We start from the raw sequence: 72089 nt of genomic DNA, 5'->3' as shown, positions 1-72089 counted from the left end.
TCGTGTTCTCCTGGTTCGGGCAATTTCTAATAATGTGGCCCGGTTTTCCACATTTATAACAAACTACATTGGCATAACTTGCTCCGACACTACTTGCTCCGCCATTACTCATTCCGACACCATTTGTTCCTTTCGTTCTATTAACCCCTGGTCCGTAGACCTCACACTTCGCCGCGCTATGACCATTTCTTTTACACTTGTTGCAAAATTTGGTGCAGAACCCCGAGTGATTCTTTTCACACCTTTGGCATAGCTGCTTCTGATTGTTGTTGTTGTTGCGGTTATTATTGTTGTTGGGATGATTGTTGTAGTTGCGCTTGTTGTTGTTGTTGTTGTTGGGCCGTTTGTTGTAGTTGCGATTGATGTTGCGATTGTTGGGATAATTGTTGCGATTATTGTTGTAATTGCTGTTGTTGTTGTATTGGTGATTCTTATCACCGTTTTCCTCCCACTTTCTTTTGACTTGCTTCACATTGGCCTCTTCAGCAGTCTGTTCTTTAATTCTTTCTTCAATTTGGTTCACGAGTTTGTGAGCCATTCTACATGCCTGTTGTATGGAGGCGGGCTCGTGTGAACTTATATCTTCTTGGATTCTTTCCGGTAATCCTTTCACAAACGCGTCGATCTTCTCTTCCTCATCTTCGAATGCTCCCGGACACAATAGGCACAATTCTGTGAATCGTCTTTCGTACGTGGTAATATCAAATCCTTGGGTTCGTAACCCTCTAAGTTTTGTCTTGAGCTTATTGACCTCTTTTTTGGGACGGTACTTCTCGTTCATCAAGTGCTTGAATGCTGACCACGGTAGTGCGTACGCATCGTCTTGTCCCACTTGCTCTAGATAGGTATTCCACCATGTTAATGCAGAACCTGTGAAGGTATGCGTAGCGTACTTTACTTTGTCCTCTTCAGTACACTTACTTATGGCAAACACCGATTCGACCTTCTAGGTCCACCGTTTCAATCCGATCGGTCCTTCGGTTCCATCAAATTCCAAAGGTTTGCAGGCAGTGAATTCTTTGTAGGTGCATCCTACACGATTTCCTGTACTGCTAGATCCAAGGTTATTGTTGGTATGTAGCGCAGCCTGTACTGCGGCTATGTTTGAAGCTAGAAAAGTACGGAATTCCTCTTCATTCATATTCACGGTGTGTCGAGTAGTCGGTGCCATTTCCTTCAAAATAGTTAAATGGAACAAGTTAATCATACAGAATATTAAGAGTAGTTAATAGTATTTCGTAGCATAATATGAACTCATTTATAAAAGCTTTTTCTTCATATTAGCATTTTATAAGTTTAAATTCGGGTAGTACCTACCCGTTAAGTTCATACTTAGTAGCTAATATACAATTCAACTACTACAATTCTATATGAAAAACTGATTATAATAATATTTCGCGTTCAAACTTTTATACAATATTTTACAAACTTACAATACTGCTTATTTTACATAAAGCATGAAATATAGCACACAATAACTTTGATACAAGATAGTTGTGAAGATAATTCTAGCTAGTACACAAGTCGTTCAGCAAAGGCAATAAAGACACGTAATTCATACGTCCAGAAACAAGTCATGCATTCTGGTTTTACTAGGACTACTTCCCATCCTTGGTCTTGTGCAACATAACCGTTATGGCTGTTGATAAGACAGCGTGTTGTAACGTCGTCAAAGGGACGAGGGTTACGTAATGTCCAACAGTCCCGTAATAATCTAAAAACCTCATTTCTTACCTCAATTACCGACTCCGTCACTTGTGGAAACGTTTTGTTTAATAGTTGTAGCCCGATGTTCTTGTTCTCACTTTGGTGAGAAGCGAACATTACTAATCCGTAAGCATAACATGCTTCTTTATGTTGCATGTTAGCCGCTTTTTCTAAATCACGAAGTCCAATATTCGGATATATTGAGTCAAAATAATTTCTTAACCCGTTGCGTAAAATAGCATTTGGGTTCCCCGCAATATATGCGTCAAAGTAAACACATCGTAACTTATGGGTTTCCCAATGTGATATCCCCCATCTTTCAAACGAAAGTCTCTTATAAACCAAGACATTCTTGGAACGTTCTTCGAATGTCTTACAAACTGATCTCGCCTTAAATAGTTGTGCCGAGGAATTCTGGCCGACTCTAGACAAGATTTCATCAATCATGTCTCCGGGTAGGTCTCTTAAAATATTGGGTTGTCTATCCATTTTGTGTTTTTAAACTGTAAAATAGACAAGAGTTAGATTCATAAAAAAATACTTATTAATACAAGCAATTTTTACATATATCATAAAGCATACGAACACTATATTACATATATTACACCACACGAATACAACTATCTTATTCCGACTCGCTCGTTTCTTCTTCTTCGGTTTTGGTTCATTTTGCCAAGTTTCTAGGGATATATGATGTTCCCCTAATACGAGCCGTCGTTGTCCACATTGGTTTAGAAAAGCCTGGTGGTTTAGAGGTTCCCGGGTCATTGTTACAACTTAAGGACTTCGGGCGTTGACGATACATATAAAGTTCATCGGGGTTAGAATTAGATTTCTCTATTTTTATGCCTTTTCCCTTATTATTTTCTTTTGCCTTTTTAAATTCAGTTGGGGTAATTTCTATAACATCATCGGAATTCTCGACGGAATCCGATTCATCGGAGAATTGGTAATCCTCCCAATATTTTGCTTCCTTGGCGGAAACACAATTGACCATAATTAACCTTGGTCGGTTGGTTGAGGATTTTCTTTTACTTAACCGTTTTATTATTTCCCCCACCGGTTCTATTTCTTCATCCGGTTCCGATTCTTCTTCCGGTTCCGATTCTTCTTCCGGTTCCGACTCTTCTTCCGGTTCCTCTTCGGGAACTTGTGAATCAGTCCACGAATCATTCCAATTTACATTTGACTCTTCATTATTATTAGGTGAGTCAATGGGACTTGTTCTAGAGGTAGACATCTATCACATAATATCAAACGCGTTAAGAGATTAATATATCACATAATATTCACATGTTAAAAATATATAGTTTCCAACAAAATTTGTTAAGCAATCATTTTTCAAGTAAACACGGTCGAAGTCCAGACTCACTAATGCATCCTAACAAACTTGATAAGACACACTAATGAAAAATTCTGGTTCTCTAAGACCAACGCTGTGATACCAACTGAAATGTCCCGTTCTTATTGATTAAAAACGTTCCATATTAATTGATTTCGTTGCGAGGTTTTGACCTCTATATGAGACGTTTTTCAAAGACTGCATTCATTTTTAAAACAAACCATAACCTTTATTTCATAAATAAAGGTTTAAAAAGCTTTACGTAGATTATCAAATAATGATAATCTAAAATATCCTGTTTACACACGACCATTACATAATGGTTTACAATACAAATATGTTACATCGAAATCAGTTTCTGGAATGCAGTTTTTACACAATATCATACAAACATGGACTCCAAATCTTGTCCTTATTTTAGTATGCAACAGCGGAAGCTCTTAGTATTCACCTGAGAATAAACATGCTTTAAACGTCAACTAAAATGTTGGTGAGTTATAGGTTTAACCTATATATATCAAATCGTAACAATAGACCACAAGATTTCATATTTCAATACACATCCCATACATAGAGATAAAAATCATTCATATGGTGAACACCTGGTAACCGACATTAACAAGATGCATATATAAGAATATCCCCATCATTCCGGGACACCCTTCGGATATGATATAAATTTCGAAGTACTAAAGCATCCGGTACTTTGGATGGGGCTTGTTAGGCCCGATAGATCTATCTTTAGGATTCGCGTCAATTAGGGTGTCTGTTCCCTAATTCTTAGATTACCAGACTTAATAAAAAGGGGCATATTCGATTTCGATAATTCAACCATAGAATGTAGTTTCACGTACTTGTGTCTATTTTGTAAATCATTTATAAAACCTGCAGGTATTCTCATCCCAAAAATATTAGATTTTAAAAGTGGGACTATAACTCACTTTCACAGATTTTTACTTCGTCGGGAAGTAAGACTTGGCCACTGGTTGATTCACGAACCTATAACAATATATACATATATATCAAAGTATGTTCAAAATATATTTACAACACTTTTAATATATTTTGATGTTTTAAGTTTATTAAGTCAGCTGTCCTCGTTAGTAACCTACAACTAGTTGTCCACATTTAGATGTACAGAAATAAATCGATAAATATTATCTTGAATCAATCCACGACCCAGTGTATACGTATCTCAGTATTGATCACAACTCAAACTATATATATTTTGGAATCAACCTCAACCCTGTATAGCTAACTCCAACATTCACATATAGAGTGTCTATGGTTGTTCCGAAATATATATAGATGTGTCGACATGATAGGTCGAAACATTGTATACGTGTCTATGGTATCTCAAGATTACATAATATACAATACAAGTTGATTAAGTTATGGTTGGAATAGATTTGTTACCAATTTTCACGTAGCTAAAATGAGAAAAATTATCCAATCTTGTTTTACCCATAACTTCTTCATTTTAAATCCGTTTTGAGTGAATCAAATTGCTATGGTTTCATATTGAACTCTATTTTATGAATCTAAACAGAAAAGTATAGGTTTATAGTCGGAAAAATAAGTTACAAGTCGTTTTTGTAAAGGTAGTCATTTCAGTCGAAAGAACGACGTCTAGATGACCATTTTAGAAAACATACTTCCACTTTGAGTTTAATCATAATTTTTGGATATAGTTTCATGTTCATAATAAAAATCATTTTCTCAAAATAACAACTTTAAAATCAAAGTTTATCATAGTTTTTAATTAACTAACCCAAAACAGCCCGCGGTGTTACTACGACGGCGTAAATCCGGTTTTACGGTGTTTTTCGTGTTTCCAGGTTTTAAATCATTAAGTTAGCATATCATATAGATATAGAACATGTGTTTAGTTGATTTTAAAAGTCAAGTTAGAAGGATTAACTTTTGTTTGCGAACAAGTTTAGAATTAACTAAACTATGTTCTAGTGATTACAAGTTTAAACCTTCGAATAAGATAGCTTTATATGTATGAATCGAATGATGTTATGAACATCATTACTACCTTAAGTTCCTTGGATAAACCTACTGGAAAAGAGAAAAATGGATCGAGCTTCAATGGATCCTTGGATGGCTCGAAGTTCTTGAAGCAGAATCATGACACGAAAACAAGTTCAAGTAAGATCATCACTTGAAATAAGATTGTTATAGTTATAGAAATTGAACCAAAGTTTGAATATGATTATTACCTTGTATTAGAATGATAACCTACTGTAAGAAACAAAGATTTCTTGAGGTTGGATGATCACCTTACAAGATTGGAAGTGAGCTAGCAAACTTGAAAGTATTCTTGATTTTATGAAACTAGAACTTTTGGAATTTATGAAGAACACTTAGAACTTGAAGATAGAACTTGAGAGAGATCAATTAGATGAAGAAAATTGAAGAATGAAAGTGTTTGTAGGTGTTTTTGGTCGTTGGTGTATGGATTAGATATAAAGGATATGTAATTTTGTTTTCATTTAAATAAGTCATGAATGATTACTCATATTTTTGTAATTTTATGAGATATTTCATGCTAGTTGCCAAATGATGGTTCCCACATGTGTTAGGTGACTCACATGGGCTGCTAAGAGCTGATCATTGGAGTGTATATACCAATAGTACATACATCTAAAAGCTGTGTATTGTACGAGTACGAATACGGGTGCATACGAGTAGAATTGTTGATGAAACTGAACGAGGATGTAATTGTAAGCATTTTTGTTAAGTAGAAGTATTTTGATAAGTGTATTGAAGTCTTTCAAAAGTGTATAAATACATATTAAAACACTACATGTATATACATTTTAACTGAGTCGTTAAGTCATCGTTACATGTAAGTGTTGTTTTGAAACCTTTAGGTTAACGATCTTGTTAAATGTTGTTAACCCAATGTTTATAATATCAAATGAGATTTTAAATTATTATATTATCATGATATTATCATGTATGAATATCTCTTAATATGATATATATACATTAAATGTCTTTACAACGATAATCGTTACATATATGTCTCGTTTAAAAATCATTAAGTTAGTAGTCTTGTTTTTACATATGTAGTTCATTGTTAATATACTTAATGATATGTTTACTTATCATAGTATCATGTTAACTATATATATATCCATATATATGTCATCATATAGTTTTTACAAGTTTTAACGTTCGTGAATCACCGGTCAACTTGGGTGGTCAATTGTCTATATGAAACATATTTCAATTAATCAAGTCTTAACAAGTTTGATTGCTTAACATGTTGGAAACATTTAATCATGTAAATATCAATCTCAATTAATATATATAAACATGGAAAAGTTCGGGTCACTACATTGGGCCGGTGGCCTATCGACTTGAACTACCTCCACAATTAGAAAAGATTTACAACACCTTTCATGTTTCGAACCTGAAGAAATGCCTAGCTACCAAAGATCTCATTATCCCTTTAGACTAAATTAAGATTGACGAGAAACTAAATTTCGTCGAAGAACCCATCGAAATTATGGATCGTGAGGTCAAACGACTCAAACAAAGTAAGATACCAATCGTTAAGGTTCGGTGGAATGCTCGTAAAGGACCTGAATTCACTTGGGAATGAGAAGACCAAATGAAGCCGAAGCACCCACATTTGTTTTCCGATATCGCACGTTAACTTGGTACTATTCTAAATTTCGGGACGAAATTTAATTTAACGGGTGTGTAATGTAACGACCCGGATTTTTTCGTTAATATATATAAGATTAATATTTACATAATTAATTTTTCTAACATGTTAAGCAATCAAACTCATTAAGACTTGGTTATTTGAAATGAATTTTATACAAACATTTGGCCACCCCGTCTGTCTAACGATTCACGAACGTCATAATTCGTAATAATTATTTAATGATGTATATATGAATATAAATATATACTCATGATTGTTAAATGATATTTAAGTATCTCATTACATATATTAACAATTGGTTATATACATAAAATGAGATTACTAACTTAAAGACTTCAAGACTATATACATATATATAACGATTAACGTTGTAATAACTTCTAAATTAAAATGTGAGTATATGTATTGTATTAATATGTAGTAATACACTTTTTAAGGACTTAAACATATATACTAACATACTTATACTCAACAAAGATAGCTATACTCATAATCTCATTCAATTCCATCAAGAATTCTATTCGTATTCATTTGGTATTTACACCCGTATCATACCCAGCTTCCATACTTAAATACTATGAGTATATACCAATATGAAATACCAATTATAGCCTCCTTAGCAGCCCTATGAGTCACAAGATAAGGATAAACATGATGGAGACTTGTGGAAACCAACATTTAACTTCTAGTTTGCATTATTATGCTATATTCCAAATTTTGATAAAGTCTCTTAACCATATACATGAACCAGGACTTTTAACACTCTTTTTAATCATTTATATTAGCTATTTAACTTACCTTCACTCTTATAATGCTCATACACAAGAACTCCAAGTATTCTCTCCATTTCTTACTCTTTAAACACTCTTTAAACACACATACTTCAAGTACTAGAAAATCTTCATTCACTTTGATCATAAACTAGCTTCAAGAACACTTTTTTAACTCATCTACTCCTTTTTATCAAGGTAAGAATCATATATAAGCTTTGGTTCAATTCATATACTTATAACTATCTTAATTCAAGATAGAAATCTTATTCGAACTTTTGTACATTCTATGATTCTACTCCAAGGATTTAAAGCCATCAAGGATATCTTTGATCACAAGATTATCATCTTATTTTATCAGCAAATTTGTTCATTTAATTTGAGGTAGTCACCTTATTCATAATCTTTTTCGATTCATATCCATATAGCTATCTTATGATGAGTTTATAACTTACAACAACAAGAACATAGTTTAGATTAATTCTAAACTTGTTCACAAACAAACTTAATCCTTCCAACTTGACTTTTAAAATACTTCAACACATGTATTATGACAGTATGTCAAGCTAACATAAGGATATAAAACTTGTAAACAGGAAGAACACCTTAAAACTGAACATAGGCAGTCATAGATCATCGGGGGCTGTTTTGGGTTTGATTTTAAAAACCTATCTTAAACTTTGAATTAAAAGATTTCCTTTGGTGAAAAATCTTATTTTATATGGATATGAAATATATCCAAAATCCATGGTTAAACTCTAATTGGAAGTATGTTTTTCAAAAGAGTCATCAAGATGTCGTTCTTACGACGGATATGACTATCTTCTTGTATTTGACACCTAAGCTGTATTTTCGACTATAAATATATAATTTTTTGTTTTAGATTAATAAATAACGGTTCGATACAAAACTATGGCAAGTCGAATCACTCAAAACGGATTTGTAACGAAGAAATTATAGGTAAAACAAAATTGGATATTTTTGTTTATTTTTAGCTACGGTTTTGATTAATAAAAATGGATGCTAACCTTATCCTAGCTAACTTACCTTGTATCCTACATGTATTTATACATGTCTTGTTCCCGAACTTATGGAAATACAATTTATAATAGTCGTGATTAAGTTCTACGACAATATATTATAGTCTTAATAAAGATCGTAAGGCACCATATATATATATATATGACTTGATCACCGTGGATTCGTATGCAAAGTTTTGACATATCATTTTGACTTCTTCTATATATATTATTGGAAGGAACTATAAGACACCATTGGTAGTAATCTCGAGTTAGCTGTGGGTCGAAGTGGATTCCAACATAATATATATACTTTGAGTTGTGATCGAGCCTGAGACATGTATACAATGGGTCGCGGATTGCTTCAGACAATATACATATTATGTGTCTTATTATATTAAGACAATATATTATAGTGTTAGTAAATTCTAACACAATATACGAATTTATATTTATATATATATTTATACTGTTGGACTATCGGACTATTGGACTACGAACATTGGACTACTAACAATGGACAATTAAAATTATCACAAGTATCATAAGTATGGAATATTAATTATATATATATCTTGACACAAGAATATTATTATTAGGTTCGTGAATTTGTCAAAGGCCAAGTCTTATTACCATCTATTCGGAAATCATCACAAGTGAGTTACAGCCCCATTTTTACTATCTAAATTATTTTGGGATGAGAATACATGCAAATTTATAAATGTTTTTCAAAATAAGCACAAGTTCATGAAACTACATTCTATGATTGCTTTGTTATACCAGATATCTGTACTTATTATTATTATTATACTTGGTAACCTAAGAATTAGTGAAAAACACTAATTGACGCGAATCCTAAAGGTAGATCTACGGGCACCAACCACCCCCATTTTCGAATAATGGAAATGCTTCAGTACTTCGAAGGGTTCTTGTCATACATTTGAATAGTGGAATGTATGATGCCAGATATCTTAAGTGCTCTATGTTAAGGTCAGTTACCAGGCGACTCATCGTATGAAAGATTTTTGTAGTTGTAATGATCCTGCGCATTTAATTAAATGAAATCTTGTGGCTTATTAAATGTTATGATTATTATATAGAAACAAAACCTATGACTCACCAACAATTTTGTTGACTTTTTTAAGCATGTTTATTCTCAGGTGATTATTAGAAAGCTTCCGCTGTTGCATGTTTACTCAACGTCAAGATTTGGAGTCATCATGCTTTTCTAAATAAATAAACTTGCATTCGGGAATTGTATTTGTACTATATTGTTGACAAGTATGTAATGGTGTGTGTAAAATACATGAATTTTGAGGAGATTGTCTTTGATCGACAATCAAAACTTATGCTTTTAAACCTTTATTCAATAATAAAGGTTATGGTTATTTTAAAATGAATGCAAGCTTTGAAAACGTCTCATATAGAGGTCAAAACCTCGCAAAGAAATTAATTAATATGAAACGTTTATAATTAATATGAACGGAGCATTTCACTGTAACAATCTAAAAACCTTATTTCTCACTTCAACTACTGAATCCGTCACTTGTGGGAATGTTTTATTTAACAGTTGTAATCAGATGTTCTTTTTCTCACTTTGGTGAGAAGCCAACATCACTAAACCGTAAGCATAACATGCTTCTTTATGTTGCATGTTAGAAGGTCTTTTTAAAGCACGAAGTCCTATGTTGGGATATGTGGAGTTAAAATAGGATCTTAACCCGTAGCATAAAATTGCATTTGGGTTCCCCGCACTTAATTCCTTAAAGAAAACACGTCGTAACTTAAGGTCTCCCCAATGTGATATACCCCATCTATCAAATGAAAGCCTTTTATAAACTAAGGCATGCCTAGAACGTTCTTCAAATGTTCTACAAACTAATTTTGCCATAAATAATTGTGCTGATGAATTCTGACCAACTCTAGCCAAGATTTCATCAATCATATCCCCTGGTAAGTCTTCTAAAATTTTCAGTTGTCTATCCTTAACATCCATTTTGTGTTTTTATACTGTAAAATAGACGGGGGTTAGATTCGTAAAAGATAATTAACAAGTAATACAAACAATTTTTTTACATATAACATCAAAATACAAGCATACTATAATACATATATTACACAACATGATTACAACTCTTTATTCCGACTCACTTATTTCTTCCTCTTCGAACTTGTTTCGTTTCGCTAATTTCCTAGGGATATATGGTGTTCCTCTAATACGAGCTGTTGTTTTCACAAATGGTTTAGAAAAACCTGGTGGCTTAGAGGTTCCTGGGTTATTGTTAAAATTTAAGAAGTACGGATGTTTACGATACATATAAAGTTCATCGGGGTTGGAATCAGGTTTCTCTATTTTGATGCCTTTTCCCTTATTATTTTCTTTTGCTTTCTCAAATTGGTTCGGGGTAATTTCTATAACATCAACGGAATCCTCGTCAAGATCCGATTCATCAGAAAATTGGTAATTTTCCCAATATTTTTCCTCCTCCGCGAAGACACCACAAACCATTTTTAACTTGGGTCCATTTGTTGATGATTTTATTTTATTTAGCCATTTTTTAGTAGTTATTAATATTTCTTCCTCTGGAACCTCTTCTTCTTTCGATTCCTCTTCTTCCGGTTCCTCCTCTTCTGGTTCCTCCTCTTTCGGTTCCTCATCCTCCTCCGGTTCCTCCTCTTCCGGTTCTTCCTCGGGAATTTGTGAATCTTCCCAAAAATATATTCGACTCTTCATTATTATTAGGTGAGTCGATGGGATTTGTACTAGAGGTAGACATCTATCATAAAATATCAAACACGTTAAGAGATTTAATATACCACATAATATTTATATGTTAACAATATATAGTTTCCAACAAAAAGTGTTAAGCAATCGTTTTTAAAAAAACACGGTCGAAGTCCAGACTCACTAATGCATCCAAACAAACTCAGTTAGACATACTAATGCAATTTCTGGTTCTCTAAGAACAACGCTCGGATACTAACTGAAATGTCCCATTCATATCGATTATAAACGTTTCATATTAATTGATTTCATTGCGATTTTTTACCTCTATATGAGACGTTTTTCAAAGACTGCATTCGTTTTATTTAAAAACAAACCATAACCTTTATTTTATCAATAAAGGTTCAAAAATCATAACGTAGATTATCAAGTAATGATAATCTAAAAGATAACATTTTACACACGAATATTACATATTGATTTACAACAATATTACACATCGATTTAAATCTCCGAATGCAGTTTTTAAACAATATAATACAAGCATGCTGACTCCATTTCTTGTCCTTAAATTAGCATGCAACAGCGTAAGCTCTTAATAATCACCTGAGAATAAACATGCTTAAAAGTCAACAAAAATGTTGGTGAGTTATAGGTTTAACCTACATATTTATCAAATCATAATAATAGACCACAAGATTTCCATTTTCATTTTTCAATAACATGCAAACTGAATAAAAACCATTCATATGTAGAACACCTGGTAACGGACATTAACAAAATGCATATAGAATATCCCCAAAACAGAAATCCATATGTATTAATAACTCGAAGTACTAGAGCATACCATTTTACAGTATGGGGGAGTTAGTGCCCGTAGATCTACTTTTAGGATTCGCGTCAATTAAGGTGTCTGTTCCCTAATTCTTAGGTTACCAAGCTAAAAGGGTGATGTTCGGTATTCATAATCCAACATAGAATGTAATTTTAAGTACGTGTGTCTATTTTGTAAAACATTTACAAAACTGCACGTATTCTCATCCCAAAATATTAGATAGTAAAAATGGGACTATAACTCACTTTCACAGATTATCACTTCATCGGAAAATAACACTTGGCCACTGGTCGATTCACGAACCTATAACAAATATATACATATATATCAAATTATGATCGAAATATATTCACAATATGTTTTATTATGTTTTAACGATTTAAGTTTGTTAAGTTAACAGTCCAACGTTCGTAGTCCACAATTAGTTGTCCACAGTTAGTAGTACAGAAATAAATCAATATATATTATCTCGAATCAATTCACGACCCAGTGTATACAAGTCTCAGGCTAGATCACAACTCAAAGTATATATATTATTTTGGAATCAACCTCAACCCTGTATAGCTAACTCAAGCATTACTGCATATAGAGTGTCTATGGTTGTTCCAAATAATATATATATAGATGGCCTCGATATGATATGTCAAAACATTGTATACGTGTCTATGGTATCCCAAGATTACATAATATATGTTAGAATACATGTACAATATAAGTTAGTTAAGTTATGGTTAGTCTAGATTTGTTACAAAATTTTCGTAGCTAAAACTAACAAATTTATCCAATTTTGTTTTACCCGTCATTTCTTCGTTTCAAATCCGTTTTGAGTGATTCAAGTTGCTATGGTTTCATAATGAACTAAAATTTATGAAACTAAACAGAAAAAATATAAGTTTATAGTCAGACATACAGGTTACAAGTCATTTTTTAAAGAGGTAGTTATTTCCGTCGAAAGAACGACATCTTGATGACCATTTTGAAAAACATACTTCAACTTTGTGTTTAACCATGATTTTTGGATATAGTATCATATTCATATCAAATATCATTTTTCCAGGAAACAAACTTCCAATTCAAAGATTAAGATAGTTTTTATTTTTCTAATCCAAAACAGCCTACGTTTTACTACGATGGCGTATATCCGGTTTTACGGTGTTCTTTGTGTTTTCAGATTTTAAATCATTAAGTTAGCATATCATATAGATATAGAACATGTGTTTAATTGATTTTAAAAGTTATGTTAGAAGGATTAACTTTGTTTTCGAACAAGTTTAGAATTAACTAAACTATGTTCTAATGATTACAAGTTTAAATATTCGAATAAGATAGTTATATATATATATATATATATATATATATATATGAATCGAATGATGTTATGAACATCATTACTACCTTAAGTTTAGTAGGTAAACCTACTGGAAGTGACAAAAATTGATCTAGCTTCAAAGGATCTTGGATGGCTTGAAAGTTCTTGAAGTAGAATCATGACACAAAAACAAGTTCAAGTAAGATTTTTACTCGAATTAAGATAGTTTATAGTTATAGAAATCGAATCAAAATTTGAATATGAATATTACCTTGAATTAGAATGATAACCTACTGTAAATAACAGAGGTTTCTTGATCTTAGATGATTACTTGGAATGGATTAGAAAGCTTGGAAGTAGAGTTGTAAACTTGAAAGTATTCTTGATTTTATAAAACTAGAACTTATAGAATTTATGAAGAACACTTAGAACTTAAAGATAGAACTTGAGAGAGATCAATTAGATGAAAAAAAATTGAAGAATAAAAGTGTTTGTAGGTGTTTTTAGTCGTTGGTATATGGATTAGATATAAAGGATGTGTAAGTTTGTTTTCTTGTAAATAATTCATGAATGATTTATAATATTTTTTGTAATTTTGTGAGATATTTCATGCTAGTTGCCAAATGATGGTTCCCACATGTTTAGGTGACTCACAAGGGCTGCTAAGAGCTGATCATTGAAGTATATATACCAATAGTAAATACATCTAGAAGCTGTGTATTGTACGAGTACGAATACGGGTGCATACGAGTAGAATTGTTGATGAAAATGAATGAGGATGTAAGTGTAAGAATTTTTGTTAAGTAGAAGTACTTTGATATGTGTCTTGAAGTCTTTCAAAAATGTACTAATACATCTAAATACACTACATGTATATACATTTTAACTGATTCGTTAAGTCATCGTTAGTCGTTACATCTAAGTGTTGTTTTGAAACCTTTAAGTTAACGATCTTGTTAAATGTAATTAATTCATTGTTATTATACTTAAATGAGATGTTAAATTGTTATGTTAACATGATAACATGGTGTATGAATATATCTTAACATCATATATATATGTTAAAATACTATTACAACGATAATCGTTACATATATATATATATATATATATATATATATATATATATATATTGTTTTGAAATCCTTAAGTTAGTAGTCTCATCTTACTTGTATAGTTCATTGTTAATACACTCAATGATATACTTAATTATCATTTTATCATGTTAAATATAGAATATCAATATCTCAATACAATACATATCTATTTAGTAAGACGTTGTTATAATGATAATCGTTATGTATATCGTTTCGAGCTTCATAATTCAATATTCTCATTTTTTATGTATATCACACATTGTTAATATACTTAGTGAGATACTTACTTATCATAATCTCATGTTAACCATATATATGTCCATATATATATATATATATATATATATATATATATATATATATATATATATATATATCATCATGTCGTTTTTACAAGTTTTAACGTTCGTGAATCGCCGATTAACTTGGGTGGTCAATTGTCTACATGAGACTCATTTCAAATAATCAAATCTTAACAAGTTTGATTGCTTAACATGTTGGAAACATTTAATCATGCAAATATAGTTTTCATTTAATATATAATCATGGAATAATCATGGAAAAGTTCGGGTCACTACAGGATCACCATAATTGCGACCGCGATCCGTCTAAACTTGAAAAATCCAAATTATGCTAATCTATCGCGGTCGGGATCACCCTAACTGCGACCACAATCCGTCCATCTTCAGCAAGTCTTTCTTTTTCTCGCGTTTTATCTTGTCTTGAGTTTATTTGAAGCTAATACATTGCTGAAATCATGCAAAACGTTCAACCAAAGACTTCTAGAGCAAAAATCATCATTTTCTCTAAAATACCAGCAAAAGTCTTCAAATCTTCCTGAAATAATAACAATAAGGAACCGATATCGCGAAATAAAATGTGTATAATTGGAGCGATATCAAATTTCCCCACACTTGAACCTTGCTTGTCCTCAAGCAAATATATTTTCAAATAATATCAACTACTACAAAGATAAACATACCCGAACAAGTCTTCAACAATCATAGAATCAAGATGTAACGATATTATCTTCTTAAGCAATAAATCCATATCATGTAGTCTTCAAAAAAAAAAATTAAAGCAAGGTTCAAACCTTCAATAGAACTCAACTCTTCCAACATTAGATTTTTGTTTACCCAAAATCTTCATACCCCAAATCAAGAACGGAAAAACGAGTTAAGTTTTTACACAAAACAAGTTTTCTGGAAATTTTAGGTTTAAAGGCTATATGCTTTCAAAGTCATCCTGGTTTTGGGACGGCCGCACAGACGATTATTAACCCAGTATTCTAGGATGAACTACCTCCCGGTTCAAAGGCGATGAGATAACAATCGTCTTGGGCTCAGAAGGTTGTGTTCATACAAGCCATCCCAGTTGTTGGACGGCCGCACGGGTAATTGGTCCCCCCGAAAGCAAACTATTCGGTATCAATAGCGATGGGAAAACAACTACCTTGGGTATGAATTTTTCGGGGGGTCTAGGGCAAAACGACACTTGAAAGACTTTACTTTCAAGTTTTGGTCTCTTTGATTCTTGACTTAACTTGGAAGAGACTTTACTTCCAAGCATTGGAAGACTTTACTTCCAATTATGAGAGGATTCGATTCTCCCGGAAGTGTTTAAACACTTGGTTTATTTTATTTAAGGTCCTTGGACCCCACTTCCCACGCATCTTGCTTTTATGCTATTTTTAAGAAAATGTTGGAAGCGGATACTACATTTCCATATTTTAAAAGAGGTACCATGGCTTTTGACCATGGAGTGTGTTGTCTTAGCAACACTAGCACGAAGCAATATGTGGTCACGACCCTACTTTTTTCGTTATCTTTTACCGTTTATTATTTAACGTCCGTTAATTGTTATTCGTGCCACGTCATTTCTATGACCTATATTATTATTTTAGTAATAATATATAAATTATTATGTGTTATGTGAATATTTGTATACATATTTTAAATTGTACGTTTCTACGTGTCGTGGATTTCTATCCGACGAATCTTTTCGATTTTCAAACCAACGGTCAAACTTTTGAGATTTTTAAATCCATATTATTTTAAATATGATATTTTGATGTCATATGATTATATATAGTGTTTATATATTTTATTCGTCGCGTATTTGTTATCTCTCCGAAAAATTAATCGCGTAATAGCGTTTTCGCGTTTCGGGCTTCGATCGGGCATTCCGGCCACAAGTAAATTAGTAAACAACAAATTTGGGCCATGGGGCCCACCCCCATGCACCCATTCAGCCGAACCAAATGGGGTATACCCCATTTGTTTTCCTTTTTGCTAGTCATTTTTCATTTCATCATAATCTCACTACTAAACCTAATTTTTATTTTTCTCTCAACACTCCTCTTCCTCCCTTGTTCTTGGCCGTCGCCCTTCACCACCATAAACATCATCATCTGTAACGACCCGAATTTTTTGACTTTTAATTATGTTTATTTGTTTCACGAAACTGCGTACTTGTGCGTACTGAGATAGATTATATTCTGGGATCATTAGTTATGTTAATTACATTCGTTAATGCCTTACAAAGTATTTTTAGGTACTTAGTTACTTAACGTGATCCTTGATTGCATTTATGACCGTTAGTGTCACTTATTGAATAAAGCAAGCTACGAACTTGGTACACGTTAAACTTTTGCCATAATTGGGATATTATGGCTACGTAAAAGTAATTGTTACTTATTAATGGCAATTACTTAGTTTTATGGTTCCTTAATTATACTTAAGTGTTTACTAAGGCTTACAAGTTACCTTATTGGACTTAACACCTTAATGGACTTCGATGGCCCAACCCACCCAACTTAGTGGGCTAGTTAGTGGACTAATTAACCCATGTGATTAAGATTTAGCCCATGAAAGCATAAGACATGTATTATGTATGCTTATGTACCAAGGCTTGCATGATGTCTCAAACCACCCAACATGTCACCATCACCATGTACTACCACCATGCACCACACCACATAAGGCCAAGATGGTCCCCCACCCTTGCCCCCCATGACCGTCGGCCACCACCCTCATCCCCACCAATTTTTTTTTCTTTTTCTTTCTTTGATAAATACCAACACTTTATCCACTTCTCTCATTCTTCATTCATTTTCTCAAACACACACTTCTCTCTACTTTCTCACTCTAGAATTCTCTCTCAAATTGTAAGTTTGAAAACTTACTTCTTTTCTTAAATTTAATTCATAAATCATCATCATCATGAACAAAGATTCAAGTTTTGTAACTTGAATCTTCATAACTTTTGTTGATTTAAACTTTGTTTTGAAAAGCTTTCAAGAACATGATGGATTAAAGCTTCTTATCTTTAAATCTTCATAATCTTACTAGATCTAAGTCTATTTACTTAAGATCTCTTTATTTATGTTTAAAGATCAAAACCCATGTTTATGGTCTTCATGTAACTTGAAGATCCAACACTTTACTTTATAGATCTTCAAGAAAGTTTGAAATACAAGCTTACTAGCTTGGTGTTTCTACAAAAAGTTAAGATAAGATCAAAGTTTGTTAACTTATGATCTTCTTTTGTTTGTTGTAGTTTAGATTTGTGACTTGTGTTTTCAAGAAACAAAAGATGCAAGCTTACTAGCTTGAGATCTCATAAGTGTTGTTAGGAATCCAAGCTCTCTAGCTTAGGGTTTCATTTTTGTGGTTGATCTAAGTTGTGTTACTTATGATCTTCTACTTTATTTAAGAGAAAGCTTATTAGCTTATGATCACTTACTTTACAAGATCTAAGTTTCCTAAATTATGGTTGTGTAAAAGTTGAAAGTCTAAGTGTTATGACTTAGGGTTTCACCAAGAACATGAGATCTAGACTTTGTAGTCCAAGGTCTTTAATATTTAGCTAAGATCTAAGCTCTCTAGCTTAAGGTCTTGCTTATTTAGTTTGATTCAAAGTTTATAGCTTAATAGAACTTGTGATTGTGTTGAAACTAGGAATTGATGTAACTTTGGTTCATCATCTTGCTCAAACTCGTACATGAGTTGTTATTTGTTTCCTAGTCTTAAATTTGTATGTTTATGGTTAAACCTTGGTTAAAGTGATGCTAAAACATCAAGAGTTGTACACTTGAGGCTTATACGCATCAAGGATGAGAACCGTGATGAGCATCAGACACCGAGAAACCCACCGGAGCACTTTCTTTCTATTTTCAGGGTCTGATCAGGTTCCTGTGCTACTAGATTTCTAGATAGTTCGGTTCGAGCAGATGACTTTTCGTTTAGGCCTCGCCTAAATCCAATGTACGGTTTAGGATTTATAGACTTCCGAAAGTCACTACGCCCTTGTAACGTTGTGCTAAAATTTCTGACCAACTCGCACTTAAACCATAGCCACGGTCAAACGAAGATGATTTAGGCTCTAAAAATTGGTCAGCGGTTAGGGGACTCACATACGGATCCATGGCCACTGGCCTTGCGTCATTTCCGTTTGTATAGAGGTCATAGCAGCTGAACGAATCGGCCTTTGTTTCGGTCTCTATCCTTGATTGAAAACTTACTTTACTTTTTACATATGATGTTGATGATGATGATGATACTTAATTCTTAACTTACGTACTTTTAAACCTTTGGGAATGATTTTACTGACTTAGTAACTTTTGACCTAGGTTGAGGACCTTTCTGACCGACTTACTTGCTTACTTATCTCGTATCGACTTTTACCGCACTTTCATTGTGAGTTATAGCTTCCCTTTTTACTTATACTATTTTTGAGACTGTGAATACATGCGCTTTTTATGTTTTACTTACTAGGAACGAGTACTTAAACTTTATATATGTGTGGGTTATATAATGGCATAAACTTTCCCCTTAGCCCGGTAACGTTTAGTCATTGGTTTTTGAACCGGTGAACGCGAATTTTAGATATGGATCCATAGGGTTTGACATCCCCACTCGGGCTAGTCGCGCTAGCATTTAATGGGTGTTTAATACTTCATAGACTAACGCACTCGCCAAGTGTACTTTTAGGGGGTGATATTACGTTAAGTTAGTTACCAAGTGCCCACGGATAAACATATACTTTTCATACTGTTTTGTAATACAAAATCTCGTGGCCTACCTCACATTACTGTTACAATTAAACTATAGCTCACCAACATTCGTGTTGACTTTTAAGCATGTTATTTCTCAGGTGCTTAGATGTTTGATGCTTCCGCTGTAGTAGTCTCGCTGTTAGACTTGCTGTGTAGACTCCGCCTGCTTGTTTAGAGATGTCTCTGCATGAAACATTTACTTTGCATTCACAATCTATGTTACTTTTGAACAATGAATTTGTAATGACCTTTGAGTCTCGTACTTATGTTATTACTTCCTATTCGTAGAAGCACACTATCGTTTGTAAAACATTTGACGTCGGTAAAGTCGTTACCCCTTTTTATGAATGCAAACTTATTTTAAAACAGTATATAGTGTTTGACCTTGTAATGATTCTGTTGTTGATGATCCGTACACGTTAATTTTGTACGGGGCATCACATTTGGTATCAGAGCATTGGTTGTAGAGAATTAGGTTGCATTAGTGAGTCTAGACCGAGCCAAGTAGGATTCACTAATAGGACTAATCTACAACTTGCTTGTTTACCTGTTTCTGCGGAACTTACTGCATGCTACTGCTTACTTTTACTGCTATGAGTACTTACTGTATGCTACTGTTCATTCTCACTACTGCATGCTACTATCTGCCTTTGATTGCATGTTACTTTTGTTTAATACTATTAATATTGCCATGCTATGTACTGCTAGGATGCTGTAGTGCCTAATTATGTGCTTGCTATATGTCTTACTGACATGGAAAAAGTTATTTTTCCTTGTTCAGATGTCGGACATACCGCCCATTATTGTTGATTTGGAGAATGACTCAGATTCGCCCGCTGCATCGCCTACCATTGTTGCTGACTCACAGATCCCGTCACCGCTACTGATGTGCAAAACATGGTATATCAATTGTCGTATGAAATAGTATGGAAAAATACCGATTAAAGAGTGTTACACACTAACGGGCAGTGTACCTGATCGTGTAGTAGTATAAATAATGGTTTAGTTCCGTATATCGTTCCGAGGACAGTTGTATTAGTCAAACTAGAATTAGAAACTATATTATGATTAACTAAGTAAATGAAACTAAAAGGTACAAGATATTATGTTTTTGTGGCTATTTAACGATTTAGCCAAATCAGAGAAGATTAAAAGTAAAAACAATTTTTTTGGTCTTTTAAGTTTATATAATGAAAACAAGTGCAAAGAAAACAAATAAGATAGTTTGATTAAGATCAAAGATACGAAATGTTTATCTAGATATTTTACCCTCGGTATTGGATGTAAGTTATATTGTTAAGACCCGATTGAATGAATATGTGTGTAAGTTACCTAATAGATTTACCAAGAGTTCTCTTTAGTAAACACGCAAACTCGATTACAAGAACAAGGGTTCCCTTTTCTCTATAGTTCTCGTGTTTGTAACCAAATAACTATGATATATATGCTAATCACCCAAATACACTTGCCAAGAGTTCTCTTTAGCAAGTACTCAAACTAGAATTACTAAGTGCAGGGTTCCCTATCACCTAGACCTTTTCGTTTGTGACTAGTTGATTAGCTATATCAAAGACTTGAATACCAATTGTCTTTTACGTTCGCTCTACACAATTCATCCCTATATCGTCTAATCGTTTTGATCTAATTTACCCCCTTGGTCCGGTTTAGTTAACAATCAATCTCAGATAAGTTGATTGTAAATCAATATGATACATCAACAAGAGTTCTCTTTATCAACAACATATCAATTAACTAGATACAAATGATTTAACATCAATTAGCATGGTTCTTTAATTCAAGCTTTAATCTATCACACATAATACATTCAATCAATAAGTTTACATCCAATACTTTGGTTATTAATCTAGACAAACATTATAGAGTTTAGCCAACAATCATATTAACAAACAAAATAGCAATCAATTGATAAGTAGAATTCATTGTTAAGAACAAGAAATCAACCTAATAGAGAACGAATCTTGGATGGAGAAGGATTGGTTTCTTGATTCTTGGATGTTAGATCACTTGAAAGAGCTTGGAGTTCTCCAAAAATGCTCCTAAAATTGTCTTCTAACTCCTCTGCTTCGTATCTGATCGTATCTCCCTCAATCATTCACTTTTAAAGTAGTTAAATTTGGTCAAAAAGCAAAATTTGGCTGAAACCTACTTCTGGACGGCATCCAAGATACTGGACGGCGTCCAGTTGTAAAGGGCTGGACTGCATCCAGATTTCTGGACGGCGTCCGGTTGTGAAGGGCTGGACGACGGCCAGATTTCTGGACGGCGTCCAGTTGTGCTGAATTTTACTGTCTCATTTTTTCATGATCTCCCTTCATTTGGACGGAGTCCCAATCATTTTGGACGGCGTCCAACATATCTGAAGCCTTGTTTTATCATTCTAGAGCGTTAATTTGACCATAACTTGTATCAAGATCAACTATGATGAAATCACAACTTATAGAACGGTCATAATTCACCAAAACTCTTTATAAACCACTATCCGATACACTTTACATACCTTTGTGTATTACTTGTAGAAACTGCCTTAACTATCCTTGATTCGAGAGTATTTCACACGATATTGCGAGATATTTATATATGATGTATTTGAGCAATATCAAAACACCCCACACTTAAACCTTGCTTGTCCTCAAGCAATTCATTCTTACAAAGTAGAAAAGTATCAAACACACTTGCACAATATAGAGTACACACATCACACAAGTCACGCGAAACACATGAAACACACACGTTTATTTGAAACGCAAACTCACGCTATATGAACACACGCTTTAAGTACAACACACCTATATTGGAATCACACTCACACTATATACACAATGAGAACACACGCACACATTTTTGGGAGTTTAGAGCCAAGTATACGAAAAATTTGATCCTACGGAAATCAGGACCTTATGAAAACGTTTTATGTTTTTGAAAATATAATGCTAGTTTTTACACTAGGCACGTTTTTCGATTTTTTTTTCGAATTTTCTGAAGGGTTTCCCGCTATTGGTCAAGCCAATCCCTCCCACAGTACCTAACATCGCTAGATGTTGGTAAGAAAATAATGTGTTTAGGAGGATACACATTACGTCCAGATATCATCGATAATCATGAGGTAATCATCTAATTCGTTAAGTCAACCATAAAGATTGACGTTCATCAGGCTTAAAAGCTGATATCTTACCTTTTCGGAGGTTATCCACTGAGAATCTGATCAATCACTGACATTTTGGGTATCATGGTGCGCTTCCCATTTGGCCAGCAAATCTCCCTCATTGAGATAAGCTTTGACTACCGGTTTCCCTATTTGACGTTGAGGCCCAGTAGATTTCCAGTCGATGTTAGTAATGACTTTTCAAGATTTTTCGTCACCCTACAACTGGTCTGGACTACATCTTCTGAATTAAATCAGCAAGTGTGTCATTCGGAAGACTTTACTTCCTTGAGGATGGAATGGATACATCCTATGGGTAATAATAAAGTGGTCGGACGCAACATTGTTCTTGTTAGGAGAAACAATGAGGATCGTCCTATTTTAGTTTTCGATCTGGCGCGAGGTCCGGTTTCCGACCACGCTATGCAATCACCGCTCTCTCACGGTTTACACTCATTTTTGGTACAAGTGACCTACAAGTTAGCTTTACTAAACTAATAGGATTTTCATTCAAATAATTGAATGATAGTACAACTTCAAAGACTCTTAATAATTTAAAACATAACTTAACATTTCTTTTCTAGTTTTAGCACACAATGTATGTAAAATGGTTTTTGGACAATTTTCGTTTCTAAGGCTACCTGAAAATTTCAAAATTTTGATCATAAACGCCTTAATTTTTGTAAAACGAATTCCCGATAAATTTCTATCTCCCACCCCACACTTGAGATCATGCAAGGCCCTCATTGCATGAAATCAGAAAAAGGATTAAATTTAGAGGGTAAAGTGATAGGTTGATTGTAGAAATTTTCAAATTTTTAACCTGTAAATCGTGGAACATGTAGACGAATGCTGCTGAACTTACTGCCAGCATAAGAGCATTTTCCATTCCTCGATTATCAACATATATACATCATAATATCAAATGTTGCTGAACTTAATGCCAGTCTTTGAAGTTCAACCACGCTGCACAAAATAACAAACCACACAAATAATACTAAAAATAATGGTGTTTCCACAACCACAACCATTATTAAACCACACAATTAGTTTAAAAATTCAAACCAATATTGTTTTAATGCACACCATAACAAATAAATTGTTTAAAATGTTTCCACAAAATGATCATGGGCTCGCAGGCCTTCAGTTATTGTAAGGCCAAAAGTAATTTTCTGAGTCATCTCTGCTTTGGCGTCCCTGCGGGTATTCCTGCTCAAATCGGTTCCTGGCATCCTGCATCGCAGTGTTAGTATTAAAAATTAGGTAAGGCGGAGGTGGGTTTTGAGGATCAGTGTAGTATTGGGGTGTCAGACATGTTGTCCCATAGTACTGATCGGGGTTGGAATAAAATAACTCGGTGTTATGGTTATTCCAATCAATACCATAACTGTTCCATCCCTGATTATGTACTTGAGCAATCTGGCATTGCTCCATTCTTGAACATTCCAATCAATACCAAGGACCTTAACTTGAACATTTGTCTGGGCTTCCATTTCTGCTTCTTCTTCCTCTTGTTGTTCTTGTTGAACATTCGCTCCACTACCACTCGCGCCACCTGTCACAAAAGGTACCAAACGCCTATTTCTATCGTACATCAAAATCCCAACGTTAACATAAGAAACCTTTTTCAAGGCTTTCATTGCATGGTCACATTCAATCAAACGATTAAGATAAATATTAAAGTGACGAGCAATCCGTGTAATGTAATGGCCCCCTAGAAGCGGTTGTCTCTTCGTACATCCGTAGCGATACCCAGCAAATAGTTCTCAATTACCCCCGGTATATCGGTGTGACAACCCCGTTTTATTTGATCCATTATCCATAGATCCAGAGATTTTACCTTTTCATATCCTTCGACACTCGCATTAAAAGTACATGCGATAAGTCGATGGAGAAGCTTATCATCCGGGGTTGCTATTTCAGTATACCTGTGTCTGCTTGATTTGAACGGGCTAGATGCATTCGGACCGCTAATCCTTCTCCAAAAGGATTGTTCATTGAAACCCACTCTTCCATGATAATCTGAGCTTACCAAATATGTCCTTATTTGTGCGTCAGTAAGCTCGTTAAAAATACCTAAAACTCTACATAACCCAAAACTACTCAAACTTCTTTCCTCACCCCCTAGTCGGAATCTTAAAAAAGCATCCGATAGTAGATCGCGAACATTATTGAATCGGAAAGTTGAGTAGAATTCTTTACATAGCACGGGAAACACTTGATCGTGTAGACTGAAAATGTGTTCCCATGCATAGGTCACTATGTTATTATATGGTATAGCTAACAAACGAGTGACGTGGGTGTGCATACCCGCCTCAATCAAAGGAGCCCAGTTAAAATACCATGTAGCATTATTTGGTCTACGGGTAATTCGAGCAAAAGTTTCCCCATAATCATCATTGTCCCGAAGATGTTCTAACCATACTATTGGATTATTTGGATCCTCTTCTTCTTCGCCAGATGATGATGATGAATGTCATTGCGGTGGTGGTGGTGGAACGTTTCTTGACGTCCTGCCTCTTTTCGGTTGTCCACCTCGGCTAGATTGTCCCTACAAAACATAATAACACCAAACCAAAAGAACATAAAAACCGTTGTGTTAATGTTAGCAAAAAACATAACCGAGTAGCAAGGGGAATTAGTCATTCCATTCAAAGTTCATAAGCATTGTGATTCATATAAGCAAAAGCGTATGTTCAGAATAATTGATCACAGTCAACCAAAGTCAACATAAACTAGCAAATACACTCTCACAAAAATGTGGATCACAAAATTCACAATTAGGCATCAACTTAGGACTAAAACATGTTGCGTTCATAGGTCAAGACATTTAAACTTGCATTCCAATGATATTCATTACAATCATAGCACAAGTATCACAATTTAGTTTAAAATGGCCATAATCTTTACATACACAACTACATTATAGCATTCCATTCCATCAATCCACTTCAATAGGCTTAAACAGGTGAGAAACTAGCATACATCTTTCATAAGAACATTACAATTCAAAGCATGTTAGACATTCACTAAAATTCAATTTATGACCTGGCCAAATTAACATCTATATCATCAACAACAATTAAACACTTCACAAGCTTCATAAACAACACAAACAAACTCAATATCTTGAATTAACTACCCTAATTTCGGATTTAGTCATCACAAACCCTAGAATCATGAACATACCCATTAAACATATAATTATTGTAAAATCAAGACATAATGGGTAATTAAACAACTAAGGCATGTTAATCTAAACAAGAATCATGCAAATCAAACACCCCACACTTATCTTTCACCAAATTAAACATATAAACATATAAATTAAGTAATTAAGAAAGAAAAGTATGAAAAGGGATTAGCAATACCCTAGAAAACATGATTCAAGCTTGGATTTGAAGGAAGAAATCGCGAATTTGAAGTAGATTTTAGGGTTTTGTGAGTGTTGGTTCGTGTTTGGGAGAGAAAAGTTGAGTTAAAAGTGTGTGTGGTTGAAAAATGGGTTGGATAACCTTTAAAACACGTTTTATTTTTTTCCTGGTCAGGTGTCTGGATGGCGTCCAAAATGCTGGACGACGTCCAGTAAAGAAGGTCTGGACGGCGTCCAGAAATCTGGACGGCGTCCAGTTATTAAGAGTGGGACGGCGTCCAGAAGTTGTGTACGGCGTCCAGTTTTACTAAAATTTACTGACCATTATTTGAGAAAAACCTTTGAAATTGGACGGCGTCCAAGGGTTTTTGGACGGCGTCCCACTGGTCTGGTGGCTCAAAATTTGCATAAAACTTATAAAAATTCCCATTTCCAACACACAAAAGTTCATATCATCCTCATTGATCATTTTGTACATTAAAAACAATCAAACCAATTATAAAATACTGAATTCACACTATTTACACGCGTGAACTTTCTTTAACGAGTCGTTCACCCAACTCGTCCCCATTTTGATTTAGGCTTTGTTCTCGAAGTTGCAGCTAACCTCGTCTTCGATTTCCAAGGGACCATCAACGTAGTGCTTGACCCGGTGGCCATTCACTTTAAAAATATTGCCTTTTCAGTTCACCACTTCAATTGTACCATAAGGGTACACCCGTCTAACAACAAATGGTCCCGACCATCGGGACTTAAGCTTTCCTGGTGATAACTTGAAACGGGCATTGCAAATAAGGACCCGATCTCCTTCCATGAATTCCTTTGGATTTTTCTATCTCTTGTCGTGCCATTTTTTGGTTTTTTCTTTATAAATTAGAGAGTTGTCATAGGCTTCAAGCCTCAACTCGTCTAATTCATTTAACTGGGTCAAACGTAACCGACCCGCCTCTTGGTAATCCAAATTACATGCCCTTAGCGCCCAATGCGCTTTGTGTTCAATCTCCAAAGGGAGATAGCATGCTTTTCCGTATACCATACGGAAAAGAGTGGTTCCAATAGGTGTTTTGTAGGCCGTGCGAAAGGCCCACAATGCATCGTTTAACTTAACTGACCACTCTTTTGGATTCGCACCCACGGTCAATGACCGATTGTTATTCTCCACTTGCCCACTTGTTTGGGGATGATAGGATGTTGAAATTTTATGGATCACTCCATATCTTTTCAACACCTTTTCTAATTGCTTATTGCAAAAGTGGGTGCCTCGGTCACTGATAAGGGCTTTTGGTGTGCCAAACCTTGAGAAAAGTTCCATCAAAAAGGTTACTACAACTCGGCCATCATTTGTTGATAGAGGTTTTACCTCCGCCCATTTGGAAACATAGTCTATGGCAACAAGTATGTAGAGGTAAGAATGAGACTTTGGAAAGGGCCCCATAAAGTCAATTCCCCAAACATCGAACACCTCGCATACTTGGATGCTTTGTTGAGGCATTTCATCCCGTTTAGTGATTTGACCAGCCCGTTGGCACCCGTCACAAGCCTTACAAACAGTGTAAGCATCTTTGAATATTGTAGGCCAATAGAAACTGGCCTCGTAAACTTTCCTCCCCGTGATTTGGGGACCAAAGTGCCCACCTGTTGGACCAAGGTGACAATCAAGCAGAATTTTGGTGCATTCCTTCCCCGAAACACACCTACGAATAACTCCATCCGCATATCGCCTAAATAGATAAGGGTCTTCCCAAAAATAGTATTTTAGGTCAATAAAGAATTTCTTTCTTTTCTGATGTGACCAACCGGTTTCTAGGTACCCCCCAACAATGTAATTGGTGAAATCAACATACCACGGGTCTTCTACCTTCTCTACTCGCATGAGATATTCATCGAGAAAATCATCTCCAATACTCGATTCATAGAGTACTTCAAGATTGGGATTTTCAAGTCTAGAAAGATGGTCAGCCGCGAGCTTTTCGGCACCTTTCTTGTCCTTAATCTCGATATCAAATTCTTGCAAAAGCAAGACCCATCTTAGCAATCGAGGTTTTGAATCCAGCTTACAGAAAAGGTATTTCAATGCCGAATGATTGGTGAAGACAATTGTCTTCGATAGGACAAGATATGATCAGAATTTGTCAAAAGAAAAAACGATAACAAGGAGCTCTTTTTCCGTAGTTGTGTAGTTCAATTGAGCTCCTTGTAAAGTCTTACTTGCATAATAAATGGGTTGAAAATGTTTCTCAACCCGTTGGCCCAAAACAGAACCAACTGCAAAATCTGATGCATCGCACATTAGCTCTAATGGTAGTGACCAATTTGGAGCTATGATTATTGGTGCATTGACAAGTTTTTGTTTTAAAATATTGAATGCCTTAGTGCATTCACTTGTGAAAACAAAGGGTGCATCTTTTTCGAGAAGTTTATTCAATGGCATTGCAATTTTTGAAAAATCTTTAATAAATCGCCGGTAAAACCCGGCATGCCCAAGAAAACTTCTCACACCTTCACATTTGAAGGAGGTGGAAGGTTGGCAATGACACCTTTGCTGGATCCACCTGAATACCAACACTTGAGGATTTTTTCCCCAAGACAATGCCTTCTTTAACCATAAAGTGGCATTTCTCCCAATTTAGCACTAAGTTTGATTTCTCACACCTAATTAGCATTTTCTCCAAATTTAGAAGGCATGAATCGAATGTGTCATCGAAGACTGAAAAGTCATCCATGAACACTTCCATGAATTCTTCAATCATATCATGGAAAATGGCCATCATGCACCTTTGGAATGTTGCGGGAGCATTACATAGACCAAAGGGCATTCGGCGGTATGAAAAGGTGCCATAGGGACACGTGAAGGTAGTCTTTTCTTGATCCTCGGGGGAGATGGGAATTTGAAAGTACCCCGAAAAACCATCTAGAAAACAATAAAAGCTATTTCCTGCTAGTCTCTCTAACATTTGATCAATGAATGGTAGCGAAAAATGGTCTTTTCTGGTGGCATCGTTTAGCTTACGATAATCTATACAAACTCGCCACCCCGTGACAGTTCGTGTTTTGATAAGCTCGTCTTTATCATTGGTGATAACAGTTATACCACCCTTTTTAGGAACACAATAGACCGAGCTTATCCACGGACTGTCTGAGATCGGGTAGATTAGACCTGCATCTAGCAATTTAATGATTTCCTTCTTGAAAAACATCTTGCATATGAGGATTTAGTCTCCTTTGACGTTGCACCACTAGTTTGGAATTTTCTTCCATCAAGATCTTGTGCGTGCAATAAGAAGGACTAATTCCTTTTATATCATGGATTTTCCATGCAATGGCCGATTTGTGGGCCTGTAACAAGGAAACAAGACGTTCTTTTTCATGTTTAGAAAGAAGTGAGGAAATAATTACCGGAAGCTTCGAATCTTCCTGAAGGAAAGCGTACTCAAGATGATCAGGGAGCGGCTTAAGCTCCAAAATTGGAGGTTCCTCAATTAAGGATTTACTCCGGTACTCGCCATCCTTGTTAAGTTTTTTTATCTCCTCCTCAGTTGGTTCATACCCATTTTCCATCAAAGTGGCCATCACATCCGTTTCTTCAACGGAAAATTCTTCATCTCCACTCGCCAAATCGTATACACCTGTTTCATCCGATTCGGGAAATTCCTGCAATAACTCATAATGTGAATCTATGCTTTGCATAAAATAACAAGTATCATCTGAAGATTCAGGATATTTTAATGACTTATCAATTGCAAAAGTTGCACTAGCTTCACCAATTCTAAGGTTCAACTGCTGGTCATAAACATCAATGACACATCTAGCAGTATTCAAAAATGGTCGACCCAAAATAATTGGTATTCTTTCATCAACTTCCATGTCTAAAACCACAAAGTCTGCCAGAAAAATTAGATTTCTGGTCTTAACTAACAAATTCTCTATTATTCCTCGAGGGAATTTTATAGAGCGATCAGCTAGTTGAATAGCCATTCGTGTGGTCTTGAGTTCCCCAGGGGCTAATTTAAGGTAAATCGAATAGGGCATTAAATTGATACTAGGCCCCAAATCGGCCAATGCCCTCATACAGTCGAGGTCACCCATTTAACATATAATAGTAAAACAACTTGGATCCCGAAGCTTTTCAGGAAGTGTGTTGGATACCAGCGCTGAACATCTATCATTTAAAGTGACTGATGAAACGTTTTCCATCTTCTTGCGGTTAGTAAGTAAGTCTTTTAAGAACTTAGCATACTTGGGCATACCTGAAATCACATCAATAAAAGGCATATTTATGTTAATTTGTTTAAACATAACTAGAAATTTTAACCTTTCGGCTTCGAGCCTTTCTTGTTGTTGCTTTCTTGGGTATGGGAGCGATGGTTGATATGGCTTCACTACGGGTTTTTCTCATTCTTCCTTCTCAACCATTTGTTCCTGCTCCTTAACCGTTTCGTCATTTTTTTTAACAGAACACTTAAATCAGAATCTTCGGGCATTTTTGGAGCTTCGTATGCTAGACCACTCTGTGTGGTGATAACATTGGCGTGTTCATTTCGGGGGTTCTTATTAGTATCGCCTGGTAAACTCCTTGGTTTTCTTTCACTAAGTAAACTAGCTAAACCACTCATTTGCTTCTCCAGATTCTGAATTGCAGCTTGTTGGTTTTTAAATTGGTGTTCGTTCTTCTCGTTTGTTTGGCTTATATTGGTGACAAGCTAGGTCTGAGATGCAATTAACTTCTCCAACAAACTCTCTATATTTGACTTTTTCTCTTCTTGTTGGGGTTTTTGATAAAAAACCCGGAGTTTGTTGTTGGAACCCACTACTTGACCCTTGTTGGTAATTGGAATTTTGACCTTGAGGGTTGTAGGGGTTGTTGAAGTTTCGGTTAAACTGGGCTCTTCTTTAAAATTGATTATTATTTCTTTGGTTTATGAAAGCCACTTCTTCTTTTTAAGCCATTGTTAAACCGGCATCACAATCTTTTCCTAAATGGAGACCACCACAGTATTCACAACCTACCTTCATACTATGAATTTCCTTGGTGATTTTGTCCATGTTTCGAGCAACACCGTCTATTTTCACACTTAGGGAACTAAGGTCATCATAAGCATCGGCGCTTTGGACTTGAGCATTACGAGTAATTGGACATTCTTGATGCTACTCATGAGAATAATCGGCTTGCTTCTTGATTATCTCATAAGCCTCTTGCTCGGTTTTGTCCATGAGTGAACCTTCGGCTGCTTGATCAATGGAAATTCGGGTTGCAACATTACAAACCTTGTAAAAAATTTGAACTTGTTGGAAGGTATCGAGACCATGGTTTCGACAACCTCTTAGGATTTTGGAAAATTGATTCCATGCTTCATATAAGGTTTCCATCAGCTTTTGACAGAATTGGGTAATTTCTTGTTGGAGTCTCGCGGACTTAGAAGCTGAAAAATATTTCTTAAGAAATTTTTCCATCATACCATCCCAATTTTTTATCGTAGCCTCGGCCAATGAATCTAACCAACTTCGTGCTTCCCCGTGGAGTGTCCATGGAAAAAGTCTTAAAAATATGGCCTGATCAGTGTCTGGTTTAAGTTTGAATAGAAGACATATCTCTTAAAAAAGATGAATATGTTCGTTTGCATCTTCATTCGGACCACCACCAAATTGACATCTGTTGTGAATCATTTGGAGAATAGGTCCTTTTATTTCAAATTTTTCTTCACCTGTGGGCGGAGTAATGGCACTACCTTGTCTGGTTCGGGTTGCTTTCATGTTGGCCACCATTGATTGTCTTGGTACCACCTGCCTTGCCTCTCCTTCCATTTCAAAATTTGGAGGATGAACTATTTTACCAAATTTAGATTATATTGGCTTGGTTGTACTTGATTCTGAATCAAAAGTTTCTTGCTTTGATGAAGATTCAAAAAGTTCAAGTACTTCTTTTGGGATCCTACCAAGCTTTCTATCAGGTTCTGTAAGCGGTGTAAGTAATGGAGAATCTGAACTTTGGGTATGTGGCATATGCAATCTAAAATCTGTCAATCACACAACTAACAAAACTATTAAACGCACCGATTCTATAAGTTTAAAAATCAAAGACTATTAATAATTTAAAAAGAATTAAGAAACTACTTAATCAGAAATTAGTTAATAATTCTATTTTGACACAAAACTGTCCCCGGCAGCTGCGCCAAAAACTTGATGTGCAAAACATGGTATATGAATTGTCGTATGAAATAGTATGGAAAAATACCGATGAAAGAGTGTTACACACTAATGGGCAGTGTACCCGATCGTGTAGTAGTATAAATAATGGTTTAGTTCCGTGTATCGTTCTGAGGACAGTTGTATTAGTCAAACTAGAATTAGAAACTATATTATGATTAACTAAGTAAATGAAACTTAAGGTACAAGATATTATATTTTTGTGGCTATTTAACGATTTAGCCAAATCAGAGAAGATTAAAAGTAAAAACAATATTTTTGGTCTTTTAAGTTTTTATAATGAAAACAAGTGCAAAGAAAACAAATAAGATAGTTTGATTAAGATCAAAGATACGAAATGTTTATCTAGATATTTTACCCTCGGTATTGGATGTAAGTTATATTGTTAAGACCCGATTGAATGAATATGTGTGTAAGTTACCTAATAGATTTACCAAGAGTTCTCTTTAGTAAATACGCAAACTCGATTACAAGATCAAGGGTTCCCTTTTCTCTATAGTTCTCGTGTTTTTAACCAAATAACTATGATATATATGCTAATCACCCAAATCGACTTGCCAAGAGTTCTCTTTAGCAAGTACTCAAACTAGAATTACTAAGTGCAGGGTTCCCTATCACCTAGACCTTTTCGTTTATGACTAGTTGATTAGCTAGATCAAAGACTTGAATACCAATTGTCTTTTGCGTTCGCTCTACACAATTCATCCCTATATCGTCTAATCGTTTTGATCTAATTTACCCCTTGGTCCAGTTTAGTAAACAATCAATCTAAGACAAGTTGATTGTAAATCAATATGACACATCAACAAGAGTTCTCTTTATCAACAACATATCAATTAACTAGATACAAATGATTTAACATCAATTAGCATGGTTCTTTAATTCAAGCTTTAATCTATCACACATAATACATTCAATCAATAAGTTTACATCCAATACTTTGGTTATTAATCTAGACAAACATTATATAGTTTAGCCAACAATCATATTAACAAAAAAAAATTGCAATCAATTGATAAGTATAATTCATTGTTAAGAACAAGAAATCAAGCTAATAGAGAATGAATCTTGGATGGAGAAGGATTGGTTTCTTGATTCTTGGATGTTAGATCACTTGAAAGAGCTTGGAGTTCTCCAAAAATGCTCCTAAAATCGTCTTCTAACTCCTCTGCTTCGTATCTGATCGTATCTCCCTCAATCATTCACTTTTAAAGTAGTTAAAGTTGGTCAAAAAGCAAAAGTAGGCTGAAACCTACTTCTGGACGGCGTCTCAGATACTGGATGGCATCCAGTTGTAAAGGGCTGGACGGCGTCCAGATTTCTGGACGGCGTCCAGTTGTGAAGGGCTGGACGGCGTCCAGATTTCTGGACGGCGTCCAGTTGTGCTGAATTTTACTGTCTCGTTTTTTCATGATCTCCCTTCATTTAGACAGAGTCCCAATTATTTTGGATGGCGTCCAACATATTGAAGCCTTGTTTTATCATTTTAGAGCGTTAATTTGACCATAACTTGTATCGGGATCAACTATGATGAAATCACAACTTATAGAACGGTCATAATTCACCAAAACTCTTTATAACCACTTTCCGATATCGAATTATGACCACTGGTCGGGCAGATCCACCTTCAGATGATTCAGACGGTTCATCATCCGAAGACACCAGCGAGGAGGATTCCGAGGAGGATTCCGAGGATGATTCCGAGGAGGACCCTGAGGAGGAGCCCGTGTAGACGATCGCTAACCCACCGAAGAAGCGGTATCGTTTCGATGGTACTATTATTCCAGGGGTTAACGGAGGTAGAACGTTCGTGGATGCACGTGGACAGTTGGTTAGGGTTACCGCCTGTAAGAGGGTTGTGCCATATCCTGCTGATCCATTCGTGTGTAAGGCCGCTCGTTATGCGACTTCTGCTTCTGGAACTGCATCGTCTGCACCACTGACGTACCTGCACCACCGGCACTACCTGCACCACCTGCCCCACCAACATCTCCCACCGTCGAGGAGCTGACGAGGGAAGTGCATACCCTCCGTGCTCGGGTGACGGAGCTTGAGGACCAGATGACCCACCTGATGGACATCATTTAGCCACCATCACCATAGGGCTGTTGTATTAGACTTCATTATGTAATTCGTTGGTAGTTTCATATTTTACTCATGTATTGTACGAACCTTATGCGGATGTATGCAACTTTCTTAATAATGAATGGAACTTAATGTTGTTTAATTATTGTACGATGTTTATTTAAGTTATTGCATGTTGGCTTTATTGCAATCTCCTGCTATTTGCCATGCTTAGTTGTCGTGTTTGTGTTGATTCCATATTGGTTACCACATGCTATAATATTATGACTTATTGAATGCTGGATTTTGACTTAAATCAAAATTTTGTTTAGAAGATTAATGGAAAATGGAAGAGTTCCAAGGGAAACGCCCACAGCGGCACAGATTGAGAAAATGATAACTGCTCGAGTAGTCGCAGCAATGGCGAATGTCAACGCCAAGCTCCACCAGCTAACTAGAACATTCAGAACGGGTGCACCTATAAGAAATTTCAGAGCTGCAAGTCCCATAATTTCAGTGGTACTGAGGGGCCGGTTTTATTAACGAGATGGTTTGAAAAGTTGAAAGTTGTTTTCCGCGTGAGTAAGTGTTCCGAAGCAAACAAAACTAAGTACGCCTCCTGCACGTTGTCGGACAGCGCTTTAACCTGGTGGAACACACTTGCTCAGGCTAAGGGAATTGACGAGGCTTATGCTACACCATGGGAGGAGTTTAAAAGTTCTATGATCGAGGAGTACTGCCCCAGAACCGAAATTTAGAAGATGGAAGCGGAGTTTTGGGAACTGAAAGTTGTAGGGACTGATCTTGATGGCTATAACTGTAGGTACTTGGAGTTAGCTTTGATGTGCCCCACGATGGTTACCCCTGAATTTAAGCGAATGGAACGGTATTTGTGGGGACTTCCCAAGACCATTCAGGGAAATGTTACCTCTTCGAAACCGGCAGATTTCCCGGAAGCTATGCGCATGGCGCATACCCTGATGAACCAGATCACCCGCAAGGAACCAGAGAAAGCGAAATCAGAATCAGGAGCTAGTAATGAGAAGCATAAGTGGGAAGGCAACAAAGGAAACATGTTTAATCAAAACCCAGCTAAGAGGCATGAGAGTTTTAAGGGAAACAACGATTGGAGGAACCCCAACCCGAGCCCTAGCTCAAACCCCAACTATAAGGGTAGTCTCCCGTAGTGCAAGAGATGCTACAAGCATCATACTGGGTACTACAACGTGGTATGTGAAAAGTGTAAGAGGACTGGGCACATTGGCAAAGATTGCAAGATCACTACCCCAGTTGTAAAGACAAACCCTACTGGACTAAGAAAGTGTTTTGAGTGCGGTCAACAGGGCCACTTCAGGAATAAATGCCCGAATAAGAAGAAGGATGGCGGACCGACACATGGAAGGGTCTTCAACATGAACGCCAGGGATACCCGTGAGAATCCTGACTTGGTCACAGGTACATTCACTATCAATAACCTATTTGCTTCTTTCTTATTTGATACTGGTGCCGATAGGAGTTATGTATGTAGACATTTTTGTTATAAGATAGACTGGTTGTTAGTACCTTTAGATGAGAGTATTCTTGTTGAAGTAGACAATGGGAAACTTGAGAAAGCAGACCAAATTGGCCGAGGAGGTATAATAACCTAGCTGGTGTGAACTTTGAGATTGATTTGATACCCATCAAGTTGGGAAGTTTCAATGTGATAGTTTGTATGGATTGGTTGTCCAAAGTAAGAGCAGAAGTTATTTGTGGAGAGAAGATTATCCGTATACCTCGCGAGGACGGTGTTCCATTGATTGTATACGGAGAGAAAGGTAGCCTAAAACTGAACCTTATTAGTTGCATGAAGGCACATAAAGTAATGAGGAAATGACGTTTTGCTATTTTAGCACATGTGAAGAGGTTAGAAACCGAGGAGAAGAGCGTTGATGATGTACAGATTCTGAATGAATTTCCTGACGTCTTTGTAGAAGAGTTACCTGGATTACCACCGCTGCGATAAGTGGAATTCTAGAATGATCTAGTACCAGGAGCTTCACCTGTAGCTCGCGCACCTTATCGACTTGCACCTTCTGAAATACAAGAGTTGCAGAGTCAACTACAAGAATTGTTAGACCGTGGATTTATCCAACCAAGCTCTTCGCCTTGGGGTGCTCCTGTTTTGTTCGTAAAGGAGAAGGACGGATCTTTCCGTATGTGTATCGACTACCGTGAACTCAATAAATTGACGATCAAGAATCGGTATCCCCTTCCCAGGATTGACAATCTTTTCGATCAGCTACAAGGATCAAGCGTTTACTCTAAGATTGATTTGTGATCCGGTTACCACCAGTTGAGGGTGAAGGAGAGCGATGTGATGAAGACTTCATTCAGAACCTGTTACGGTCATTATGAGTTTCTCGTGATGCCATTCGGTTTAACCAACACACACCTGCCATGTTCATGGATCTCATGAATCGCGTATGCAAATCATAACTGGACAAGTTCGTTATCTTCTTCATAGATGATATCCTCATCTACTCCAAAAGTAAAGCAGAACATGAGCAACATCTCCGACTCGTACTGGAACCCTTGAGACAAGAGCAACTTTATGCCAAATTCTCCAAGTGTGAGTTTTGGTTGAAGGTAGTCCAATTTCTAGGTTATATTATGAGCGATCAGGGTATCAAAGTTGATCCCGCAAATATCGAAGCTATCAGCAAGTGGGAATCCCCCACTACTCCAACTCATATCCGCCAATTTCTAGGCCTCACCGGTTATTACCGAAGGTTGATTGAAGGTTTCTCTCTGATTACACACCCATTAACCGCACTGACTCACAAAGGGAAGAAATTCATTTAGGCAACCGAGGGTAAGAGTCAACATTTCAAACCTTGAAGCAAAAGTTGACCACCGCACCTATCATATCCCTCCCTGAAGGCAGTGATGATTTTGTTATTTATTGCGATGCCTCAAAAAATGGTTTTGGGTGTGTACTAATGCAACGAACAAAAGTTATTGCTTATGCCTCTAGTCAACTAAAAATTCACGAGCGAAACTACACGACTCACGATCTCGAACTTGGAACCGTTGTCTTTGCATTAAAACTATGGACACACTATCTTTATGAAACAAACAGTACCATCTTCACCGACCACAAAAGCTTCCAACACATCCTTGATCAGAAGCATCTAAACATGAGACAGCGATGATGGATCGAGATGCTGAACGACTACGATTGTGAACTTCGTTACCATCCTGGCAAGGCAAATGTTAAAGCCGATGCTTTGAGCCGAAAGAAAAGAATGGTAACTCTTCGTCACCCTTCATTCAAATCTCAATAGCCAAATCTGAGTAGCCTAAGATGAGGCTCTCAAAGAGGAGAATATTTCTCAAGAACATTTAAACATCCTCGTTTCTCGATTTGAGGTCAAGGAGACTGGACTCCGGTACTTTTTCGGAAGAATCTGGGTGCCTAGTTATGGGGATTTACGAAGCCTCATTCTAGACGAAGCCCACAAGTCAAGATATTCGATTCATCCAGGAGCCGGTAAGATGTACCACGATCTCAAGGAACAGTATTGGTGGCCTAATCTTAAAAAGGACGTTGCTACTTATGTTGGGAAGTGTTTGACTTGTTCAAAGGTTAAGGCCGAACATCAAAGGCCATCCGGGTTACTTCAGGAACCCAAAATCCCGCAATGGAAGTGGGAAAGGATAACGATGGACTTTATTACGAAACTACCAAAGACGGTGGGCGGATACGATACCATCTAGGTTATCATTGACCGTCTTACCAAATATGCACACTTCCTAGCCATGAAAGAAACTGATACAATGGAGAAACTCGCTCAGCTATACATAAAGGAAATTGTATCTCGTCATGGTGTGCTCTTATCGATTATCTCAGACCGAGATGCCCGTTTTGCTTCTAGATTTTGGCGTTCCCTACAAGAAGCTTTGGGAACACGTCTCGACATGAGTACCGCATACCACCTGCAAACCGACGGACAAAGTGAACGCACGATTCAAAATTTGAAGGACATGTTGCGTGCTTGTGTTATTGATTTTGGAAAAGTTTGGGAAAAGCATTTGCCACTAGGCGAATTTTCTTACAACAACAGCTACCATTCGAGTATTAATGCCGCACCTTTCGAAGCATTGTATAGCCACAAGTGCTGTTCTCCTATTTGTTGGGCCGAAGTGGGTGAGAAGCAAATCATCGGACCCGAACTCGTTCATGAAACCACTAAGAAAATTGTTCAAATTCAAGCGAGGCTCAAGACGGCCCGTGATCGTCAAAAGAGCTATGCCGACCTTAAACGTAAATATTTCGAATTCCAAGTGGGCGACCGCGTGATGTTGAAAGTAGTACCTTGGAAAGGTGTAATCCGTTTCGAAAAATGTGGAAAGTTAAATCCGCGATACATTAGTCCTTTTGAAATCTTGGAGCGTATTGGACCCGTTGCTTACTGTTTGGATCTTCCGACACAATTGAGCTTCGTTCATCCTACCTTTCACGTATCGAATCTGAAGAAGTGTCTTGCTAAACTAGAACTTGTCATACCACTAGAAGAACTTACGATTGATGACAAACTCCACTTCGTGGAAGAACCCATTGAAATTATGGACCGTGAGGTCAAGACCTTGAAATGTAACAAGATTCCAATTGTCAGAGTCCGTTGGAATGCCAAACGAGGACCTGAGTTTACCTGGGAATGAGAGGATCAAATGATGCAGAATTATCCTCACCTTTTCCCGACTCCACCATCTACCTCAGCTTAAATTTCGGGATGAAATTTTCATTAACAGGTGGGTAATGTAACGACCCGACTTTTTCGACTTTTAATTATGTTTATTTCTTTCATGAAACTGCGTACTTGTGCATACTGAGATATATTATATTCTGGGATCATTAGTAATGTTAATTACATTCGTTAATGCCTTACAAAGTGTTTTTAGGTACTTAGTTACTTAACGTGATCCTTGATTGCATTTACGACCGTTAGTGTCACTTATTGATTAAAGCAAGCTACGAACTTGGTACACGTTAAACTTTTGCCATAATTGGGATATTATGGCTAAGTAAAAGTAATTGTTACTTTTTAATGGCAATTACTTAGTTTTATGGTTCCTTAATTATACTTAAGTGTTTCCTAAGGCTTACTAGTTACCTTATTGTACTTAACACCTTAATGGACTTCGATGGCCCAACCCACCCAACTTAGTGGGCTAGTTAGTGGACTAATTAACCCATGTGATTAAGATTTAGCCCATGAAAGCATAAGACAAGTATTATGCATGCTTATGTACCAAGGCTTGCATGATGTCTCAAACCACCCAACATGTCACCATCACCATGTACTACCACCATGCACCACACCACATAAGGCCAAGACGGTCCCCCCACCCTTGCCCCCCATGACCGTTGGCCACCACCCCCATCGCTACCAATTTTTTTTCTTTTTCTTTCTTTGATAAATACCAACACTTCATCCACTTCTCTGATTCTTCATTCATTTTCTCAAACACACACTTCTCTCTACTTTCTCACTCTAGAATTCTCTCTAAAATTGTAAGTTTGAAAACTTACTTCTTTTCTTTCTTTTCTTAACTTTAATTCATAAATCATCATCATCATGAACAAAGATTCAAGGTTTGTATCTTGAAACTTCATAACTTTTGTTGATTTAAACTTTGTTTTGAAAAGCTTTCAAGAAGATGATGGATTAAAGCTTCTTAGCTTTGAATCTTCATAATCTTGCTAGATCTAAGTCTATTTACTTAAGATCTCTTTATTTATGTTTAAAGATCAAAATCCATGTTTATGGTCTTCATGTAACTTGAAGATCCAACACTTTACTTTATGGATCTTCAAGAAAGTTTGAAATACAAGCTTACTAGCTTGGTGTTTCTACAAAAAGTTAAGATAAGATCAAATTTTTTTAACTTATGATCTTCTTTTTTTTGTTGTAGTTTAGATTTGTGACTTGTGTTTTCAAGAAACAAAAGATGCAAGCTTACTAGCTTGAGATCTCGTAAGTGTTGTTAGATATCCAAGCTCTATAGCTTAGAGTTTCATTTTTATGGTTGATCTAAGTTGTGTAACTTATGATCTTCTACTTTGTTTAAGAGAAAGCTTATTAGCTTATGATCACTTACTTTACAAGATCTACGTTTCCTAACTTATGGTTGTGTAAAAGTTGAAAGTCTAAGTGTTGTGACTTAGGTTTTCACCAAGAACATGAGATCTAGACTTTGTAGTCTAAGGTCTTTAATATTTAGCTAAGATCTAAGCTCTCTAGCTTAAGGTCTTGCTTATTTAGTTTGATTCAAAGTTTATAGCTTAATAGAATTTGTGATTGTGTTGAAACTAGGAATTGATGTAACTTTGGTTCATCATCTTGCTCAAACTCGTACATGAGTTGTTATTTGTTTCCTAGTCTTAACTTTGTGTGTTGGTGGTTAAACCTTGGTTAAAGTAATGCTAAAACATCAAGAGTTGTACACTTGAGGCTTATACGCATCAAGGATGAGAACCGTGATGAGCATCAAACACTGAGAAACCCACCAGAGCACTTTCTTTCTGTTTTCAGGGTCTGAACAGGCTCCTGGGCTACTGTAAAAGTTGATTTCCAGATAGTTCGGTTCGAGTATATGACTTTTCATTTAGTCCTCCCCTAAATCCGATGTACGGTTTAGGATTTATAGCCTTCCGAAAGTCACTACGCCCTTGTAACGTTGTGCTGAAATTTCTGACCTACTCGCACTTAAACCGTCGTCACGGTCAAACAAAGATGAGTTAGGTTCTGAAAATTGGTCCGTGGTTAGAGGACTCACATACGGAACCATGTCCACTGGCCTCGTGTCATTTCAGTTTGTATAGAGGTCGTAGCAGCTGAACGAAGTCAGCCTTTGTTTCGGTCACTATCCTTGATTGAAAACTTACTTTACTTTTTACGTATGATGTTGATGATGATGATACTTAAGACTTAACTTACATACTTTTAAACCTTTGGGAACGATTTACTGACTTAGTTACTTTGGACCTAGGTTGAGGACCTTTCGGACCGACTTACTTGCTTACTTATCTCGTATCGACTTTTACCGCACTTTCACTGTGAGTTACAGCTTCCCTTTTTTACTTATACTATTTTTGGGACAGAGAATACATGCGCTTTTTATGTTTTACTTACTAGGAACGAGTACTTAAACTTTATATATGTGTGGGTTATATAACGGCATAAACTTTCCCCTTAGCCCGGTAACGTTTAGTCATTGGTTTTTGAACCGGTGAACGCGAATTTTAGATATGGATCCATAGGGTTTGACATCCCCACTCGGGCTAGTCGCGCTAGCATTTAATGGGTGTTTAATACTTCGTAGACTTACACACTCGCCAAGTGTACTTTTATGAGGTGATATTACGTTAAGTTAGTTACCAAGTGCCCACGGATAAACATATACTTTTCATATTGTTTTGAAATATGAAATCTCGTGACCTACCTCACATTACTGTTACAATTAAACTATAGCTCACCAACATTCGTGTTGACTTTTAAGCATGTTATTTCTCAGGTGCTTAGACGTTTGATGCTTCCGCTGTAGTAGTCTCGCTGTTAGACTTGCTGTGTAGACTCCCGCTGCTTGTTTAGAGATGTCTCTGCATGAAACATTTACTTTGCATTCACAATCTATGTTACTTTTGAACAATGAGTTTGTAATGTCCTTTGAGTCTCGTACTTATGTTATTGCTTCCTATTCCTAGAAGCACACTATCGTTTGTAAAACAATTGACGTCGGTAAAGACGTTACCCCTTTTTATGAATGTAAACTTATTTTAAAACAACATATAGTGTTTGTCCTTGTAATGATCCTATTGTTGATGATCCATACACGTTAATTTTGTACGGGGCGTCACATCAGCTCTCAAAAATTGTTAACCATTTCCAGGAGCTTTCAAAACAATCGGATTCTACACATCGTTCTCTACGCGTTCATATTACTTGATTGTTGATTAGGGTATAAACTCTAACACTAACTTTTTGATTTTTCTTTAATTTTTCTATTTTTAATGTTTAATATGATAGTATAGTGCTTGTATGTTGTTGAATTATTGATTGTATGCATAGAATCACTCGTTAATTCATGATTTCGGTTTGATTGGATTTGGACAGCGGAGTATTTGCTCTTTTATGTAAACTAAACTGATGTATTTGTTAAATTAAAGTGTTTAGATGTGTTCCTCTCACCAAGACATTAATTTTAGACTCCGGATTCATGTTATTTCGATTCACGGAGCTTAAGTTATGATTAAAATGGTGTTTTCATGAAATCAAAATATAAAAATGAATGTGTTCAGGTTTGGTCCGATTTTGTGACCACTTTTGGAGTTTCTAGGGTGTACTAGTGTGTTAGGATTGATGATTGGATGAACATTCATGTTCGGGTCATCGAAATCCGAGCTACGGATCACCCGGTATGACTAAAACATGTTTTTGATCGGATTAAAGCTCCAAGTTGATACATGGCTGTTGGTCACGACTTGGGGGCTGTTCTTGGGATATTCTTGAGTGTACTAATGTGTCGGGTGGTTTGGTTAGGCGAAGATATATATAAGACTCGCCGAAAACCGACACTCGGGGCTCAAGTTATGACCCGATGAACTTTTAATTAAAACTTATGGTTATGAAATGAGACTTATGACATAAAATTATGATTTTCATTATTAATGGATTACTTATGATATAAAAGTAATTATTTTATTTTAAGACTTATGATATATACATTTATTATATCATTTAATAATTACATATGATTTCATTAAACTTTTAATTAAACTTATGATTAATAATACTTTTATTATTAATGAAAATACTTATGGTAAGTATTAAACTTATGTTATAAGATTATTATAATAAGACTTATAATAAGGATTGATTAATTATTTAATTATTATAAGACTTAGTTATTATTTAATTATAATCTAATTATTAAATACTTATGATTTAATAATTATAATTAAATACTTATGATTTAATAATTATAATTCAATACTTATGATATGATTAATAATTTATTATTAATTAATAATACTTATGATATGATTCAAAATTTATTATTAATTAATAATACTTATGTAAATACTTATGTATATTAATTATATCATTTAAACTTATGTTAACTTTAATAATTCAATTTAATTTAATTAAACTTATGTTATGACATAATTATACATATATGACTTTAAATAATATAATAACTTATATTATTATTATTATAACTTATACTTTAAAAATTAATGTTGACTATGTTTGACCAAGGTTGACTTTTGAGTTGACTTTTAGTTGACTTTGACTTTCAGTTGACTTTTGTTGACTTTCTAATTAAGGAAACTTTCCTAAGTTATAAACGTTCCAAAAATAGCAACTTTCTAAATATGAAAACTTTCCAAAAATAGAAACTTTCTAAAAATAGAAACTTTCCTAAAATAGAAACTTTCCTAAAATAGAAACTTTCTAAAAATAGAAAGTACGTGTCCTTACGCTGTTTCGATCAAACCGAAGCATACTGAGTGTTGTTCTATGTCTACTTGCAACAAGTACTATAGCTGTCATATTAAGACTTGACCTAAGTTAGTTATTTATATCGACCTGCTTTATTATAGGTCGGCGTTGTGATCAATCTTGATCACTTTACTTCCTGCAGTTCACTTTTTCTGTGTTATTACTTCGTTTACGTTAAGGTGAGTTATAGTCCCATTTTTATACTATTTTAAAGTATTTTTGGGATGTGATTACATGCATTTTGTTTTATGTTTAGACACAAGTGGCAATTAAATTTAAATTATTCATTATAAGTTGAATGAAAATATTCCCTAGTCTGGTAACTGTAATCACTGGTTTCTACTGGTGAACGCGAATCTTATGGATAGATCTATCGGGCTTGACAGCCCCGTTTTAAGCTAGTCGCGCAAGCAATTTATAATCAGAATGTATTAGTACTTCGTATTTATTTGAAGATACACCTGTTCAGTGTATATATTGTGTTTGGCAAGGGTAAGTAAATGGTTAAGTGGTTACCAGGTGGCTCATAGATAATGGAATAATATTTTATGTTTTCTAACATTTTAAATCTTGTGGTCTAAAGATTATTCGTTTATTTAAACCTATAATTCACTCAACATTTTTGTTGACAGTTTACTCGCATGTTTTCACAGGTACTTGATTTATTTGGTGCTTCCGCTATGTTAGAGTGTCTGCATGCACTTGGGCAGATTTTTTTAAACATTTTATGAAACATTGAACTTGCATTCTCTTTTGGATTATTAAATTGTGGGTATTTGGTTGACAGTGTTTTATGTAAACTTTGGTTTTTTAATATATTGGGTTTGTTTAAACTACATATTTTGGTAAATTTCCTTTTTGGGAAACTTTTTAAATAAAAGAATGCAATGTTGTTTATTAAATTCATTTAAGTTCGATCAAGCTGTGGGACCAAGTGACGGAGCCGTTAAGTGTACTTAATGGGGCCATCACAATATGCCTTCGTGTATGGAGACGTTCTTTCTGCTAGATTTCTCAGATAATTGTAGATGTGAAGGATGTCAGACATGTTTAGGTCTGGATAATCAGCCTCCGAGAACGTATAATAATTTTTGTCCTTGAGAACGACATGAAATTGAGGTATGACATCCCTTACTATTCCCAGCATAGTTACACCTTCAATGGATTTAATTTGATATGTTTGTTGTAACCATAACTCTTCATTGTTCCTTTTCTTATATACTCTCCACATCCATTGATACTCCGATTTCTTTAAATGTTTGAGAAGTAAGAAAGAACTGACATATGTGAATCGTTCACTTTTTAGAATTTCCTTAGTCATAAGCCCTTTCTTCAATGAAAGTATATCTGTATATAAGAAAATCATGTTCAACTCCTCGCTCCAGTCTCTTTCCTCTATTATTGAAGAATAATCCATTGTTGAACTTGAACTTTGAATTGACATTGGATTCTGAAGTATTTGTATCCGATGCAGAAGTAGATTATGATGTTGTGGAAGGATTTAATGTAGAAGTAGGCTCTCCTGCAGATTGTTGGTGCAGTTGTTGCTTCATCTAAATGTTCTAAAACAACATCATAATTTGAAGTCTCAGCTTGATAAACATCATCATCATCAGAAGACTCCCATTCTTCAATTACAGGTGCAATATCCTTCTGATGTGTATAATCGCGTATATAATCGGTTTGATTGATTAAACACACTAACGGGCAGTGTACCCGATCGTGTACTAGTATGATTTGGTAAAGTACAAAGTTCGTTCCAAGGAAAGTTTTCGCATCAACTTAAGATTGTAACTACAAGTAATTAAACTACTTTATCTAGAAATCTAATGAAATGACTAGTTTTTGTAGTTTTGGCTATTTAACGATTAGCCGAATCAAGAAATGGTTTATAAAAGTAAAAACAGTATTTTTGTTTTTTTTAGTTTATGCGCTAGCACTTAACAAATATTAAAGATAGTTTTGTATTCAATTCAAACAAGAATGTTCATCTAGACCATTTACCCTCGGTAATGGATGTTCGTGTTATTAAGATCGTTTATCTCATCTATGCTTGCAAATTAACCAAACGGGTCATCAAGAGTTCTCTTAATGACCACCCAAACTCTAATTACACAGTGTAGGGTTCCTTTACACTTAAGAACTTATTGTTTGTGATCAACTAATTAACTAACTTAGTAATTCGATAAAAACAATTGTGCTTACGTTCGCTTACATAATTCATTCTTATCCAATTTACTAGTCTTTACTCAATTTACCCCCTTGGTCCGGTTTAGTAAACAACTACTTAAGACAAACTAATTGTAAATTAAAGTGTTAAATTAACCTAGGGTTCCCTTGATCAAACAAACACAATAATCAATTGAGAGCAAACATGTAAACATGAACAAGAATGGATCTTTTAATCAAAACCAAATTAACATGCATAAAATCCTTGATAATTCAAATAAACATCCAATACCTCGGTTATTAATCTTGAAAAACATTAAATAATTAGCCAACAATCATGGCTAAAACCAAAATCACAATTAAAATAAAAGATGAATTCATTATTTGAAACAAAGAGATAAACATAATAGATGAATGAATCTTGAGTGATGAACGAATCGAAGCACGTTCCCGTAATGATTGAAGCATTAGAATGATCTTGAGATTCCCCAAAAATCACCTTTTTCGTCTTAGAGCTGCTGCAAATCGTCTGGGAATGATATATCATACTTAGGGTAAAAATGCGTGCTTTAAATACCCCGATTCTGAACTCGCTTACACCTGGAGTGGCGCTCCACTTCTTGAGCGGCGCTCAGGGCCCCCAATTTCTGATCTGTGTAACTTTGAAAACTCTCGACATGATTTTTGTGCCTAATGGAGCGGCGCTCCATGCCTTTGAGCGGCGCTCAAGGCCCCCTTTTGCTGAATCTGAAGCTGAAAACTCACTAACTCAAGCCGAACTCGAATCAAACCAACTTCTTTCACTCGTTTGCATAGAAAATCACTAAAACCATCAAATAACTTCAAATTTTATCTTCTTGGTTTTAGAACTCGAACTTTCATAACACTATCAAAATAAACGCCAAATCGCATCCGAAAGGACTAAAATGTGATCGATATCACTAAGGAAAACGTGTATAAAATGTGCGATATCAAACCACCCCACACTAGAGTTTTGCTTGTCCTCAAGCAATCGAACTCGAACAAAAATCTCGAACTAGAACATCTTCAAACAATGATAACTCACCAAAATAACCAACAACTAATTAAACTCCAATATGGGCACGATTTCCAAATAACCAACTACACGGCTTCCACTTATTATCCCTAACACCATCTTTCCACCCCGAATAATGTAACGAACATGGTAGCGATAAAATACGAACTAGCATACCAAAATGAATAGGTGAAAGAAAACTCGAACCTCAAATATAATCTTCAAAGCAACTAGGGAAAATAAGTGGAAGCCCCGAACCAACATCATGAAACTGCATATGACAATAGATCTTGGTACACATTACATCCTACACCTTAGTTGTGAAACTAAGAGTGTTATTCGTTAATTCCATCATCAAAATCATCCCATAGGATGTTTTGCTTTTAAGTCCGTAGACCCCACTTCCCACGTATATAGCCTCCATGCTATTGGTAGGAAAAATGTAGGAAGTAGTTACTACATTTTCCTTAATTGAATGATGTGCATTTAAAACCACTCCCATGTTTCGGAGTAGTCGCTCGGATAGTTATTGCTCCGGTAGTTTTACAAAGTAGTCTTCCTCCTGGTAATGAAGGCGTCGTTCAATAACTATCTTGGGTGTAGGAGAACATTGGGTCTAGTTCACGATACCTGAAAGACTTTACTTTCAAGCTCAGGTCTATTTAAAACTCGTTTTGGAAGACTTTACTTCCAAGTTGCCTACTTCCCACATGACTAGCTTTTCTGCTTGTTTTAAGAAAGGTAGGAAGTAGATACTACCCTTTCCGATAAATCCCAAAAACCTTTGGGTGCCATGGCTTTTGGCTATGGGTTGTGTTGTCTAAGCAAACACAAGCACGTAGCTATTGTTCCTAAAGATGACAACACCGGTGAAGCTCACGGCTCCTCTTCCCACAGTATCACACCATTAGATGATGTAATAATAAAATGGTATAGTTTCGGAAGTCTGCTATACCAAGTAACCAAAAGTTTTTGATCTGGCACGTGATTCAATCACAATCACGCTATGCAATCACCGCTCTCTCACGGTTCACACCCGACTTGGTTCATGTGACCTACTATTGAATTCTGAAGAATTAGTAGGATTTCACATTCAATGGAAATGAACGTGTTTTGGTTAATGTCATAACCCGTCCTTATCCATAAGAACGCGTTAGTTAACGTATGATTTCATTGCGAGGTATTGACCTCTATATGGGACATTTTTGAAAGAAAACTGCATATATTATACATTACAAACCATAACCATTATTTTTGTTACAAGCTTTAGACAATAAAAAGATGATTATCGTTTAACGATAATCTTCGACTTACAAACTTTACAAATGATGATAACAACACGGTTTCTAGCATATTTTACAATACAACATCTCGGATATGCAGTTTTATTTTTGACACAAACATGCGTACGCAAGATCCTGGTTAGATCCAACATGATGCAGCGGAAGCTTTAGTAATCTCCTGAGAATAGACATGTTTTAAAAACGTCAACATAAAGTTGGTGAGATATAGGTTTAGTGCGCAGCAATATATATATATAGACCACAAGATTTCGTATATAAACATTTCAATAAAAATATTCTAAGTGGTTGAGCACTCGGTAACCATACTTAACATTTTCACGTCGCATATTCCCTTTAATATGAAATCTTACTACACCGTACCAAGTGTAGTCACAAAACGAAGTACTGTGCAACCGTTGAATACTGGTCGTCCAGTCCGGTTGGGGTTGTCAGGCCCGATAGATCTATCAACAGGATTCGCGTTTACAATACCGCTGTAAATATTAGTTACCAAGCTACAGGGAAGTATGCCAGTGGTACAACTCAACGTAGAATAAAATACGTGTATTCTCATCCCGAAATATTTAGAGTTTAAAAGTGGGACTATATACTCACGGTTGTCTTTGAAGATATAGATAATTGACTTGGTCTCCCGGTTGATATCACGAACCTATCCATATATAATATATCAATATGTTTTCATTTTTAAACAAACGTTATAAATATATACTTGTTATACTTTTAATACTTTGAATAATTCCTTAGTCCGTAGTTAGCAGTCCGATGTTAGTAATTCAATTTTTAATGGTTCATTTTTAGATGTTTAATATACCCGCAATAAACAAAACCCCCAACGAAATAAATAAAACCCCATCGTATATGTATTGGTCGAGATTAATCTTGACCCATGGTACCGGTGTTGTCAAATGACGTGTTGCGTACAATCATGGGATCTTATGATTAATCTTCTCGTATTGTTTACGGGTGATCCTGAACCATATAAAATTGAATTATAAGTACATATATATAAAATATCATGTTATCTTAGAAATATGTGATTTATATCATTTTTTTCCAATTGATCCCGTAGTTGAAATGATCTAGGATAACCAATTTTGTTTCGGTCATAGTTTCTTCGTTACAAATCCGTTTTCGTTGATTCAAATTGCCATCTTCTTGGATCGAGTTCTTCTTTAAGACTATGAACTGTAAATACCTTGGTTTGTATTCAAAATCATACGGCATAAGTGAAACATTAGTGAAACATATGAAGTTAAACATTTTTGTTACAACAAAATCATTTAATGACCATTTTTCTAAAAATACTTATACTTTGAAAAACTAAGTTTTACCTTGTTAAATTAGTATATACATAAGTTATATTACAGGTCTTGAAGTATTTTAAAAGTTAAGTTAGAAGGATCTATTTAGTTTGCAAACAAGTTTGAAAACATTCAAACTATGTTCTTGTTGTTAAACTTTTGTACCACAAAATAAGATAGCTATATATATATGAATTGAATAAGGTTATGAACATAGATTCTACCTCAAGTTCCTTGGATAAGTTTGCTGTAAAAGAGGAGTAAGAAGCTAGAATCAAAAGGGTGATAGAAGTGGATGAAAGATTGGAAGTAAGTTGGTGTTCTTGGGAGGTTTTCTTGAAGTGTTTTTGTATGGTTTTCTTATGGTGTTTTAGTATGGTTTTTGAAGCTAGATCTTTATGGAACTTTGCTGGATTGTTATGGAGTTTAGAGAGTAAGAAAGAGTGTGTGTTTTTAGTTAAGAGATTGAAGTAAAAATGAATCAAAAATGATGATACATATATACTCCTAAAAATGTGATCTTTAAGGATAACATGACAAAATTCTAGTTTGTATTTTTGTAATTAGTCTTGCAATGATTCAAAAGTAATTACCTTATACATAAGGCATGAATAAGGGCTGGTTAGGTGGTGATTTGATGTGTATATACCAATAGTAAATACGTATAGAAGCTTGGTATGATACGAGTACAAATACTCTAGGTATACGTATAGAAATTTTGTGAAAAATGGAATGAGGATTCAAATATAGCTATCTTTTGTGAATACACTTATATGATTTTATGTATTTAAGTTCTTAAAAGTGATTAAATACATTACTTATACAATATATGTATAAACATTATATGTCTTAAGTATTTATGTCAAATAACGTTACGTATAGTTATCGTTTTGAAAACTTAAGTTAGTAGTTTCAAAATACACATATAACTTGTTGTTATTAATATAAAATGAGGTATTAAAACATTCCTTAATCATGTTAAATATGTATATATACATATATATACACAAACGTATAATTATCATATATTGTATGGTTCGTGATATCATCGGTCAAACTAGACGGTCAAACGTTGTGTAAAACTCTTTTCGGAAATATCAGTCTCGACAATTTGGATTGCTTATCATGTTGGCAAGGTTTAATTTATGTAAATATTAATCTTATAAGTATAGAATGATCGAAAAAGTGCGGGTCGTTACATTACCTCCCCGTTAAATAAATTTCGTCCCGAAATTTTAAAATTGTACCTATTTTGCGTTATCGAGAAACAAGTGTGGATACTTTTGTTTCATTTGATCCTCTCGTTCCCACGTAAACTCGGGACCTCTTCTAGCATTCCAACGAACCTTAACAATCGGTATATTGCTCTGTTTGAGCTGTTTAACTTCACGGTCCATGATTTCGATTGGTTCTTCGACGAATTGTAGTTTCTCGTCGACATGGATTTCTTCGAGAGGAATGGTGAGGTCTTCCTTTGCAAGACACTTCTTAAGGTTCGAGATGTGAAAGGTATTATGTACTCCGGCGAGTTGTTGCGGTAACTCGAGTCGATAAACTACCGGTCCAATGCGTTCGATGATCTTGAACGGGCCTACGTACCTTGGGTTTAGTTTACCCCTTTTGCCGAAACGTATCACACCTTTCCAAGGTGACACCTTTAGCATAACCATGTCCCCGACCTGAAACTCTAATGGTTTCCTTCGAACATCGGCGTAGCTCTTTTGGCGACTACGGGCTGTTTTCAATCTCTCCTTGATTTGTACTATCTTCTCGGTCGTTTCGTGTATGATCTCGGGACCAGTTAAATGCCGATCTCCTACTTCATTCCAACAGATAGGAGATCTACACTTCCTTCCATACAATGCTTCGAATGGTGCAGCTCCAATGCTCGCATGATAACTATTATTATACGAGAATTCTGCTAACGGTAGATACTTATCCCATCCGTTTCCAAAATCGATCACACATGCCCTGAGCATATCTTCAAGAGTCTGAATTGTTCTTTCACTCTGCCCATCGGTCTGCGGATGATATGCGGTACTCATATCCAAACGAGTTCCTAGTGCCTCCTGTAGTGATTGCCAAAACTTTGAGGTAAATCTACTATCACGATCGGATATAATGGAAATAGGTATTCCATGCCTTGAAACAACTTCCTTTATATACAATCGTAATAGTTTCTCCATTCTATCCGTTTCCTTTATAGGCAAGAAATGTGCAGACTTGGTGAGACGATCAACAATCACCCAAATGGTGTCGTATCCCCAGGCAGTCTTTGGTAACTTCGTGATGAAATCCATGGTAATACCGTCCCATTTCCATTCTGGAATTTCTGGTTGTTGAAGTAACCCTGACGGCTTCTGGTGTTCTGCTTTAACCTTGGAACAAGTCAAACATTCCCCAACATATGTTGCAACGTCGGTCTTTAAGTTAGGCCACCAATAACGTGTCTTAAGATCTTGATACATCTTTCCAACTCCAGGATGTATCGAGTATCTTGTCTTATGTGCCTCGTTCAATATCAACTTCCTTAATCCACCCAACTTCGGTACCCAAATACGATTTGCAAAATATCTAATTCCGTCTTCCCGTATAACGAGTTGCTTCTCATACTTCTTCATTATTTCATTCTTTATGTTTTCTTTATTGAGTGCTTCTTGTTGAACTTCTTTGATTTGTGAGTTGAGATTCATGCGAATTTTTATGTTCATTGCTCGTACTCGAATTGGTTCTCGTTCCTTTCTGCTTAAAGCGTCAGCCACCACATTCGCTTTCCCGGGATGATAACGAATTTCACAATCATAGTCGTTTATTAACTCGACCCACCTACGTTGCCTCATGTTCAGCTGTTTTTGATCGAAAATATGTTGAAGGCTTTTATGATCCGTAAACACAGTGCATTTAACCCCATACAAGTAGTGTCTCCATATCTTCAATGCAAACACGACTGCTCCCAGTTCTAGATCATGCGTCGTATAATTCCGCTCGTGAATCTTTAATTGTCGGGATGCATATGCAATAACTTTCTTCCGTTGCATAAGAACACAACCAAAACCTTGTCGCGAAGCGTCACAATATATTTCAAAATCATCGTTCCCTTCAGGTAATGATAAAATAGGCGCCGTAGTTAACTTCTTTTTCAGTATTTGAAATGCGTTCTCCTGCTCCGAAGTCCATTCATATTTCTTCCCTTTTTGCGTTAATGCTGTCAACGGCTTAGCTATTCGGGAAAAATCTTGAATAAACCTTCTATAATAACCGGCTAAACCCAAAAATTGGCGTATCTGCATTGGTGTCTTAGGAGTCTCCCATTTTTCAATGGCTTCAATTTTTGCTGGATCAACCTGAATTCCTTTGCTACTAACAACGTGGCCAAGAAATTGTACTTCTTTCAACCAGAAAGCACATTTAGAAAATTTAGCATATAGCTGTTCTTTTCTCAACAACTCTAATATCAACCTTAAATGCTCTTCATGCTCTTGCTCACTTTTGGAATAGATAAGAATATCATCAATGAAAACGATAACAAACTTATCCAAATACGGACTACAAACTCGATTCATGAGGTCCATGAATACAGCTGGCGCATTTGTCAACCCAAACGGCATGACCAAAAATTCATAATGACCATAACGTGTTCGAAAAGCAGTTTTCGGAATGTCCTCTTCTTTGACACGTAGTTGATGATAGCCCGATCTTAGGTCGATTTTCGAATAAACACATGATCCTTGCAATTGATCAAATAAGTCATCAATTCTCGGTAGTGGATACCGATTCTTGATAGTTAACTTATTTAATTCACGATAATCTATACACATTTGGAAAGATCCGTCTTTCTTCTTGACAAACAAAATTGGAGCTCCCCACGGTGATGTACTTGGTCGTATGAATCCACGGTCCAATAATTCTTTTAACTGACTTTGAAGTTCTTTTAATTCGGACGGTGCAAGTCTATATGGCGCACGAGCCACTGGTGCAGCTCCTGGTACTAAATCTATTTGAAATTCTACCGATCTAAATGGAGGTAATCCCGGCAATTCTTCCGGAAAAACTTCAGGAAAATCTCTTGCCACAGGCACGTCGTTGATGCACTTTTCTTTCTTTTCGATTTTATTAACATGTGCTAAAATAGCGTAACATCCCTTTTCTAAACACTTCTTGGCTTTCAAACAGCTAATGAGTTTTAGCTTTGAATTACCCTTCTCTCCATAAATCATCACCGGTATTTTATCCTTACCAGGAATACGAATTGCCTTCTTAGCACAAACAACTTCCGCTCCTATTTTGGACATCCAGTCCATGCCGACTATTACATCAAAACCTCCCAATTCTACGGGTATTAAGTCGATTTTAAACGTTTCTCCGGCTAAATTTATTTCACAATCACGACAAATTTTATCGGCTTCAATTAGTTTACCATTAGCTAACTCAATCAAGTACTTAGCATCTAAAGGTAATGATGAACAATTCAATTTAGTGTAAAAATTTATACACACGTAGCTTCTATCGGCGCCAGTATCAAATAAAATAGATGCTGATAAGTTATTAATGGTAAACGTACCCGTAACAAGCTCCGGGTCTTCTCGTGCCTCTCTAGCATTAATAACAAACGCTCTTCCACGTGCAGGTCCGCCATTCTGATTCGGGCACTGACTCTTATAGTGACCTTGTTTTCCACAACCAAAACAAGTAATGGTAGCCAAAGCAGTTCTATTTGCGTTGGTGGCAGGAGTCTTGTTGCCATTTGTAACGAGAGCCTTACAATCTTCCGCAAGATGACCTTGTCGATTACACTTGGTGCATAACACACTACAGTAACCAAAGTGATGTTTGTGGCAACGGTTGCATAAAGGACTTTGTCCTTTGTAACCAAAGCCTGAACCACTACCCGCACCTTTCGTGGTTTCTTGTTTCTTATAAGGTTGTTGTTGGTTACCTCGATCATAACCTCCATTCCACTTTTTCTTGTTCCCCAATACCTTCACCTCAGTATTGAATGCTTTCTTGTCCAAAATGACCTGATCCATTAGCTCGTTCGCCATGGTTATAGCTTCATGAATTGTTTTAGGTTTCGATGCCGTAACATTTGCCTTGACCTTTTTGGGCAAACCAGCTTTGTACATTTCAATCTTCCGTGCTTCGGTTGGAACCAATTCAGGACATAGTAAAACCAATTCCATGAATCGCTGATTGTAGTTGGTGATTTCAGTACCAACCACCTTCAAACTTCGTAACTCATCTTCTAACTTAATAACCTCATTCCTTGGACAATACTCGGTGATTATCATTGCTTTGAATTCTTCCCATGGAGTATCATAAGCTACATCTCCTCCTACCGCCTTCACATAATTCTTCCACCATGTGAGTGCACTATCTTGTAAAGTGCACGATGTAAACTTGGTCATGTCTTTTTCATCACAACCACTGATTTTAAACACCGTCTCCATCTTTTCTATCCATCGGGTTAAACCGATCGGTCCTTCCGTTCCACTGAATGATGATGGCTTGCAAGCTTGAAACGTCTTGTAGGAGCATCCTACACGAGGATTTGGGTTAACTGCAGCAGCTCTTGCAGCTTCGACCCATAGCATTCTATCGTTCACTCGCTGGTTGATGAGTTCCTCGAGTTCTTGTTCCGTCATTCGATTCAATCGCGCCATTTCCTAATGAAAGAAAATAATTATTCACATGGAATATTATAGATGTAGTGTGTATTTATAGTACATTTATAGCTTGTTAATAATATGAACCAGGTATTATTATAAAAGCCTTTTCTTCTTATTAGCGTTTTATAATTATATCTTGGGTAGTACCTACCCGTTAATGTTCATACTTAATAGCTTAGTACAGAATCAATTACTACAATCTAAATAATACTTAACCATGGAAAATTATTGCATTTCATACTTCAATATTTTACATATGCTTATCTTACATTGAACATTAAGCAAACCACACTATTAATATTATACAAAACATTATTCGGTTCCATGGTTTGACACAGCAGCGCATCGTTTGATCTATTTTCTAGGACGTTTAGACACAAAGATTTGCTTAACGCTTATCCTAACTGTCTGCCTATATTTTGGTTGTGGGACTGAAGAACTGGATGCCGGGACAGAACGAATAGGAATAGCGGGGATAGGGGTGGTAGTGTTGAGTGGAATTGGTGCCACATCATTCTCATTAAACTCGGGATTTGGATTTTCTAATTCATTAGCCTTTCGTTTCTTTCCTAGTTCGAACTCGTCTTTTGTAATTTCCTGTATTTCTTCCTCGGGTTCACTTTCCTCCTCGGGTTCACTTTCCTCCTCGGGTTCACTTTCCTCCTCGGGTTCACTTTCCGGGTTCTCTATAGTTGGTTCATCCGGAATTTGTGAGTCTTCCCCAAGGATATCATTTTCGTCATCGGACAGGTTAATGACTGGAACGCCATCTGAAGATTCTGATTCGGAGTCGTTGATTGTGATAACAATTTTTGAGATCGACATCTATCACACAACAACTAACCCATTAGTACTTATATAATATTTACATATAAATTTTAACCAACAGTGATAAGCAATGGTTTTTTTTTTTTTTAAATCAGACCCGGTCAAAGTCCAGACTTTACTAATGTATCCTAACGACTTATCAGTTAGACACACTAATGCAAACCTGGTTCGCTAAGACCACCGCTCTGATACCACATGTCATAACCCGTCCTTATCCATAAGAACGCGTTAGTTAACGTATGATTTCATTGCGAGGTATTGACCTCTATATGGGACATTTTTGAAAGAAAACTGCATATATTATACATTACAAACCATAACCATTATTTTTGTTACAAGCTTTAGACAATAAAAAGATGATTATCGTTTAACGATAATCTTCGACTTACAAACTTTACAAATGATGATAACAACACGGTTTCTAGCATATTTTACAATACAACATCTCGGATATGCAGTTTTATTTTTGACACAAACATGCGTACGCAAGATCCTGGTTAGATCCAACATGATGCAGCGGAAGCTTTAGTAATCTCCTGAGAATAGACATGTTTTAAAAACGTCAACATAAAGTTGGTGAGATATAGGTTTAGTGCGCAGCAATATATATATATAGACCACAAGATTTCGTATATAAACATTTCAATAAAAATATTCTAAGTGGTTGAGCACTCGGTAACCATACTTAACATTTTCACGTCGCATATTCCCTTTAATATGAAATCTTACTACACCGTACCAAGTGTAGTCACAAAACGAAGTACTGTGCAACCGTTGAATACTGGTCGTCCAGTCCGGTTGGGGTTGTCAGGCCCGATAGATCTATCAACAGGATTCGCGTTTACAATACCGCTGTAAATATTAGTTACCAAGCTACAGGGAAGTATGCCAGTGGTACAACTCAACGTAGAATATATTTTTCAGTTACTTGTGTCCATATCGTAAAACATAAAATACATGTATTCTCATCCCGAAATATTTAGAGTTTAAAAGTGGGACTATATACTCACGGTTGTCTTTGAAGATATAGATAATTGACTTGGTCTCCCGGTTGATATCACGAACCTATCCATATATAATATATCAATATGTTTTCATTTTTAAACAAACGTTATAAATATATACTTGTTATACTTTTAATACTTTGAATAATTCCTTAGTCCGTAGTTAGCAATCCGATGTTAGTAATTCAATTTTTAATGGTTCATTTTTAGATGTTTAATATACCCGCAATAAACAAAACCCCCAACGAAATAAATAAAACCCCATCGTATATGTATTGGTCGAGATTAATCTTGACCCATGGTACCGGTGTTGTCAAATGACGTGTTGCGTACAATCATGGGATCTTATGATTAATCTTCTCGTATTGTTTACGGGTGATCCTGAACCATATAAAATTGAATTATAAGTACATATATATAAAATATCATGTTATCTTAGAAATATGTGATTTATATCATTTTTTTCCAATTGATCCCGTAGTTGAAATGATCTAGGATAACCAATTTTGTTTCGGTCATAGTTTCTTCGTTACAAATCCGTTTTCGTTGATTCAAATTGCCATATTCTTGGATCGAGTTCTTCTTTAAGACTATGAACTGTAAATACCTTGGTTTGTATTCAAAATCATACGGCATAAGTGAAACATTAGTGAAACATATGAAGTTAAACATTTTTGTTACAACAAAATCATTTAATGACCATTTTTCTAAAAATACTTATACTTTGAAAAACCAAGTTTTACCTTGTTAAATTAGTATATACATAAGTTATATTACAGGTCTTGAAGTATTTTAAAAGTTAAGTTAGAAGGATCTATTTAGTTTGCAAACAAGTTTGAAAACATTCAAACTATGTTCTTGTTGTTAAACTTTTGTACCACAAAATAAGATAGCTATATATATATGAATTGAATAAGGTTATGAACATAGATTCTACCTCAAGTTCCTTGGATAAGTTTGCTGTAAAAGAGGAGTAAGAAGCTAGAATCAAAAGGGTGATAGAAGTGGATGAAAGATTGGAAGTAAGTTGGTGTTCTTGGGAGGTTTTCTTGAAGTGTTTTTGTATGGTTTTCTTATGGTGTTTTAGTATGGTTTTTGAAGCTAGATCTTTATGGAACTTTGCTGGATTGTTATGGAGTTTAGAGAGTAAGAAAGAGTGTGTGTTTTTAGTTAAGAGATTGAAGTAAAAATGAATCAAAAATGATGATACATATATACTCCTAAAAATGTGATCTTTAAGGATAACATGACAAAATTCTAGTTTGTATTTTTGTAATTAGTCTTGCAATGATTCAAAAGTAATTACCTTATACATAAGGCATGAATAAGGGCTGGTTAGGTGGTGATTTGATGTGTATATACCAATAGTAAATACGTATAGAAGCTTGGTATGATACGAGTACAAATACTCTAGGTATACGTATAGAAATTTTGTGAAAAATGGAATGAGGATTCAAATATAGCTATCTTTTGTGAATACACTTATATGATTTTATGTATTTAAGTTCTTAAAAGTGATTAAATACATTACTTATACAATATATGTATAAACATTATATGTCTTAAGTATTTATGTCAAATAACGTTACGTATAGTTATCGTTTTGAAAACTTAAGTTAGTAGTTTCAAAATACACATATAACTTGTTGTTATTAATATAAAATGAGGTATTAAAACATTCCTTAATCATGTTAAATATGTATATATACATATATATACACAAACGTATAATTATCATATATTGTATGGTTCGTGATATCATCGGTCAAACGTTGTGTAAAACTCTTTTCGGAAATATCAGTCTCGACAATTTGGATTGCTTATCATGTTGGCAAGGTTTAATTTATGTAAATATTAATCTTATAAGTATAGAATGATCGAAAAAGTGCGGGTCGTTACAGTTAAGGCTAGTGTCACCCATAGTTTCCCTAGGTCTGGAAAACGACACGGAACAAGTAAACTTACCGAGCCAACTAAACCCGTTATCGGAGTAGGGCGGAAAGAATACAGGAACAGCGTTTTGTACTCGTCAATTCATAGGTAACAACTGTCAATGTGACTGGTTAAGGTCGAATTTTCAGTTTTTTTCTATTTTTTTCTTTTTCTCTAATTTTTCAATTTTTTTCTTTTTACTACTCTAAAATTTTTATATATTTTTAATTTCCCCTAAATTTTTCAATTTTTTTTCAGACCATAACCTGCTGTAAATCTCAAGACTTATAGATTTCAAAATGTTTATGATGACAACGACAACTCAGACAACAACCAACCCAAGAGATTTCACATCCTCCACCCCACACTTGAGATCATGTAATGCCTTCATTACATGAAATCAAAAATAGATTTGAAATCGAAAGGGTAAATGTGAGAAAGAAAATATAAAATTTATCAAGTTTACCAAAAATCGCGGAATGCCAGAGACATATGGCGTTGAACTGACTGCCAGCATAAGAACATCGTCCATTCCCGATCAACCGCAAATATCATCATCCATAAAGTTTTGCTGAACTTAATGTCAGTCTTGTAAAAACAGCACAAAGTACCTTACAACACAACTAAATAAGAAAGTTACACTATTATAAGCCGAGGCACAAGGTGGCACCACCGTGGTAACCAAACGCCCTGTGCCCAAAATTCAAATCCACACAAAATAAAATACCTACTATCATTTAAAGTTATTACAATCCCAAAAAAAATTGTTTGAAAACCAATTACAACAACAAATGTGCAACGACTAATCATTCACTCGGCCAAAAATCCCTGGTGGGATCGCAAACTCTTCCATAAGTGTCACGAACAGCTTGATACGGGTCGTATGATGGATCTGGCCTCGGTGGAGTGACAGCTATAAAAGGCGAACGTGTGGTACGCATCGGAATGTAAGCCCCCGGAGCCCTCCGCATCTGATGCCAGATCTGTTCCTGATGCTTAACCTACTGATTGTGGGCTCGTACACTTCTCACATCAAATTCAACCCTTTCAACCCGCTCACCCAGATTACCAACCTCCGTTCTAAACTGCCCCATCGTGGTATTAATTGAATCATAACTATTTTGATGCCAAAGCCTCATATCCTCATTGTACTTTCGTTGTTCTTCCAACATTATCTAATTATGCTCCACCTGAGCATCATATGCTGACTGATTATTTTGAATCTCCAAATTCAAACCACCTACACTGTTAACCAAAGAATCTCAGCTTTCTTCACTAAGTGCCCAAGTTCCCTGTGCGTTTGTGCCACTCGAACTACCCATAACACCCAACCACGACCACGACCACGACCTACACCAGCACCTTGTTGTTGTTCATCATCTTCCCATAACACCCAACCACCTATTCTTCTACTTCTCTTAATAAATTCGTCTTTTGAGAAAAATAAAAGATTTGTAGGCATCTCATCGATTTCCAACCTAGTACACCTATTCGTAGGAATTGAAAATGCTCGAGCAATCCGAGTCACCAAATGTGCACCTAATACCCGGCGTTCCGGGCGTCTATCCGAACCAACCTCAGGTAACCATACCCCCACCATACAAGGTACATCAATACTTTCTCGCAATTTAATTTGTTGTAAAATCCAAAGATCCCTTCTTTGCACTTTATTTGCATGTCCACGCGCCATGAACATGTGCGAGATCATTTTAAAAATCATGCGGTCCTCCGGTAATTGAAACATTGAACCAACACTCCTACTTGCACTAAACGGACTTGCAGTGTCTTTTGCCACCGTCGGCCAATAAACACTTTCACTAAAAGTTCCTTCCCCAAACACTTTACTCTGTATTAAAAACCACCTCAAATCATTGTCATTCAATTCGAGATACAAATCCAATGCCCTAGCTAACCCAATCTTACTCAAACCTCGCTCTGCTCCGCCTAACCTAAACGTTAAAAAGCTTTCCTCAGTCGGAGTTGCTCTCGGTCGACAACTAACTATTGAAAAGAACTCCAATGTTAACTCTAAATAAATGTCATCTATAATTTCAAACAACCTCTCATATGGTCTCAACTCTTTTCCCACATATTGCAACCAAAAATGCCTACGCAAACTGCTTACAAGATTATTTCCCATTGCCACAAGTTGCGTCCAATCTAAATAGTATGTTCTTTCAATTGGACGAGCACTAATTATCGTAAACCGTTCTTCCATGTCTTCCTCATTAGCAATCTCAGACATCCAAAGTGTAATAACCTGGGAATTTACGACCAAATTTAAACTTTAATCTTTATAAGATTCTGACATGGTAAGCAAAGACTATTGAACCAAGTTTCAAATTGTTTGAATTATTTTTCATGTATACTGTTAACCTTTGACTATTCCTGACGATTCACGAACAAATTGTGTGTAAATAAATGTGTAAAAATATATATACATATAAATATAATAGTATATATATAATACCTTGAATTAATAAAATATACTTTAATCAATTTAAATTAAAAATGTAAAATAACAAACAAAACAATTAAGTTAATATTAAAATAATAATATATAAATAAATATATGATAAAATTATAAATATTACAAATTGTAATATTAATATATTAAATGTAATTATAAGTTTAATTATAATTATTATATTACATTTAGTATTATTAATATCATTAAAAATATAATATCGAAATTTAATACATTTGATTTGTTATTATTTTTCTTTATCATTGTTAATATCATTATTATTATTAATAATAGTAATAATATAATTTTAGTATTAAGATTAATATTAGTAATTATTACTATCTTTATTTATTTTATAGAATTATAGTTATTAATATTTATAGTTATTTATTATTAATATTAAATTGAGTTATATCATCAAACTTGTTTTACATCACTTTCACAAATCTCTTATTGTCTCTTAAAGTTAATTAACCAAATCTCTTACATACATTATATACCATATGCACAAGACATCATCGAGAATCAAACACAAACTCATTTGTTATTTACTATTGTTTTATGCTTTCATCGAATATAACCCACCAACCACTATCCATTCTATTTTCCACTAACTCTATTATATATCCATCTATCCTCTATATTACATATACATACATTTTCATATGGAGAGTTAATAAAACAAACCACTTGCTACTACTCACTTATACTATCACCATTTGCATCATCTTTCTTCTAGTTAATTTTGTTTTCTGTTTTTCTGCAATATCTGGAGCTGAGTGACTGCTGCCGTTGTCATTCTCCTTCTGTCCAAAAGACCACTCACAACCACCATCACAACCATCAAGTAACCTTGTTATCGAGCTGCTGCTATGCTATACTCTTGCTACATACTTATGCAACCTAAACAACTCTACAAACCATAAGATTGATGCTGTTTACTCGTGAATTAAAGAAACTACTGCTACTATTATACGCCCTCTGTTACAGCTCCACACCATCATCACCTCACCTCTCAATTCAAAATTAAGGAACACCCTTTTCCACTCCCATCATCCACCTGCACCACAGCCACCTCCACCACAATACGTCAACAACCATCTTGATCGACCCAATTCAAAACACCACAACCACGGTATGTTACTATACTTGTCTATCCTGTTTTCCTGCCAAAACAACCCAAGTTCACTTTCGTGTTACAATCACACAACCTTTACACAATAATCCTAACTAGTGTAAATTTTAAAAGAACGCTTCGGATGTAAAAGATACTAAGTTTACAATGAACTCAAACTTAACTTACTTTAGGTTGTGATAGCTGCAGTTGCTACTGCACTGTTACTTGTTTCTGCTTGAACCTTCCTGACCACCAACATCAATATTGTTGTAGGCCTAGTTACTGTGATAATATTCCTGTTTTAGACTTCAACCCAAATCAAAACTAAACCCAACCCACCTCCAATCAACACCCTGCAAACCACCATGAGCCACTGTAAATTACTACTACTTTTATAAATCAACAAGTCCCCTTTTTTGCTACCATTAAATGATTCAAGTTGCTGAACCACTCATCAAGAAATAATCATAAGACCATAAGTGCTTTTATGTTTTTGCTGTAAATCAAAGCATTACAACAGATTTATACAATAAATCCTCACACCAATTACCATTATTTTCAAACAAATCAAAACCATTGTTACAGTTGATTATCTACTTGCTTACTAACTTGTAACTAATAATGGAGGATGATAGCCGATAATGATGAACAAATTGATAAACCTGTTGTTCCTGATCGATTTCACTAATTCCTGTTTCCTGTTTGAACACACCCAATCCAAAAACCATAAATTACTGTACGAATTCAATTCAACTATAAGAGCAAAATATAAACGAATGAAGAAATTAAGAGCATCGATGAACCAATTACCCACTTAATCAATTGTTGAATCGATTACATAAACAATTGATGAAGGATGATGATTAACTATGAGAATAAAGACTGATGACGATGATTGAACGATGATAGTGATGAATCGGTGGCCTAATTATACCTCGATGATTCTTGATTGGACGAGTGATCGATTAAAATTTCCATAGCTTCCATCAACCGTGACTTATTCTGCGGTTGATTTATGCTTTTCTCGATCTGTTTGAATGCCGACAACAGAAATACAGATCCCATTTATATTAGGTAACATGATTATAATAATACTAATAATTAATAATATTGTTATTTTTATTATTTATTATTATTATATTATTATTATTATTATTATTATTATTATTATTATTATTATTATTATTATTATTATTATTATTATTATTATTATTATACGTATTACTAATTACTAATGTTAGTATTATTATTTTTATAATTCTAGTATTAATATCATTATTATGATTACGAATATTACTATGAACATAATAAAATTTAATATCATATTCATTAATATTACTACTAGTATCATTATAAATATTAGAATTATTATTATGAACATAAGTATTATCATTGTTATTATTACTAGTATCAAAATAGTTAAAATTATTATTATTATTAAGTATTAAGTATTATTATTCAAAATAATTATTACCATCATTACTAAATTTTTCATTTTATTAAAAACTACTATAATTATCGTTATTATAAGATTTATTATTAAAACTATCATTAACAGTAAAGATTAATATTTTTATAGTTATTATTATACCATTATATTTTTCACTAAAATTATTAACATTATTATTTTTTATTAGTAATATTAATTATCATCAATATTATCATTTTTACCATTACAAATACTATTTTAGTATTATTACAAATATTAGTTTCAACAAACAAATGATATATATATATATATATATATATATAAATATATTTAACATACATAACTTAACTATATTAATATTTTTTTTCATACAAAATAAATACATTTAATAAAATAATGAAAAATATATAAGTTAATAATATAAAAATTTTATCACTAATAACAACATATATATTTATTCGATTACGAATATATGTGTTAATATATATATATATGAATGGTATATGTTCGTGAATCCGAGGCCAACCCTGCATTGTTCAGTTGTTCAATATATTCATATGTATTTTTACTACAAAATACATTAGGTGAGTTTCATTTACTCCCTTTTTAAATGCTTTTGCAATATATATTTTTGGGACTGAGAATACATGCGCTGCTTTTATAAATGTTTTATGAAATAGACACAAGTGATCAAAACTACATTATATGGTTGGATTATTAAACCGAATATCGCCCTTCAAGTCTGGTAACCTAAGAATTTAGGGAAATGGCCCCTAATTGACGCGAATCCTAAAGATAGATCTATGGACCTTGACAAGTCCCATTCGAGGTACGAATGCTTTAGTACTTCGAGATTATTATACAGATGAGAGGTTCTGTTTTGGGGATATTCTATGCATTAAGTTAACGTCGGTTTCCAGGTGTTCAATCCATATGAATGATTTTTGTCTCTTGGCATGGGACGTATGTTTATGAGAAATGGAAAATATGAAATCTTGTGGTCTATTAAAATAATGGAAATGATTGTTATGATAAAGTAATGAACTCACCAACCTTTTGGTTGACACTTTAAAGCATGTTTATTCTCAGGTATGAAAGAAATCTTCCGTTGTGCATTTTCTTATGTAGAGATATCACTTGGAGTCATTCATGACATTTTTCAAAAGACGTTGCATTCGAGTCATCGAGTTCATCAAGATCATTATTAGGTCAATTATAGTTGGATGTATTATGAAATGATATGCATGTCGTTAACTTTCAATGAAATGAAAGTTTGTCTTTTAAAAACGAATGCAATGTTTGTAAAATGTATCATTTAGAGGTCAAGTACCTCGCGATGTAACCAACTATTGTGAATCATTTATAATCAAGATGGACTTTGTCTGGATGGATTAGGACGGGTCATTTCAGTTGGTATCAGAGCGGTGGTCGTAGCGAACCAGGTCTTGCATTAGTGTGTCTAACTAGGAGTTGTTAGGATGCATTAATGAGTCTGAACTTCGACGTAGTAGTTGTTAGGTTATATTAATGAGTCTGGACTTGAACCTGGTCTGCATATCAAAAGGTTTTGCTTATCATTTTCTTGTCAGAAAATTATCTGCTTATCATTCTTAGTCTAGACATATCTTACTGCATTGATTGCATGAATAGTGTATAGACAAATTCATATCTTAGCGTATCTGCTAATCCACATCTTAGCGTATCTATTACTGTAGACTTTATCTGACATGTTTCCTTAATTCCCTTCGTAATTTACGGGATCTTCTGTACTATGTATAGGTATTCTACATAATTAGATTATCATTCGATATCTGAAAAATTATTTCTTATCAAAAGATTCCTTACTCAATCGTATGAAATGAAACTCATCACTAGTTCAAGTTCCTCGGATTCTGACATGGAGTCCCACTTGAGCTCCGAAAGCAGTATGACCGGAATGGACCAACCAAGCAGCCATCCCCAATTCATTTGATGGGTTCGTAGTCGATTTAATCAACGGAGATGCGAAGAAAGCGATCCCTTCCACCAACCAAATTTACCTCTTGGCGATGAACCTGAAGCACTTACCGACGAACCTTTTCGTAATACTATTTTCTCTCTCATTTCCCGAATATCTCGCCAAGATTATATTCTATCTAAAATTCTAAACCTTATTCATTCGCTCGTTCCAACCAACAATCACCCTGGAATAATAGAAGAAGTCAACAAACTTCGCGCTCGAAAAATAAATTTGGAGAATATGGTGCAAAAATTTACCAGCTTCCGCAACATCACCGGCAACAACAGTACCATCAGTAAAAACACCAGTACCATCAACAATCCATGCCTCAACATATCATTCTGTACCTCGAGTATAATCATCGTTCTACGTATCGTTCTACATCAATTATCTTCGTTCTTCATGGCGATTAAGTAATCTCTAAATGTTTTAGAGATTATGTATTCTAGTTCTAACGGTAAACCAAATGAGTTTAATATCATATTAACTCAATGAATCCATGATTACATCTGAAGAAAATATATATGTATATATGTTTTCAAAAAGATTGTAATTAAAAATTCTTTCGTACAAAGTGTTAATTGTGAAAATATTTTAACGGGTAGGTAATACCCGAGGAATATTCAGATTTCACATTAATAAGTTACACTGTACATTCTTCAAAGCTGATTCAACATTCGTTTACTATCCTACTTACATCCACCGATATACAAATCCGTTCACCACATAATAACCGTATTCATCCAATTTCATATTTAGATTTTGATTTATCATAATCCAACAAGTGGCATAATGAAGAAAACATTTGACAAAATAAAATTTGTTAGAAACAAACAAATTAACTATGAAGAATTTTGTTAAGAATCCATGCTAACTGTTTCTAGCTAATTGTTCCTAGCTAACTGATTACATTTTATTTGTCGCAATTTAATTATCGCAATTTACATTCTCGCAATTTTATTTATCGTCATTTAATTTCTGTTATTTATTTTTACGCACTTTAAATATCGGGACACGTATACAAGGTTTTGACATATCATATCTATATGCTGTGATGATCGAGTTCGCTATACAGGGTTGAGGTTGATTCTATAATAATATATATACTTTGAGTTGTGATCGAGTCTGAGACATGTACATGGGTCACGATACGTATTAATTAATTTGAATATTATATATTAAAATTATATATGAATTATTGGACTGTTAACTGTGGACTATCGACTGTGGACTAAAAATATTGGACAATTAAAATGAATTAAAATATTGTTTATAACATATGAAACTAAACATTTCTTCAAGTTGCCACTTGATTTCATCTTAAACCTCATTTGTATCTTCACGATTACATTCTGCGTTCAAACCTTTTATGATTTTGAAAACACCTCAATCGAGAGGAGGAACCAACCACACTTTATCTACAGAAGAAAAGATTGATACATATAGTTATGCACTTGAAAAACTCTCGAAAACTAAGTAAACGTTTAACACGTATCTGTGCTAGCTCCTTTTGTATTGTTATTACCAAAAATAACATTGCAATTCCTTTTCAAAGTAGCCAATTTTGTCACAGCTCCAGCAAGTCAATTTTGACTTTTCATTCGGATTAGCCGTATTATAACCGTGATATCTAAGTCGCCTTCCATCATCTTTACCGGAGAACCGTTTATATCCCATCACATTAGCAGTAAACTTATCAGCAACTTCATTACTCCCTGGCATAGGTCTCTCCGAAGAACCATTATATTTGTTCGTTAAAACCCTATCATATACTCATCCGCATCTTGTAACGAGAATTGCCATATCAATTACCGAAAATCAGCAGTCAGTATTTTGAATCTCGTAGCATTTCTACATCAACAGTTATATGTATACATATAACATTTATATCTTAGAATTATGATATTCCATTCTGAAATTCTGAAAAGCACCCAGTCTGAGAATCAATACTCGAAATGTTGAAAAAGCTAAATGAAGCAACAAAAACTGTAAGCGATCTTAACAGCCAAAAGTTTGGTGATAAAGGATAGTATGTTGGCAAAGCTCAGAAAAGTTGAAACTGAAAAACGGATTGAGCAAACTATAAAGGAGACCGTGGACAAATCACAAGGACTAAACCTGTACATAACGAATTCAGATGATTATGTATCTGATGAACTCTTTAGCGAATATCTTGCTCCTTATTTATTCTAAATCCTTGCGAAAGTATTTTCTTCATCAACCTTCGATTTTAGAAATTCCAAAATATCGTCATAAATATCTTCGATATTTCTGAAGATATTTTCATAACTATTCTTATCCGAAGTCATTTATCTTTTCGCGCTATCAGTGTTACATCATATAAGAAACTTTTAGTTTCTATATTCTGTAAACTTTCGAGTTTGAACTATGAATGTTTTTGAATTAGTGTTGGAAATTGATGCATGAGTTAGTATAATATAATGACACTTGATCAACGTGATTATATTACAGTAAGTCATGCAGAGTTTCTAATGAAACGTGATGATTCACAGACTCTAACGTCATCATGTACCATGTTACAAGACTCTTGTATTCTATTTAAACCTCTAAAATATCAAGAAAATACTTCTTGATGGTTCGGTCTTTTCCAGGGTATTCTGGTAAATTAACCAATCAAGATCGTGCCATTACCATTCCCTTCTTAGAACATTAACAATGTTCATTCTAAAATTTATATCTGTGAATTCTGGGCCATTACAAGAGATGCCTAACCGCAAGAAGAAGAAATGAAAGGACAAAACTCCAAAATAGAAATTGGAGTATAAATCGCAGCAAATAGAAGGGAACATTAACTGTGGATGTCAATGATTATAGAAGACAGAAGCAGGAACATCGAAATATAAGGGAAGATATAAAACCCAATAACAACCCAGAAATTACAAACTGTGGATATTAATATGAATAGCAATATAAAGACACGGTATAATTAAGAATAGTATTACCCCAAGGTAATAGTAGAAGTAAACAGATTTTTCTGGTGGAAGATTGAAAAGAATGATGACAGAAATGATAATTAGGAAAATATCAAAGATTAGAACTGGATTAAGTATTTTCAGAATCTTTTGAATAAACGAAACTAAAAAAAATATATAGGAATGGTGTGATTAATGGAACAGAAGAGTTTAATTTATAATGGAAATATCAGACAGAGAAATCGAGGCAGATCACCATATTTAATCATAGAGATCTTAATTTCCTTACTCGCCAAAGAATCAAATCTTTTAGATTTTGAAAATTTTATTTAAATCCCTTGAATTCCAGAATTCAACCAAGACAACGCCAAAAGTTAAGATGCACCTTATTTTCTAAATTCAACCCTCTACGTCAAAAGTTAAGACGAACCTAATTCAACCATGACTACGTTAAAAGCAAAGACGAATATCTATTACCTTATCTCAATCTTTCATGATAGCTTCACTTATACTCTTCGCGTACTCGAATATTTTTATCCATATTTGTAACGACCAGACTTTTTCGACTTGCTTTCGTGCCTTTTATTTTAGCGAAACTGCGTATATGTGCGTACTGTGTTATTTTATACTCTGGAAACTTGATATACGCGGTTTACTTCCAATTATATGTTAAAACGTGCCTTAGAGTACGTAGGATACTTAACTTGTTCACCGGATGCTCTTATAACCGTTAGTGTTATTTAACGTTTCGAATAAACCGCGAACTGCGTGCATGTTTGACCTTTGTCGTAATCGGAATATTATGACTGTGAAATATTAATTATTATTTTATAATAATAATTACTTGGGCTTTTGGATGCTTAATTTTATTTATTTAATTGCTAGAGCCCAATAGTTAGTCTTGTTAGACTTTCTGCCTTTTTGAACCTTAGCCCACCCTACACTAGCTAGTGGCCCAATTAATTAGCCCAAGTATTATTACTAGTGACCCATAATAATAAAATAAATAAAATAAATAATTAAATGAGTCATACTAGCCATTTGGATAAGGATTATCCATATTGTCACTTAGGATTCTAGCATAAGTACACACTTTAGACAACCATTATCCATAAAGCAAAATGGTGTCTCCCCTCCCCCTCCCCTAAAACCTACGGCCTATAGGCCATTCCAAGTCACCAATCCATGTCAATTTTTGCTTATAAATACTAGCCAATTTCCCTCATTCAAACACTAGCTCTCATTTGGTTTTCACACACAATTGTTCTTTCTTTCTTTCCTTTCTAGTATTACTTGTAAGTTTTCTCTTTTTCTTCTTCTTTTCCCTTCCAATTTCGTGTATCATCATCATTCTTTCATGGAGATCAAGTTCCTCTAACTTGATCTTGATTATATCTTGTTGATTCAAGCATGAATCCTTCAAGAACATGGAAGATTCAAGCTTTCTAGCTTTGAATCTTCACCAACTTTGTAGATTCATCTTTCTTTTACTTTAATCTTGTTATTTTGTGATAAAGATTCAAACTTTTGTTTGTAATCTTCATGTATCTTCAAGATCCAAGCTTTATGCTTCAAGATCTTCAAGAACAATTAAGATGCAAGCTTTCTAGCTTGAATCTTCATATCTTTTTGTTAGATCTAAGTTCTTTTTGCTTTGATCATGTTGTTTTGTGAAAAAGATTCAAACTTTTATTTGCAATCTTCATGTATCTTCAAGATCCAAGCTTTATGCTTCAAGATCTTCAAGAACACTCAAAGGTTCAAGCTTTCTAGCTTTGTAACCTTGTAACTTGTGTGAAATGGATCCAAGCTCTCTAGCTTAGGGTTCCATCACTTCATTTGACTTAGATCATGTTCATACTTGTTTGAATGATGTAAAGTTTGTAACCTTGTTGCAAATAGGACTTGTAATTGTGTTAAGACTAAGGATATGATGTAACCTTGGTTCATCATCCATCTAAGACTCTTAAATGAGTTGTGTTACCACTTGGTCTTAACATATTGTGTATTGATGATAGAATCTTGGTTAAAAGTGATGCTAAACCATCAACGAGTTGTACACTTGAAGCTACAAGCATCAAGGATGAGAACCGTGATGAGCATCAAGCACCAAGAACCCCACCGGAGCACTTGTCCACTGATTTTCGTATCTGATCAGGCCACCTGTGTAGTGACCCGAACTTTTCCTTGTTTATATATATTAATTGAGATTGATATTTACATGATTAAATGTTTCCAACATGTTAAGCAATCAAACTTGTTAAGACTTGATTAATTGAAATAGGTTTCATATAGACAATTGACCACCCAAGTTGACCAGTGATTCACGAACGTTAAAACTTGTAAAAACTATATGATGACATATATATGGTTATATATATAGTTAACATGATATTATGATATGTAAACATATCATTAAGTATATTAACAATGAACTACATATGTAAAAACAAGACTACTAACTTAATGATTTTGAAACGAGACATATATGTAACGATTATCGTTGTAACGACATTTAATGTATATATATCATATTAAGAGATATTCGTACATCATAATATCATGATAATATAATAATTTAAAATCTCTTTTGATATTATAAACATTGGGTTAACAACATTTAACAAGATCGTTAACCTAAAGGTTTCAAAACAACATTTACATGTAACGACTAACGATGACTTAACGACTCAGTTAAAATGTATATACATGTAGTGTTTTAATATGTATTCATACACTTTTGAAATACTTCAAGAAACTTATCAAAATACTTCTACTTAACAAAAATGCTTACAATTACATCCTCGTTCAGTTTCATCAACAATTCTACTCGTATGCACCCGTATTCGTACTCGTACAATACACAGCTTTTAGATGTATGTACTATTGATATATACACTCCAATGATCAGCTCTTAGCAGCCCATGTGAGTCACCTAACACATGTGGGAACCATCATTTGGCAACTAGCATGAAATATCTCATAAAATTACAAAAATATGAGTAAT

This window comes from Rutidosis leptorrhynchoides, chromosome 5 (genome assembly GCF_046630445.1).
Source record: "Rutidosis leptorrhynchoides isolate AG116_Rl617_1_P2 chromosome 5, CSIRO_AGI_Rlap_v1, whole genome shotgun sequence".
NCBI classification, from domain to species: domain Eukaryota; kingdom Viridiplantae; phylum Streptophyta; class Magnoliopsida; order Asterales; family Asteraceae; genus Rutidosis; species Rutidosis leptorrhynchoides.
Note: the sequence above shows the minus strand (reverse complement) of the source record.